Source organism: Pantherophis guttatus, chromosome 15, assembly GCF_059756535.1.
Source record: "Pantherophis guttatus breed Tessera chromosome 15, ASM5975653v1, whole genome shotgun sequence".
In the NCBI taxonomy this organism is placed as follows: Eukaryota; Metazoa; Chordata; class Lepidosauria; order Squamata; family Colubridae; genus Pantherophis; species Pantherophis guttatus.
Genome location: NC_142077.1, coordinates 16,335,112 through 16,406,940, shown reverse-complemented (window position 1 = coordinate 16,406,940; position 71,829 = coordinate 16,335,112). Strand labels below are relative to the sequence as shown.

The following is a 71,829-nucleotide window of genomic DNA, read 5'->3' as shown; positions in this document are numbered from 1 at the left end:
CGCACCTGCATGGCAGAAGAAAAGTCTCTGCTCACGCCTGTGCGGACATAACAGCTAGAGTAATTGTTATTCCACATTTTAGATCAGTGATAGTCAACCTGGTCCCTACCGCCCACTAGTGGGCGTTCCAGCTTTCATGGTGGGTGGTAGGGGTTTTGTCTGATACTGAACCACTTTCCTTTTTTAAAAAATTTAATTGACTTTTAAAAAAAATTTCATAGCATTATTTAAAAACATTTTCATTAGGTTTTCATAAAATTCCCCGTGAAAATTTAAATTTCTGAAAATCACCATTACTGGTGAACCGGTGGGCGGTTAGAAAATTTTACTACTAACAGAGATACAAAAGTATAAAAAGTATACATAGGTATAGATATAAAACGGTTGACTACCCCTGTTTTAGATAGATAAAATGCTACTATTGCCAACTTCAATCCGACTGGATAGGGCACGGATTATTTATCTGTGAAAATGAAGATGCCAATAGAGGCCCCAACAACCAGGGATATTTTTTGATCAGTTAAATAGTTGGTAGAATGTCTTCTCCAGGGAATGTATTGCTTGGATTTCGGGCCTTTTATGATTAATCTCAACATTAACATAATGGGGTAAAATATTGACATTTTTGATAATATGAAGAAAAGCAGCTCTTGAATTCCATGGAGAAGACATGATTGCATCTATTACTCACCCACTACCACCCACCCCTCACTCTACCAGAAGGAGAAACACACACACAAACCTGTGGGACTTTGTAGGTGCCTCCTAATGTTGACATTTGGATGGAGATGGTCCTGCCAGCTGCATCAAGAAGAGCCATGAGGTTCTCCTTCCTTCCACAACTGTAGTTGGGGACATTGGCTTCTCCAGTGGAAAGAATGTCCAGCAAGGCATCTGAAGTATGGAAAGTGCTCAAATAGTTGTCATGGATGTTGCAGCCCAGTGTGAGGTTGTGGAAGAGTTGGGAATTCTTGTTGACCATTTGAATGTTGAAAACGAATAGTAAGAAATAAAAAAATTCGTAAGAAGTCCTATTGAAAAAAAAGTTATTATAATCAACAGCCACAACAAATACTTTTGTTATATATAATATATATAATCCTCCACAAGCCTACTGAGCCTTAAACCAACATCGATCCAAAAGCAATGATCAGTTACACAAATATGGAAATGGGCTGAGGTACGGCAACTACAACTGATTCCACTGCTACTTTAAATAAAAAATTTTATTCAAGTGATAAATTAAGGATTGAACAGAGAGACGAAAATAATCTGCAGCCCTTTCAGCTTTTTTTCAGACCCCTTTTTGAGTCTCTTTCACAAAATCAGACAAAACAGAGAAGCCATGGAAATCAAAATCATTCAGGAAATTAGACATATTCCCCAATATAGGAATAAATGAAAAATAAAAAACTGAAAAGAAGGAGAGTGTTAGAATGGAGGGAGTGCAACTCCATCACCCTGAATGACTTACGGATCATGGAAAACAAACTGAAGAGAAGGAGCCACGTTGAAAGGCAACTTTCTATGCAATCTTACATCTCCATTGGTGACTATACCAATGAGATGGTCTCCTGGGCTGTAAAAGCTCTGTGGTTGTTTTCCATCCTGGTTCTCTGAACTCAGTGGGCATTTCATTCTCAGGTTCCCAGAGACTGGATGGAACAAAAGCATCATCAGAAGCAGAAGCAGGAAGTCCATAATTCATGGGGTGAATCAGTGAATCCCTTTCCTGTTTCTAAAGAAGAATTAGAAGAATCAAACGAGTCTCACAAGGTGGAACATTCAGTTGCTTTTTCTCAACACAGAGAAATACTCAGCTTCAGCTGGAAAGGAGGGAGACGTACATTCAAGAAAAAAGACTCTGCCTGTCCCAAACCTCCATATTTCTCTGCCCAAAGTCTCCCCTGGAGCATTCAGCCAAACAGCAGAGCTGAAACTTTTATCATAATTCTCCCTCTCAGGAGGGATCCCTGGATAATTCAACTAGTTCTTGGACTTGGAAATTGTTGGGAAATTCTCTGGAGGGAAATGAAAGGGAAATAATCCTCATGTGATTCAAAATAACAGGAGGAGAGATGGAATTAAATCCATCATCTAGAATTGAGAGTTTTGGAAGCTCCATGCAGGGAATACATGGCACCTGTGGCTGAAATAACAAATAAATCTGATATTTGTTTGCATAGTTATGAAAAACAAAACTCCGGGGGCCAGTTAATGCCGGAGCATGTCACAGATCTGAAATAGCTGCCAGCTGAGTTGGAACCAAAATTTATTTTAATTTGGAAAGCTAATGCTCAAGGGCATCGCAGAAAAGGGCTGATGCAATAGTGCAGCCAGTCTCTGAGAACAAAATCAACTTTAGTGAAAAACTAGTTTTTCAAACTTTGCAGAGTTAAAAAAAAATCACAGGGAGAGGGAGACAGAGAGAGAGAGGGGAAGGGGGGGAGAGAGGGAGAGAGAGAAGTTAGAGAAAGCCAAGTGAAAAGAGATGGAGAAATTAAGGCTGCCTCTCTCCCCATGTGGGGAGGGGAGGGAGGGACTGTTGTGGAATGAAAGGACCAAGCAACATTCCTAGGTCAGCCAGAGACAGTTTTATTGCGCAAGGTTCAGAGCCAGTTTTGTACCTGGAGCTTTGAACAACGAGAGAACTCTGATACAATGGTTTTTATACATTTCTAAGACAAAGGATTCAATGAGATCATACATTTTCTATATATGGTTAACATGAGATCATACATCCGATTTTCCCTATATGGTTACATACATTGGATAATGTGTTCATCTAATTACTTAAACAATTAATTTTAGTTTATAAAATTATCTTAGCCACACAACTTTTCTTAAGTGCTTGTAGTTGCTAATGGGAGAGTTACTGCTGTCCTTGGGTAAATTTATTGGATTAGGTAACTCTTTGTAACATATAGGTCTTTGTGTCATTCACAGTGAGGTCACTCAGATGTTTTCCATATGGCGGTTCTTTTCGTGACATCTAGGTCTCAGAAGATATATTACCACTTAATGGGGTTTAACTGTTTGTTAATGTAATTTCCAACAAGCACTTTCCTCTCTTATAATAATGTGAATAGAGAGGTTCTCTCAGAGTTCATGTATCTAAGCATGTCTTCCCCTTATAATAATGTGAATAGAGAGGGTCCCCCAGAGCCCATATATCTGACTCTGTATGATTCCTTTTTTTATTCACATTATTTCTTTTATCTACATTATTCCCCACTTTGAAAGTTTTTCCATGCAGAAACTTTCACCATTCCTTACATGTTCAACTCTTTAGTAAATATTATTCCATTCCTTTAGATAAACAAAGCTAACATATAATATCTAACAAAATATGACTAATCTAGGCAAGAGATAGGTATTTCTTGATCTTCACTCTATTAATCCTTGGAAGTATTCCCTCCATTCTTTTCCAGACTCCATTTCTACATATGTATCTGTTTCAGAGTTTCTATCTTTCAAGAAAGCGCTCTGTCAAAACTAATTCCTTCTCAGTCTGTATCTCTTTCATTGCTCTGATAGATAGCTGTTTCAGCACAGGGATTGCACAAGGAATAAAAGCTAGGCCTGCCACAGCCATATCAACAAGAATAACATTTGTTTAATCCAGCCGGATCCAGGCAACCAAGAAAACCACCTGTCAATTGTTTGTAGCCTCTGACTTATCTTGGATGCCCTATCCTGCAATTCCTTGGCAATTTCTCTGACCACATCTGATTTATTCATATAGAAACAACAGTTTATTATTGGTTGAGAATAATCGAGATGGAGGAAGGCAGGTTACCAAAATTAGCACTAATGGAGCAGATTATCTCAAGTAATAAAAATAACTGGTTATCAAGAGTTCTGAAGCAGGTATCTAGCTCTGGTATCCCTTTAAATTGGCAGCAGTACGACTATAGGCAGATCCGAAATTGGATTTCAGAGAGATTTAAGGACATAAGTGCCCAATCGGATATTGCACAGGTGACAGCAGTAAAAGTTTGCCCCTGGTTATCAACCAATAAACAAATTTTCAAAATAGAAAAATATTTAGCTGTGCCTTTGTTTCCCGTCCTAAGAAGATTCTTTACAAAATTGAGGTTGGACCAACTTGGAACAAATATGCTCTGGGGTAGATATAAGGGTATTCCTGTAAGGGAAAGGGTCTGTCTATGTGTGACGGGGAAGTCGAAACAACGTCCCACGTAATTTTTGATTGCCCCCTATATTCAGACCTGAGGAAATACCAACTGGGCAGGATCTTTTATACCAGCACCCCTAAGTCTAAAGAGCACTTTTTGCGATATTGTTTGTTAGGTTCCAACTTGCAGTTGGTAAAATGGATTGCTAAATTTGTGGTAAAGTTGATGGGAAGGAGGACAAAGTTGGTGCAGCAAAATGCGGTAGATTGTAAGAATGACCACTTGATCTAACAATGTAATTTTAATAGCAGTTAACACTGATTGGGTAGATGCAGGGGCGACATTATAATATAATTTTAATTATATTTAAATGGTACTTTAAATTATTGTATTTTATCCCAATTTTATTTTAGATCGTATTTTATTCTAATTGTATTTTAATTGCGAGTTATTCCAATCTTACTTAATTTGTTTTACCAAACCTTTGTAATGATTTGTGTTTGTAATTCTGCACTTGATATGGCCCAAAGGGCTAATCAATAAATAAAATTGAATAACAACAGTCTTCTCCCAGAAATGCACACATACCCCCTCTCTCTGCGGTTAGGAGGTCTAAGGCATGTTGATTTTGTAGGACCACTGCTGCCAATGAATCTATCTGGTCTTGGACTTCTACCAGGGTTCCAGCAATTTGGTCCAGGCTTTCTTGGAGCTCCTCTGATAATTGCTGAAACTGTACTACTGAGTGTGTCACTCCACCTACACCTGTTCCACTGCAGTTCCTATCCCCATGATTACTAATAGTAGGACTAGGATTGGTGCCTGTTTCTGAACATGCCCCATGAGAGGAACAGGGATGGTATGTTCTCCACTGACAACACCTATTTTAGGAAAAAGGTGTACTAGTGTGCATGTTCCAGTCCAATTTGTTGGCAAACATAAATACACCTCCTTTCCGCAGAAGGGGGTAAATAAGAGGGGGGTGGACTTCCTGGTTTCTAGGAAGAGGCACCCATGGAAGCTGTTCTGCTCTCTAACCACACAGATTGCTGATCAGTTGGTAATCAATTTTTATGTCTTATAATGGCTCCTAATTGCAAACAGGATCCCTTTGCAAATTCCATTCTAAGGAGATAAGAAAAGCTCTGATGGATCAGACCAAGATCAGTCTAAGATTCATAGTGACCACCCAAATCCCTCTGGTTCTCCCACAAGCAGAAGGCAGAGAGACTTCTGGCTTTGCCCAACATGGAACAGGCATTTCCCCACAATTTCACTTTCCTCCATCACACCACACAATATTGGACACTCGGCCATCTCACACTCTAGGAATCCCCAATTCTGATATCCCACATCAATCTGAGAATATTTTTCCAAGTTTCACACCCCCAATCAAAAAGGACTAAGGCAGGACTGGAACAGAGGTGGGTTTCAGCCGGTTCTGACCAGTTCTGGAGAACCGGTAGCGGAAATTTTGAGTAGTTTGGGGAACCGGTAAATTGCACCTCTGACTGGCGCCACCCCCATTTATTCTCTCCCTCCAGAGTCCCAGCTGATCGGGAGGAAATGGGGATTTTGCAGTAACCTTCCTCTGCCACGCCCACCAAGCCAAGCACCTCTAGTTCTTGCATCTTGTAGCATTTTAATGTTAATTCTTGCTCTATCCTTGTCACACATATTTCCACGTTATTTTCTTCAGCTCTTCAAAGTATTTTTTTTCCTCCAGTTTTATTGGTATAGTTTGAAAGAAAAATAATATTTTTGGTAATACATTCATTTTTATTAATGCTATTCTACCCATTAGTGGTAATTGCAAGTTTCTCCATTTCTTCAGGTCTGTTTCGATTTGTTTTTCAGTTTATAATAATTGTCTTCCTTGAGCGTTGCACATCTTGATGTCAGATGGATGCCCAAATATTTCACTTTCTTCACAATTTGGATATCCAGTTTCTCCATCATCTCCCTTTTTTGATTTTCTCTCATATTTTTAACTAATATTTTTGTCTTATCTTTGTGGTTTTTCAGTCCTGCTACTTTCCCATATTCTTCTATTTGCTCTAATAGGTTTGACGCTGTCTCTATTGGGTCTTCCATGATAAACACCAAATCATCCGCAAATGCTTGTAATTTATATTCTTCTTTTTTGATTCTCATTCCTTTTATTTCCTTTTCCTGTCTCCCTTTTCTATTTAAAACTTCTAATGTCAATATAAATAATAATGGAGATGAAAGAGATCCTTGTCTTGTTCCTTTTCTGATATCTATTTTCTTTGTCATTTCACCTTTGCCGCTTGGTCTTTCTATATAGTTTGGATCATATTTATGAATCTGTCTCCAAAATCCATCATTTTCAACTGTTTTATCATAAATTGCCATAATTCACGTTGTCAAACGCCTTTTGTGCATCTGAAAACAGCAGCGCTGTTTGCTTCTCTGAGGGTAATTCATCATATTCTAATTCTGGGGAGCCAGGAGGGGATCTGAGGGGAGAAGCTCTGGCCTTGGGACTCAGGGGCTCAGCCGGCCTGAGGGGGAGACAGGGAGGCCCTGGGGAAACTCCGGGGCTTAAACCAAGGTGGACTTTATTCAAGCAGCCAAAAGAAGAGATTAAGTTCCACACACAGAACAGAGTTTGAAAAGGGATGAAAAAAGCCACGAAGAGAATTCTAGCTACATCCAGTTTCCTCCTTTCCCTCTTTCTACTGGAGATTCCCGCCACAAAATGGAGGACGATACACTTTAGCTGTCCCTCCCACTGCCTGTAGGGGGCAGTCTATACTCTGGCCTTTAAGCCACACCTGACCTCCGCAGGCAGTGAGAAGGACAGCTAAAGCTGGAAAAGACCCCGCATCCTCCATTTTGTTGCCCAAGTCCCTTTTTGGAGAGGATTCTTTTGCCCTCCGTAAAGAGGGGAGGAGTTAGAATAATGGACAAATGGAGTCGAAAGAGACCTCAGATGTCATCCATCCAGCTGCCCAGTGAAGGGTTTACTAGAGCGTCTTTCTCAGCCTTAGCAACCTGAAGAGGTGTGGACTTCAACTCCCAGAATTCCAGTCAGCACTCAGGGTCCTTCCTCCACCGGGTCCTTCCATGATTTAGTGGTCCCTCTCACTGCCTGTAGGGGGCAGCCTATACTCTGGTCTTTTAAGCCATACTTGGCCTCTGCAGGCAGCGAGGAGGACACCTAAAGCTGGCAAAGACCCCTGTGTTCCTTTAGGTACATTTTCACAAGACCTTTTCGATACGAATAATATTTAATTTTTTGTGGTGTTTCCCTCTCAGCTTCCCTTCATCAGCTGGGCCTGGAGAGGAAAATCTGGACTCTCTGGAGCTTTCATTCCAGATCCAAGGGGCGACATTTCAATCTGGGCTCCATCCCCAGAGAAGGGGCAGAATCTGGGGCTCCCCGACCTCTCCAGGCGACCAACGGTTCCCCCCTCAGAAGGAGCCGCTGTGGCTGAAGGGAATTCGGGGCTTGAAGCCCCTTCAGAGTCGGTTCATCCATGGATAAGCCCCGCCCCCAGGTAAAGGCAGCCGTTGGTGGTTATTTTTCAAATCTCAGGTCCAGGCCAATCAGAGCCTTGGCTTGTGACATCAGAGGCTCCTCCTGAGCTCATTGGCTGGAGCTCACCATGGCAACTTCCAGCATCCTTGGGGAGTCTGGACCACATAATGGAGGCTCTGCTCAGCATCCCTGGAAAGTGGCTGGATTGGATGGCAGCACTGGGGGCATCGCAGGGCCTCCCTCGCCTGGGCTCCTCAGGAGGGAGAGACCCTCCCCTTTAAGGCAGAATTAGGGGGGGAGAAATGAGTGAAATGGGGTTCAACCAAACACAACAGACGTGCTGATACCTGCCGTGTCTGCAGCCTCCATACCTGTCACCAAACTCCTCATCCACCATCTCGAAGGTCCTTGTCTCGGGAAAGGGGCTGGGGCGGCTGGCGGTGAAGTACACTAGGAAAAATCTGCAAGGTTTAAGGCCCAAAAATTGGCTTCAGGCTGTCCCAGTTGGATGGAGATTGTGACCCCAAAGCGAAAGGTTGACCTGCTTAATGATTTGGGGAAATTAACCTAAACTATGATTCCGTTGGCCAGATAGTAGTTATTTCCCAAACACACTTGGCCTGGCAACAGAAGTATTCATTTATTTTCATTTTTTATTACTTAGGTTTTTATACCACCTTTATTATTTCTCTAAATAGCTCAAGGCAGTGAACGTATCTAAGATTCCTTCATTCCCACAAGAACAACCTTGTGAAGGCTGAGAGAGGGACTGGCTCCAGGTCACCCATCTGGCTTTCGTGGCTGAAATGGGACTCGTAAGTACTTGGGAGGGGGGGGGATCTGTCTTAATTCCAATGATCATCACCTTTTCCTGTTATCAGAAATCATAGTAATACAAAGACGGCCAAATTGATGGAGAGCCAACTCCTTTGGAGGGTTTTGAGCAACAATATGCCTTGAGTTGGACTCGGAATCAAATGGGAAGTCAGGATAATTTGAAGAGAGATCAGTATTGAGGGATTCTGTTGGTGTTTCTTGAACTAGGCCCCTTTAAGGTATGGGGGGAGACTTCAACTCCCAGAATTCTCCAGCCAGCCAGCATGCAGAATTCTGGGAGTTGAAGACCATCCATGTGTTAAAGGGGCCAAGACTGTGGTTTTTACACAAAGTTATTGTAGTGTAATTTAATGACTGCTTTAGGCTATTGTCATTTGATTGCATTAACCCTCATCTGTTCCCTATTTGTAGGTTAAGGTGACAAGGAAAAGGAAGCAGTCAATAGAAGCCTACAGCTGAAAGGGACCTTGTAAGTCAACTGCCTGCCTGCCTAATTGATTGATTGATTGACTGATTGATGGATTAATTCTATGCCATCAAGTTGAATGTTGATGCCTAGCAGCCCATAGATGATTTTCTCCATTTGATCTGCCCCAACCTGGTCCTTTGGGTCTCCCAACCTTCTCCCATCCCCACTATAGCTGCTTACTAGTGATCCTTCCCTTCTTTTCTTTCCTTCACCCATGTCAGCATTACCGACTTCTCCAGGGAGCTTCGTCTGCATTGATTGACAGCATTGAAACTGTGTGGACTCTGAGTGGCCAAAGAGGTAGATGGATGACCTGTCCCCAGTCTGGACTTTCAGGTCTCCCTAAAGTTCACCCCTCCACACAATAATCAAATCCACTAACCTTACCCCAAATTGTCTTCTCTTCCCTTCCACCTTTCCCAGCATTAGGAACGTCTCCAGAGATCTGATTTTCACTTGATGTGCCCTCAAATATGATATTTTGAACCTGGTGGTTTTTAGTTGAGAACAGATCTGGGTAGATTATATCTAAAGGATCTTTTGGCAGGAGACCCTCTGCAGATTGTCCATTGGGTCTTCACTCCTCCTGCATCTCATTCTAGCAGAAGATGATGGACTCCAAAACTGTAGGAAAAAGCCAGAGTGGAGAAGGCAGGTTAGCAAAATTGGCCCTGAACGGAGAGAGGATGTGACTGTGTCTCTTCATTTTTCAAACAGGTCAGCAACAAGGAAGAAATGGTCAATCTCCTTGGGCGATCTCTCAGCGACCATTGATGGTCCCAACCTCCAGGTTGATGAACTGAGAGACTCCTTTGACTTTCAGTCCCAGAAATTCCAGAAAGACAATCAATGGATGAAAGATCAGCACAGCTTTCTCCAGGAGAAAGTGGATCAACTTAAGACCACAACAGAAGACCTGCAGAAAACCTGCAGAAGATCATGCCATCAGTTACAGCTAGAGAAGAAATCTTTGGTGAAATACATTCAAGAACTCCACAAAGAACTGCATGAGGTCACTACCCAGCTGTCCATCTCAATGAAGAGAAAGCTGACTCTGAGAAAGACCTCAAAGAGGTGAGGAACCTTCTGCCAGAGGTTAAGAAGCACCTCCAGAGTCTGCAGCATGAACTGGCTGAGATGGACCACAGTTACCATATGGAGAAAAATCACTTCAACCAACTGAGAAAGCCAACTGAGAAAGCGTGCTTCAGAATATGAGAGAAAACAAACAGAAGGACCTCAAAAGTCTGCAGCAGCCACATCTGACCTCCCAGATCCGGCTCTGGCCAGACTCACCTGGCACAATAGGTAGCAAGTCCCCCCCTCCATCTTCTCCCAGGTACACCAGATGGGAAACATGATGTAACTCTACTTTATTGGAAGGGAACATAAGAGAATCTTGCATGTCTGAAAGTACAAATCTCCCACCAATGCTTTTGAAAGCCTAAAAAGTGAGGGTCATTTCTAAGGTTCTTTCTCTGCCAATTATGCACCTGGGGGCTCCCCCACCTTATCTGATCATTCCCTGTGGAGCATCTTCTCCATCTATTCTTCTATATTGTCATTAGTACAAGCGGGATAGTTGAAGAAATAGGATTTTTTCAGGATGCAACATTTATATCAACTCTCAGACAAAGCTACTTTGATGTTGTTTTAAAAACACCACCCAGCTTTTAGAACAATATCTATGATTTCCTAATAGAGTACATAAGTAAAATCCAGTAGAAAAATATACAATTTTTAGCAGGAGGACTTAACAAGCTCTCCTATTTTATATAAGAACAAACGAATGGCAGCTACAATGTGAATCTTTCATTAAGATTTCATTGTACTTTTTCTCATATCATTTCTTTTTCTTAAATCAATTTTTTATTTCATTCAAAACCTCCAAAAAAAGGGGGGGGAATGACAAACAAGCCCCCAAAGCTAAATAAAACTAGATTAAAAACTGCATAAAAAAGAAAAAAGGGAAAAAAAGAACCAGTTCAGGTGAGGAAACCAGGAGTAAGGGAAAAAACCCCTGCTGAGTCTGGCTGCCATCTTGGGGAGAGTCGGAAAAGCACTTTCCTTCCAGTGGTTCAGCAGCTGCCACCCCTGGATGCTCAGCCAGCAGTCTTGAGTCCTGCAGGTCATTTTCCACCAGATGTCCAGGAATTTGAATCCTTCGCAGGGTCCTTCCTGACCTGGGCAACTGGAGAGCCCATCTGGGTTTCTGTCATGTGTGTTTTTCCCCATTGTTTATGGGAGAGGCATTCTTTGTCCAGTTCCTCTCATGAGTCCTGTCCAGTATGGTTGAACCTCAGGTGTAGCCCTCATCTTCCTCTGAGCACACAAGCCCCACAACCACGTCAAGGTTCTGCCTCACAGGGGGATTGTGGTTCTTCACACCGTCAGCCAGACTGGATGTCAGCTCTTCCAAGGAAAGCGGCCTTTGGCAATTGACCGATGGTGAGGTTGTCAATGCCATGGGTGTCGAAATGGGGCTCCAATTGTTTTCGGATTTCACCGATGGCAGTTATTCATCATGGGGCAAAACAAGCACCAATTTAATATTTTAATAATAAAATAATAAATAAGCAAGAAGCAATAAACAAATAAAACTTAGCAACCTAATTAGTATTTAAAATTACCAGGCTCCCACTCTTCTTCCTTTTTAGCTTCCAAGGCCAGCCATCCCCACCCAAAAACCCAAAGCAGGAAATGCAAAGCAACCCAGGACACCAGGTGACCTCAAGAGACCCCAAATCCTCTCCCTTCAGCTAGGACTCTTCTTGTGGACAAGTCCTTGGTCCACTCACTTCTTGCCGCCTCCAAGTTTTCCACTGACTGCAAAATTAAATAACAATAATATCATCATAATGGGAAAAACCTGACAACCAAATTAGTTCAAACACTTACCAACCATCACATTGTCGTGCAAGGTAGAAAGTCTACAGACCCCATTAAAATGCTGAGACGTTTCTGAGGTTTCTGAGACACCAAAAAAAAAAAAAAGAAAAGAAAAAAAATCAGACCAAAATAAACCTGAAAGAAAGAAGATCTGAAAGAAGAAATATTTAGAGAGCAATCTTGAATTTAAAATTAATTTATTGCAGCCTCAAATACACTAACAGAAGAAAAGGTATATTACATAGTTATATATATTGCATGTATAATACATATTTACATACAGAACTGCTGCGGCCATCCAGAGAGAAAGCACCAAAGTTCCTTGGAGACCCTGGAAAGTGACCTTGTTCCTCTTTGGGGTCCTTGCTTGGCTTGGCCTCTGCGTTGAAGGGGTTGCAAGTGTCACCAGAAGCACCAGCTGAAGATGAGGAGGTGGCTTCAATCACTGTGGAACCTCCATACCGGAATCCATCAATTCCCACATCACCATCATTGATGAAAGACGATGCCAGACGTTCAGCCTTGGTCAACAATGGGATGGTTGGCATCTCAGCCGTGGCCGCTCTTTGTCCTGGGGCAAAAGAAGCACAGATTGAATATTTTAATAATAATGAAACAGTAAGCAAGAAACAAAACAAAACTGAGCAACCAAATTAAGATCAAAGGCTCCTAGTTTTCTTTCCTGTTGGCTTCCATAGTCCAACCACCCCCACCCAAAACCCCAAAGCAAGAAATGCAAAACAACAAAAGGCATTAAGAATTAAATAACAACAACAATAATAACAATATCTTTCAAATAGAAAAATAAAGAAAAACTGACAACCAAATTAGTTCAAACATTTACCAACCATCACATTGTCGAGCAAGGTAGAACGTCTGACATCCTTCTTCGTTCATCAATGATGGTGATTTTGGGGTTGATGGGTTCCGGTATGTAGGGCTTCACCATGATGATGGCGGCCTCCACATCTTCACTTCGTTGCTCTAGTGACACTTGCAGCCACCTTTTTCTGGGGATTGGAGAAGAAAAAAAGAATAAAATATAACTGACTGGTAAATTGTTTCTTTAGCAATGATAATAAGGCTTATTCTTAATGGGGGCTCCATTACTGGAGGTTTTCTAGAAAAGATCAGAAAACCATTAGGGGGTTGGACTAGAAGACCTCTGAGGTTCCTTCCAGCCCTGAGGGACTCTATCCTTTCTCCTGTTAGTCCCACCAAGATTTTGAGGGGCTTTCATTGCCTTAAGGCTCCCCAGGTTGTGGTGAGGCCACTCCCCTGATCAGGAGCAACTTACCTGCACTGGTGGAAGAAAACGCAGAGGCCAACCAATGCATAGACCCCAAGGACAAACAAGGTCACTTTCCAGGGGTCTCCAAGGACGTTCTGGGGTCTGTCAAGGGATGGTCACAGCAGCTCATTTGGATCCATCTCTCTGTCTCTCTGATCCACTCAAGCTTTTATAGCCTGCATGGCCCCACCCATCAACGGAAAAGAGTTCAACAAAATCCAGCAGGGGTGAGATTCAAATAATTTAACAACTGGTTCTGTGCCCTCATGACCATTTTAAGTATAAAACAATGGATATTAAGTCTTCTTTTGGGGAATCTTACTTTACAGCAGGCGGGGGGAGGGAGGCTGCACAGAATTCAGCACCTGGCACCCAGATTGCTTCTGTTTCTGTCCATTTGACTCGTATGATGGACAGTAGAAATCTTATGATCTGTGTGAAGCTTATAGAGAACAGCAGACTTAACAGTATCAGAATGAGGATGGTATATATTTTATACAGTTTGTCCTGAGAGCATCAACCAGGCAGGGCAACAGTGCAGTGTTGAAAAACGAATAAAAGTAGTAAAAACAGTAAAAGTCTGGCTCTAAAGCGACTCATTATCATCTGAAGCATAAAAAAAACCACCCTGTAATTCACTTAGTAATGGCCAAATCAGAAACCTACAGCTGGCAGAACCCAACTTCCCTTCCTGATATGAATTGTGCAGCACAAGATTCCAAGAGTCCTTCAAAGGAAGGTCAAACTGGCCTTGAACTAACACACTCCATGCTCTTTTTCATGGCCAGGAAGCCTACATTGAACAGGAGCTTCTCAAGGGGTTTAGGAAGCACCGGGGAGGCTCCCATCCACAGACCCCTCTGGAAAAGCCAGCCCTCGGCTCCTCTCTGCCCCTCCAGCCAGGAGGACCTTGGGAGGAAAGCATCCGGGGGGGGGGGGAGAGAGATCCGTTTGAGGAACTAAGAGGGGCTGCCAAATCCCCCCCTCCCCATTGACTAGGTCAGCCACAACGGAGGGTGAAGGAAGGAATGGGGTTATCAGGAGACGAGGGAAACGGTGGATATCAGAGGAGACTTTCGGCTGAGTTCATAGCTGGGGTGAGACAAAGATCAGACACCAGGGCATTGCATGAAAAAGGAGTTACAGGTAGTCCTTGACTTACGACCACCATTGAACCCCAAATTTATGTTGTTAGGGGAGATGTTTGTTAAGTGAATTTTGTCCCATTTTATGACCCTTCTCACCACAGTTGTTAAGTGAATCACAGCAGTTGTGAAGTTTATATCACGGTTGTTAAGTGAATCTGTTTTCCCCCTTGATTTTGCTTGTGGAAAGGTTGCAAAAGGGGATCCTGTGACCTTGGGACACAGCGACGGTCATAAGTCCGAACCATTTGCCAAGTGTCTGAATTTTGATCAAATGATCATGGGATGCTAGAAAGGTCGAAAGTGTAAAAAATGGTCATAAGTCACCTTTTTTCAGTGACGCCGTTTAACTTTGAACGGTCACTAAATGAATTCCTGTAAGTCGAGGACTTACCTGTACTATATTCATTAGGGGAAAGTAAGGAAGATCCCCTGTATGAACTCCTACCTGCCTGGTATTTAACCCAGAAGGATTTCTAATTTCTAGATCAACGGAGGGGGAATCCTTTGGATTCTGCGCAAGATCAGTAGGATCTTGCCAATCTCAGGGAAGAGATCCGCTGGGTCCTCAGCTGGGAGGATCCGAGGAAGAAGGAAGAGGGAAGCCAGCAGCTCAAAAAGAAGCTTGAATGGAGGCGGAAGCCACCACAGCCTTCGATTCTCGGTTCGGTCAGGACGGGGATTTGGATGCAGTTTCTTCTGCAGCATTTTGGAATTTAGAGGCTTCTTTTGTGCATTTTGTGATTTGAATTAGTTTGTCTGGCAAAGGCCGGCAAGGAGTCTGAAAAGTGCCGGTTTCCTTGGCTTTTTCACCTGGTTTAGCCAAGGTAATTCATGCTAGCTGGGAAGTGGACGATGGGGCTCAGGGAGGCTGTCAGGGTTCCGACCGATGCCCTAATTAAATCGTGAGCCTCGAACGGAGCTTCAGAAGAAATCCAGGTGTTGATTAGGAGCTTCAGGTAGGCACGGACCAAGGGAAGCCAACTCTGAGCTCACTTAATTCGCACCTGGGCCCTGACCCTGTTTCCCCTCCCCCCACGGCAGGGGTGAAATGCTCTCGGTTCTGACCGGATCTCCTGATCCAGTAGCGATGGCGGCGGGTGGTTCAGGGAACCGGTAGCAAAAATCCCTGTGCCCCCCCTCCCCCCCCCACAAGCCCAGCTCAGCTGTGCGATCATCAAAGGCTTTTTTTTTTCTTTTAAAAGCATTTTTTCTACAACCTGAAAAATGCTTTTAAAAGTTAAAAAAAAAAAGTTGGCCACGCCCACCCAGTCACATTACCCCCCCCACCAAGCCACGCCCACAGAACTGGTAGTAACAGATTTTACATTTCACCGCTGGTTCAGTCCCTAACCAAGTATCCTACAGGGAGTCCTCGATTTATATCCATTCATTTGGCGACAGTTCCAAGTCCCACGGCCATTGAAAAAAAGCCATCTATGATGGGTCCTCGCACTTACGACTAGTGCAGCATCCCCTTGGACACAAGGTCACTATTTGGGTGCCTGGCAATCAACATGGATTTATGACCAGGAAAATCAGTGGGCGAAGCGGCGTTTGTTTCATGACTGCAGGATTCACTCAACAACCCCAGTGATTCGCTTAACAACGGTGGCAATAAACATGGTAAAATTCAGCACAACTCACTTAACGACCGCCTAGCTTAGCAATGCCATTTCTGGTCCCAATTCTGGTTGTAAGTGGAGGACTATCTGTAGGATGCAGCAGCAGTCTGATTTGGACAAGCTTAAGCAGGGCTGGGAGACCACCAGGAAATGCCAGGGGTAGGTTGAGGAGAAGGCAGTGGCCAACCTATCTTGCTATCAAGAAAATTAGGTGGGGGGACCTTTAATGACTTTGAGCCAATCAGTAAGTGACTCTGAGTTCTAGTCCCGCCTTATGCATCAAAGGCGGCTGGGGGCTTTGAGCCAATCACCAGGAGCCCCCGATTTCAATTCCCAGGGCCCAGCTAGGACTTCAGGTCCAGACTCTATGCTGCCCCCTACAGGCAGTGAGTCTTAGCTGAACCCTGGCAAGAGGGAGGGGCTGTGATGGGGGAGGGGCTCTCTGTGTCCAGGAGTTTCTCTCCTTTGCTCTCGGATGGGGCTGCTCTACCCCAGAAAGACCTGGGAGGGGGAGGGGGGGACTTGGGGTTCTGTCGGAAGACGAGGCGGCAGTGGTGGCCAGCAGGGCCTTTGCCCAAAATCCTCCCTGCCTTAACAGTGACAATGGTTAAGGCATCAGGCTAGGAAGCAGGAAATCCTGAGTTCAAGCCCCGCCTTAGCCCTGAAAGCTTGTTTGCTGACCTCGGGACAGACACTCTCTTTCAGACAAGCCCACCTCACAGGGTGATTGTTGTGGGGAAAAGAGGAAGAGGAAGAAGAGTTGGGCATGTTCACCTCCTTTAGTTATTTGAAAAAATAATAAAACACTGGGGGAAAATCTAACAAAAATAAAAACTGGCTTTCCTGCTTCTGTTTGCATGGAATCTGTCACAGCTTTGTGCAGATACAGGAATTTCTCTTCTCACAAGGAGGAAGAGTTGTTTTTTAATCATCCCTTCCAATTTCACTCACTCCCTTTTTTTGCAGTTTGGGGGCATTGGGCCTTCTCAAAGCCCTGGGACACAGCACGTTTCCCTGTTTCTTTGGGAAAGATTCCTTCCCCAATCAGAGTCTGCTTGAGCCCCATCATCCACTTCCCTCCCTGGCTGGGATCAGCTGAATTCCTCCATTCAGACAACAGGAAAAAGGGAGTTTGAACTAAGTCTCCGAGTCAGTCTCCATTCTTCAACAGAGGGTCCCACTCACTCCTCAAAGCCAAATTCCCCCTCAGTTCCTGGAGACCTCCAGACATCACTCGGCTGAGCTCACAGCAGGGCCAGGGCGGCTGGGAAATTGGGACAGAAGGGACCACAAACCTTTCCAGCCACAAGAGACACTTGGACACAGACTGTGGTCTGACAGAAGCTCCTATGGTGGCCTTTTATGGCAGTGGGAAGGGTTATGGGATCAATCTCACAACACTCACCCTATAGGGCTGCCCCATCTGTTGTCCCTGCTGGCAGATGGAAGATTGTGAATCCAACTCCTGACACCAGTTTCTCTGGAATCAAACACAGGAGCCAAAAAACCAATAATCCAGGCTCACTGCAGTTATTATTTATTTAGCATCCACTGGAGGAATTTCCCTCCAGAAAATAGTGGGAGGAAATTTTTACAGACAAAAGGATGCACTCATATTTATACATTCCAGGAAAGGAGGAGAAAATGATAATCATACATGTGCATATTTCATTTAATAGATGATATAAGCATGAATATTCAGAATTAGCAAGTTACCTCCCCAGCCTTGTATTGTTGCTACCCTCAAGAAAGAGTTATTGTGTAAACAAAAAGAAACCTCTCAGTTGCGTTGTCACAGCAGTTTGGGTGAAATGTACTGAGAAATGAGGGCATCAACTTTGCTCCATACATTCCTTCTATATTTCTGTCTTGCTAACATTCTTCCATTTCTCCAAGAAATTTGTCTCTTCACAATCTTCCACACACCCTTTATTTATTTCAAGAAAAATAGTTGGCCCAGTCATGCAGGGAGAAGAGCTTGGACCATTTTCTATGTTTGGACTGTGGAAAATGTTAAAAGTTGAAATTCCTCAGTCTCACATTTACATATTTTTTTCTGGCTATAAACTGCTCCTTTGTGAACAATTCAATAATTTCCAAATTTGAAACATATACATATGATTTTCTTTGACCCCTGCATACTATCTAAATGGAAAGAATATCTCCTTTCAAATAAAAGAATTGTTAACAATTCTTCCAATATCACATTTGTGTTATATCTCATGTTTTTACACTTGTTCTGGCTGTGAGCTGCTCCTTTGTGTTGAGGTCTGGCCTCAGAAGGATAATGTAGCACTTGGGGATGAAGATGCAGCCCAGCAGACCAGCACTGGAGGCCAGGATGGAGAAGACCTGCACAGCCACCATGTATTTCCCTTTGGTGCTCAGATAGGTGGGCACAAAAGTCACCCAGACACTGCAGAAGACCAGCATGCTGAAGGTGATCAGCTTGGCTTCGTTGAAGGCCCCAGGCAGGTTCCTGGCCAGGAAAGCCACCGTGAAGCAGATGGCAGCCAGGAAACCCATGTAGCTGAGGGTGACGTAGAACATGACAACGGCCCCTTCGTTGCATTGCAGGATGATCTCTCCAGGCTGGGAGTGGAGGTCAGAGTCAGGGAAGGGGGCAGAAACTCCCAGCCAGATGGAGCAGATGATAATTTGGACAGCAGAACAAGAGAAGATGATGGAGTTGGCCAAGATCTTCCCCAACCACCTCTTCATTTGGTTTCCTGGTTTTGTGGCCAGAAAAGCAAGAACCACCATGATGGTTTTGGCCAAGAGAGAAGAAATGGCAACTGAGAAGATGATGCTGAAAACCGTTTGTCGGAGAAGGCAGGTGGCTTTCCTTGGTTGACCAATGAAGAGAGAAGAAGACAAGAAACAAAGCAGGAGGGAAACCAGGAGGCTGTAGGAGAGGTCCCTGTTGTTGGCTTTGACAAGGGGAGTTTCTCGGTATCTAATAAAGATGATTAAAACAAGGCCTGAGTTTAGGAAGAAGAGTAGGGCAAAAGAGACCAGGATGATGCCCAGATGTTCTTCATAAGACAGGAAGATTATGATTTTGGGTATACATTGGACTCTGTCCTCATTTGGGTATTTATCATCTGGACATTTGGTGCATTTTTCCGTATCTGAGAAAGCAAAAAAGCAATATATATTTAATATTCTGTCCTTTTCTCTTGGAAGAAAAACCTTCTTTAGATAACGGCTGATACCACAGGCATTTTCCAAGAAGTATTTCTTAACTATTTCATTAAAAAGAGCATAAGAAGGATATTTTTTTTCTTAAAAAATGTAGCTAGGTATATGATGTTAATTATTTCCAGTGTAATGTGTAGAATCTTCATAGGAGCCTACATTATTAGAGGTTAATAATGAATCATATAATCTTTTTAGGCAAACATCCTGAGTCCTGCCACATGGAAGTTAATATCCTGGACTTGGAGGATACCTACAGTATCTTGTAACCTCTGGAAGCAACCTGGAACTAAGGAGAAACTTCCTATCAGGGAGAACAATTAACCAGTGGAACAGCTGGCCTCCAGAAGTTGTGGGTGCTTCAACATTGGAGGTTTTTAAGAAGAGACTGGACAGTCACTTGTCTGAAATGGTTTAGGGTCTCCTCCTTGAACAGGGGGCTGGACTAGAAGACCTCCAAAGTTCCTTCTACTCTAATCTGATTGATTGATTGATTGATCTATATGATTGGAAGACTATTTGTGTAATGAGTTCCCCCCATAACTATCCACAGCACCAGATTATGGCCCAGTGACACCTTTTCAGTGATCCTCAAGGGGAGGAGCCAATATACAGTGGATTGCAAGGTCTTTCAGAAGGTGGACCTGAAACAATTCATCTAGTTTCAAAGATCTCAGATGTTCCTAGAAAGGTGAATTTAGCAGCACATATCCAAACTAAAAAGCGGAAGAGATATTTCCTCTGCTGTTAGTAAAGCTTGCCCAGTCTGCCACCCCCTCCTCCCATCTCTTCCCAGCCCCTCCTTCCACGACTTTTTGATTTATTTCCGTTTAGATAAGAAATTGTGCAGGTTAAAAATAAAAAACCCAGGTGAGCTTCCATCTGTCTTTTAACTTGCACTTTCATGAAAAGGTTCTGGAAGGATCCACTTCCACAAAGCCTCCCGTTTTCCTCAGTGTGACCCACCTTCCTGAGTGGAGAAGGTCCCCTCCGGACAAGGAACGCAGTCATAGCAGCAAACTGGCTCTCCTTCTCGAGCCCTCTTGACAAATCCAGGATGGCAACTTTCCACACATTTGGACTGAGGCAGGGACTGAGCAGAAAAACAAGGAATGGCAAAGAAAATGTGTTAGGACTCTCCGTCCATGGAAAATGGAGGTAGAAATGGATGTAAACAAGTAGTCTCTGGTCTTCACTGAGGTAAATATGAAACCTCTGACTACTTCTAAACAGATGCAGGAGGCAGATTCTTCCTTTAGTTCCTCCCTTTTGCTTCTGGCATTTAACACTGCAATAAAGGACTTTTCTATTTAATGTGGTCTAGAGGGATGGAATTGAAAAAATATTTAAATATGATGATATATTTTTATTCAAATTGATAATCAAATTTACAGTAAAAGATTTAGGAAATTTTATTCTATTAGGTTTTTTAATATGAAATTAAACTGTGATGAAGAAAGAAACCTCTGATCAGTAAGATCTTGAAAGAGTTTTTTTTTTTTTTTTTTTTTTAAATGATTTATATGCCGCCCTTCTCCGGAGACTCAGGGCGGCTTACAATGTGTTAAGCAATAGCCTTCATCCTTTTGTATATTTATACAAAGTCAGCTTATTGCCCCCACAAACTGGGTCCTCATTTCACCTACCTTAGAAAGGATGGAAGGCTGAGTCAACCTTGAGCCTTGGCAAGATTCGAACCTGCAGTAATTGCAGGCAGCTGGTCTTAATAACCAGCTTAATAACAGGGTGCCTTAGACCACTGTACTACCAAGGCTCTCAAGGTTTCCATAAAACATGGCAAAGCCACTCCACTTAGGTCCCATCTGTTGAAGAACTTCCATGAGTTGACACTAACTGGAATGGGAGGCCAACCACCGTGGAGACTCTAGGCTTTGCCCACTGGAAATGGGACCTCAGGCTTTGGAAAACAGAGGAAAGACAGCAAAATTTCTCTCACCTTATTGAGCAACTTTAGCAGTGAAAGAGCATCTTGGTTGATAGAAAATCTCTGTCTTTTAAAATACGCCAGTCTCTCTAGCCTGGGATCCTCCTTGGGGAGAACCAAGAAGCCCCGTACGACCAGATCTGCTATTATCTCTCCATTTTGGTCCAAGTACAGTTTTCTCTCAGAAATATTCCAAAATTCATTCTTCTCCAGAAAGGGATGAAACTAGAATGGGAACATCCAGGAATTTGAAAAACAGAGAACCTTGTTTTTTATCCCACTTTGAATCTTTCTTCTACAATTGTCTAATCTCCAAATATGGTTAAATAGGATACAAATAATGCCATTATCTTCATAAGTGAACAAGAAAGTTTGAGAAAAATTTGTCCATCATATACTGACAAAATATAGAGAAAATATAATTGACACAATTGGTCAATTATAGGGAACATTCTAGAGCAGATGACAAATAAAATGAACAGAGAAAAAAAAGTTGATTCATAAACTCTTTGAAATCAAGAGGTTGAGTCCCAGAAAGCCTGGGTTGATCAAGAAGAAAGTTGTCAGGCTAATCTTCTCCCTGGTCAGCCTGATGGAAAACACCTCCAGATGTGCTAATTCTACTTGATTGTAATGCAACATTAACAACATGTTGCAGATCTCAAAGAACAAATCTCCCACCAACTCTTTTCTCAGCCTGAAAAGTTAGCCAGGATCCTTTCTGAGTTTGTTTCTCTCCCATTATGTAGCTGCAGGATTCTCCCCTCTTCTCTGATCCTTCCCTAGGCAGCCTCTCTTCCCCTCATCCCAAAGTCATTCTCACACATCATTACGCTTCCTAAATAGATTATGGAAAGACTTGTGATATCACTGAATTTCAGTAAAGGACTCACAAACAATTTTGTGATGTGATTAGAAACCTGAGGGGCGGATAATAAGTGGATAAAAACTGTCTTCAAAATGATACACAAATAATTTTTAACCCTTTTAAATCTTTCCTATGAAACCTGAAGGTGATGAATAACAATTTGCCATTGGTCATCAATTTTTCTATGTTGTCATTAATACAGTAATTAATACGATCTTAGAATAAGCTAATTTGATTTGATTTAAAGAATATCAAGCTTTTCAATTTACAAGCCTTTTTTGAAACTTCATTTAAAAAGTTTGATAAAATAACAATGGTTTTAAATCAACTTAAAGACGATAATCAGAAGCAAGCTACAATTGTTGAATCCGATGGGTTGGATGGATGGATGGACTGGAAGTTAATTTCCTGCTGGCATCCCTGAAGAAGGAGTCTGGTTTGAAGGCAGGCTGCATGGAGATGGCTGGAGAGGCCATGGACCCTCAAGACTCAAAGTGGGCAGAACGGATGACTGATGAAATGGATTCTTTCAAGGAGATTGAGGGAGATTGAGGGAATGGACTTATCATATTTAACTGGAAAAAAGACTTAAGAGTCATTGTGTTTCAATGTACAGGAGGTCCTGTGACTTTGGGGAATGGAAAGCAGTTGTTGGGAAAGATCCTAAGTAAAAATTTAAGGAAATGAATTATTATTAAGAATCAAAGAAAGATGTTTAACCCTGGACAGATTCTGGATGGATCAGAGATAATGATTGTAGTGATAGATAAGAAGCTCCTGTAAGTTTTCTGTGAGTTAAATACAATAGCAGATAACAGACCATTTTGAAGTTTTTAAATTTAATTTTATTGTTGGATTGCCTGTTAACTACATTTTTTATATACCGCAGATAGATGACAGGTCAAGTAGTTGCAAATAGATGTGTAGTTTATAACTGTGGGCCTATTTTGCAAGGGGGAGAAACTATTATTGCTGTATTGTATTCAACTTGAGGACCCAGTTTGTGGGGGCAATAAGCTGACTTTGTATAAATATACAAAAGTATGAAGGCTATTGCTTAACACATTGTAAGCCGTCCTGAGTCTCCGGAGAAGGGCAGCATATAAATCAAATTAAAATAATTTTTTTTAAAAGAAACTGGGGGGACAATATGCATGTTTTTGTCTGTTTTTAATGCACAATTAAAAAATATATATTTTGTCCAGTTTTGTTTTGTCTTTGTAATAGTTTTATTTTCCAAAACTTGTATTTTACCTTTTTGAATAAAATAAAATTTAATAAGAGGAATATCAAGTTTCCAGAGACAATATTTATGATTAGGACACAGAGAAAGGTGCATGAGTAAAAAGCAGAAGAAAAATATCAGATTTTTAGCAACTAGGACTTTACTAACAATAGAGTATTATATAAGAACACGAATGATGGACTGGAAGAAAGATGAGGGATACCAAACTTGATATTTATGTTTGTGAAAATGATCTCAAAATCGTAGTTAACTGGAAACAGAATCTGAGTCAGCAGGGAGATGTTCATGGGAAGAAGGCAAATGCAGCCATAAGAATCTCAGGAAGTGAATGTTTTGGTTTGCGGAGACCCCAACTCAAGGACCAGGTCCCCTTGCAGGCACCAAGCCTGGAGGAGAATTTGCTGTTTTAGATCTGAGCCAGTGAAGCAGAGAAGTTCAGTCTCCTCTTCATGGATTGTCTGAATGCAAAGACTGAGCAGCCATCAGTCAGAGAAGCTTTAACTGGGATTCCTGCAGAGAGGAGGGGTTGGGCTAGATGGTCTCAGGGTCTCCTCCAAATTGATAAAGGTTGTCATGCCACAACATGTAACTATTGGGCTGTTGTTGCTCTAGCCCCACCTAGTGGCCGGGGGCAGATAAGCCTCACTGTATGGTCTGAAGCCAGACTCCCTTTTCTCTCAGCCTTTGGAGGAGACGGAAGCAGCTGGTTTGACCGAGACACATGGACATCCAGAGGCCTCCGTCCCTCACACGGAGCATCCCTGGAGAGGTTCCAGCTGCTTCTTTGTTGGCTGTTAGTTAATGCTGCCTATCTCCTATTTATATTTGATTCTCACTCTTTGCACTTCCTCAGTTTCTCCGTGCCCTTTTCTCCCAATGAAACACCCAGATCCACCCCAGGCTCCCTTTCACTGGAGGAGAAGAGGGGGGTTTGGCTGCCTGTTGAGCTGCACACAGACCCACCTGCAATGGGGACGGAACAAAGGAGAAATTCCACCATCCTCATCACAAACCCACAAATACAGGAATTCATTTCAAAAAGAATACAGCATTTTCAAATGAGCAGAGTTTTATATTAAAATGCCATGGTATCTACTCTTTGGAACCATTATTCCCTGAGTAATTGAATTGGCCAGATCTGTTGAGATGGTTCCCCTCCTTCTCCTCTGTCGTTATTTGGGATCCATCTTCTGTTCCTTTTCTCCTGGGTTTCCAGTGGGGCTTTCTGGGTGCATCTTCTGCAGCCTTTGACAGAAAAGACATTCTTTGAAAGAGAACAGAAAAAATAATAATTTTGAAACTTTTCTTCCACAGAGAAATTGGGTTCAAAGGCATCATCCGTTGGCCTTTCTTTTGGCAGATAACCAAAGTTCCAAATACTATGGATGTATTTGAGAAGTCTATGCTTGTTCATTGGATACCCCCAAAAATTTGTGAGGATACAGACTTTCCCTTCAATGGGTCCTGGCAGACGCATAAACGTTAAATGGAAAGGAAGAATTCTGTCCTTAATGGGAACATGTTCTATGAAGTGAACAAAGATGTTGACTTGTCTCCACTTAGAGAGGGCCTCTCTGAGGGTTGCTGTTGTGTGTCCAGTTGTTGAGAACAGTTGTGATATAACAACACAAATTCCACTCCTGACAAGCACAGGAGGAAAAATCCTCATGAAATTCTCTCCCTTCTCTGTGTCTGAAGCAAAGAGGCCAATCAGGGTCCATCTGAAATGGAGGAGCAGGTGGACAATTGCTGAGTACTGGAATCCTTCTTTGGGGAACATCCTGTGGAAAAAGGGGAATTTCCTTTTATCACTCACATCCTCTGAAACAATTGTATGACTGATCTGAAAAAGCAATGAAGAATTCTGTGTTATATTTGGGGTCAGATCAAGTCCAAAATATTAGATTTTAATAAATCCAACCTGGTTCTCATGAATGTATTAGAATAGTTTGTTAATCAGACATTGTTTAAAATATTAAAGACAGAATATTAGCAAGATTGTATCATAATAATGGAAAATAAGCAAATTATTATTAAATTATTAGTCTGCCTGGTGGCGCAGCAGACTAAAAGCATTGTGATTAACACCAGCTGTCTGCAATTACTGTAAATTCGAATCTCACCAGGCTCAAGGTTGACTCAGCCTTCCATCCTTTCTAAGGTAGGTAAATTGAGGACCCAGTTTGTGGGGGCAATAAGCTGACTTTGTATAAATATACAAAAGTATGAAGGCTATTGCTTAACGCATTGTAAGCCGCCCTGAGTCTCCGGAGAAGGGCGGCATATAAATCAAATTTTAAAAAAAATAAAAAAATAAAAAAAATGTAAAACATATTACTGTATCACCCCTATAATTTATCACAATTAGATTAACACGTGCAAATGCCAATGGAGTAATCTATTCCAATAAAGAGCCTATTATAATTTTCGAGGATTGCTGCATCTTTTTTTGCTTCTATATCCCAGATTCTTTCTGGAGGAAATTTTTTAACTTCTTTCTCCAGTTATACAAGAAACAGGCAGACCTCCTAAATTTATTTTTTAGCTGGTTCGCATCTTAATCAGCTGCTTTCCAGCAATGCTTTCCTCCACTCCTTATCTTAATTATTTTAGCTGGTTCACAGTATAATTTTAACTGCACACCAACCTTCTCCTTAACTTCTCCTAAATCTATTATAAAACTGGTTCACAACTCAAGTAGTTACCTTCTAGCAATGCTTTCCTCCACTCCTACCCCTATTTTTAACTGGTTCACAACTTTATTTCAATTGATCCCCAGGTATAGTCTCCTCCACTCCTAACTTTTTATTTTTAGCTAGTTCACAGTTTTGCTTTAACTGTTGACCAGCGTATGCTTTCCTCCACTCCTAGCTCAATATTTTGGCTGGTTCACAGCTTTGCTTTAACCGTTTTCCAGCCCATGCTTTCTCCCACTCCTAACTTTTCCTTTTTTTTTTAAAGATGTAAATGGATAAAATTTGGAACAAAATTGATTGAGGGAATGTGAATAATTGTACTTATTTTATGCCGGACCAAACCCTTGCTTTAAAACGATGTATTTTATGTTTTATGTTTAAAAAAATAAAATAAAAAATTTGGGGGGAAAAAAAGAAACAGGCAGACCTCATAGCCTAATAAGATTTCTCAGTTGCATAATCCAAGTTTGGTCTTTAATTGAAGTTTTGTCTGTTCCAACAGCCACAATTTTCAGAGTCTGCCAGTTTCCATAGATTAAATTTTATGCCAATGCCCATATTTTCTGAATTTAGACAAAGCAGAAGTTGTGTAAATTCCCAAATCAGCTCTGAGGGCAGCAGCTGGAGTCCTTTTACCCACCCCAAGATCCTCCTCAGATGCTGAGATTGGGTTGGTTCATGGGGGAAAACTGGGCCTCCTATACTTTAATAATTGGGGCTGTGGAAGCTGGAGAGATATGAGGTTTTCATTTAAGCACCACTTTCACTCCTGCCCTTTCTCTAACTGAGCTCCTTGGATGATGAGGGAGCCAAGATTCAGGCTCAGAGAAAACAACCCCAGGTAAGGAAAGGTGTTACTTGCTCTAACGGCTGACCATTTATAGCTATGATGTCATTTCACAAAGGCCATAACTTTTGAACTTGCTTTATAAATCATCAGATAATTATTAAGACAAAACAATCCAAGTCTGTATAATCCAATGTGTAAGTATGATAATATCACATTATCTGTATAAATCAGTGTATTCCAATAGGAATTTAGCAGGCGAAACATGTGTACCTATAACAGAACCTATAACAAAATAAAAGGGTTGGAAGGGACCTTGGAGGTCTTCTAGTCCAACCCCCTGTTCAAGCAGTAAACCAGGCATAGTAGCAGTAACTGTGAGAGGGATCCTGGAATCTTAGTGGACAACCAATTAAATATGAGTGAAGAGTGTGCAGCGGCAGCCAAAAAAGCCAATGCAATCCTAAATCACATTAACAGAGGGATGCAATCAAGATCAAGAGAGGTACTAATACTACCCTATAAAGCCCTAGTAAGACCACACCTGGAATACTGCATCCAGTTTTGGTCACCACACTATAAAAAAGATGTTGAGACTCTAGAAAAATTGCAGAGAAGAGCAACTGAGATGATGAGGGGACTGGAGGTTAAAACATACAATGAACGGTTGCAGGAACTGGGCATGGCTGGTCCAGTGAAGAGAAGGACCAGGGAAGGGATGATAGCAGTCTTCCAATATTTGAGGGGCTGCCACAGAGAGGAGGGGGTCAAGCTGTTTTCCAAAGCACCCAAAGGCCGGAATAAAATACGTGGCTCAGATAAAATAAGGGGAATTAAAATTAGGCATGATGATTACAGAATACGAGCATTCGCAGATGACCTGGTTGTGACTTTGACCCAACCAGTACAATTGGTTATAGGTCTAATGGATATAATTAATCAATATGGACAAGTATCTGGATTTAAAATAAATGCAGGGAAAACAAAGATAATAATTAAAAATATAGTTATAAGTCAAAAAGAAGAAATAGAAAGAATAATAGGATTTGAAACAGTAAAAAAGGTTAAATGTTTAGGGGTTTATATTATGACATCAAATGCAAACTTATATAAGCATAATTATGAATTGTTGTGGCAAAAAATACAGAAAGAGATGGAAAACTGGAAAAAGATTGTATTATGAGGCAGTTGCCCTCTCAGCAATTAGTGATTGGATTAATTCAACAGAAGAGAGAATATTGAATATTGAGGGATATGATTTGTTATATGGATGGTATGCATATTTACTATATGATAAAAAGGTGGACAAGAATTTTAAAAGTCATATATTAAGGAATGCATTACTACGTGTATGGAAAAAGTATCAATATAAATTAAATAATAAATTACCTATATGGGCAATACCTAGACATACGATAGAGAATATAAGTGTAGAACAGAAACAAGATGTGCTTACTTACAAAGAGCTTCTTATTATGGAAAGAGGTACATTGCAGTTAAAGTCTTTAGAGGTATTAAAGGAAGAAAGGATAATTCAAACTTGGTTTCAGTATGGACAGTTGTACAAGAGATGGAAAGAGGATCAGAAAATTGGTATCGTGCAAAATGAGGAAAATTTGATAAAACAAATTAGGGATCAAAGTCTAATGCATATTAAAAGGTTGTATAATGCATTGATAGAAATAGATTCAGAAACTGAGTTAGTGAAGGACTGTATGATAAAATGGGCACAAAATATCAGGAAACCAATAATGATGGATACATGGGAAAAAATATGGGTTAGAAATGTAAAATTTACCCAAGCCCAAAACCTGAGGGAAAATTTTTACAAAATGTTTTATAGATGGCACTTAGATACCAAAAAGTTAGCTTGTATGTATCTAAGTTTACAACCTACGTGCTGGAGATGTAAATGCAATGATGCAACGTATTATCATATATGGTGGACATGTAAAACAATTAAGGCATTTTGGATTAAGATATGGTGGATTATACAAAATATTCTTAAAAAGAAGATAAAATTTGCTCCACAGTTGTTTTTATTGGGTATAATTGTACGGTTATAGAGACTAATTTGATTCTGAACTTAATAACTGCAGCCAGACTTTTGGTGGCACAATATTGGAAGAAGGAAGACCTACCTACTATTGAAGAATGGACATTAAAAGTAGCTAATTTGGTGGAGATGGGTAAAATCTCTGCATATTTGAAGGATCACTCGAATGAAAGATACATATTGGAATGGAGAAGATGGATTGATTATATTCAAAACAAATATGGGACTAAAAAGTTGCAAATAGCTTATGAATGAAATATTTAGGTGAACTCTTCTATTCTTATATTTTGGTATGTATGGGGGAGTTAAAGTGTAAGGGGGAGTTAAGAACTTATAGTTAGTTTGTTTATGTTTGATTATGTTTGTTAAATGCGATACCCTGTATTTTGCTCTGGGAAGTCGGGAGGGGGGGGAGGGAGAAGGGAATGGGTGGGAGAAGGAAGGGGGGGGAAATTTGTTTGTAAAAATATTTTAAAACTTTTCAATAAAAAAAAAAGAAGAAGTTGTGGGAGCTTCATCACTGGAAGCTTTCAAGAAGAGACTGGACCGTCATCTGTCAGAAATGGTGTTGGGTCTGCCTGGACTAGATGACCTACAAGGTCTCTTCCAACTCTGTTAATCTGTATCTATCTATACTATTCCAGACAAGTGGCTGTCCAGTCTCTTCTTAAAAGCCTCCAGTGATGGACCACCCACAATTTCTGAAGGGGAGACGTTCCATTCCTCACCATTAGGAAATTTCTCCTTAGTTCTAGGTTGTTTCTCTCCTTAATTAGTTTCCATCCACTGTTTCTTGTCTTGTCTTCTAGTACTTTGGAAAATAGGTGGACCTCCTCTTCTTTGTGGCAGCCCCCCAAATATTGGTACATTGCTATGATGTCATCCCTCGTCCTTTTCACTAGACTAAACATCCTGAATTCCTGAAACTGTTCCTCATATGTTTTAGTCTCCAGACCCTTAATCATCTTTTCTGCACTCTTTCCAGAGTCTCTACATCTTTTTTAGAATATGGAGACTAAAACTGGATGCACTACTCCAAGTGGGGTCTTGCCAAGGCATTATAAAGCAGTACCAATATTTCATGTGATCTTGATTTTATCCCTCTGTTAATGCAACCTAGGACTGAATTTACTTTTTTGGCTGCTGCCACAGATTGCTGGCTCATATTTAAGTGATTCTCCACTAGGACTCCAAGATCCTCTCACAGTTACTGCTATGGAGCCATGTTTCACCTCATCTGTAAGTGGTTTTTCTAGCCTAAGTATAAAACCTTACTTTTCTCCACAATAAATTAAGTTTGTTAGATAGGCCCAGGATTCAAGTCTATCTAGATCCATCTGGATCTTCAGCCTATCTTCTGGGATATTGGCTACTTTTGCCAATTTAATGTTGTCTTCAGATTTGATGATTTCCCCATTTCTCCCCTCATCCAAATCATTCATGAAGATGTTGAAGAGAACTGGGCCTAAAATGGAACCTTGGGGTCCCCCACTGCTTGTTTCCCTCCATGCAGACGTAGTTCCATTGAGGACCACAGGCTGAGCCCATCTGGGGGTGATGCTGTCTATCCCACATATTTTCAGCTTCCCGAGAAATAGGTTGTGGTTTACTTTGTCAAAGCCTTTCTGAAATCCAAATACTGTATACTACATGCACTGCATTTCATTGGATATGGAAGGCATCATTTATGTGTGAAAATGAAGATGCCAATAGAGGCCCCAACAACCAGGGATATTTTTTGATCAGTTAAATAGTTGGTAGAATGTCTTCTTCAGGGAACATATTGCTTGCATTTCAGGACTTTTATGATCAATCTCAACATGAACATAATGGGGTAAAATATTGATGTTTTTGCTAATATGGAGAAAAGCAGCTTTTGAATTCCATGGAGAAGACATGATTGCATCTATTGCTCACCCACCACCACCCACCCCTCACTTTACCAGAAGGAGAAAAACACACACAAACCTGTGGGACTTTGTAGGTGCCTCCTAATGTTGAGATCTGGATGGAGAGATCTCTATCAGCTGTATCAAGAAGAGCCAGGAGGTTCTCCCTCCTTCCACAGCTGTAGTTGGGGACATTGGCTTCTCCAGTGGAGAGCATGTCCAGCAAGGCATCTGAAGTGTGAAAAGTGCTCCAATAGTTGTCATGGATGTTGTAGCCCAGTGTGAGATTGTGTAGGAGCTGGGAATTCTTGTTGACCATTTGAATGGTAAAAATTAAAATCAAGCCATATGAAAAAACATAAGAATTCCTATTGTTTAAAAAATATTATAATCAACAGCCACAACAAATACTTTTGTTATATATAATATATATAATCCTCCACAAGCCTACTGAGCCTTAAGCCAACATTGATCCAAAAGCAATGATCAGTTACACAAATATGGGAATGGGCTGAGGTACGGCAACTACAACTGATTCCACCACTACTTTAAATAAAATCCATTATTCAAGTGATAAATTAAGGATTGAACTGAGGGAGGAAAATAATCTGCAGGCCTTTCAGCTTTTTTTCAGACCCCTTTTTGAGTCTCTTTCACAAAATCAGACCAAAGAGAGAAGCCATGGAAATCAAAATCATTCAGGAAATTATACATATTCCCCAATATAGGAAGAAATGAAAAATAAAAAACTGAAAAAAAGGAGAGTGTTAGAATGGAGGGAGTGCAACTCGATCACCCTAAATGACTTACGAATCATGGAAAACAAACTGAAGAGAAGGAGCCACGTTGAAAAGCAACTTTGCATGCAATCTTTCCTTTCCATTGGTGACTATATTGATTAGATGGTCTCCTGGCCTGTAATAGTTCCATGGTTTTCCATCCTGGTTCTCCAAACTCAGCGGGCATTTCATCCTCAGCTTCCCAGAGACTGGATGGGACAAAAGCAGCATCAGAAGCAGAAGCATGAGATCCATCATTCATGGGGTGAATCAACGAATCCCTTCCCTGTTTCTAAAGAAGAATTAGAAGAATCAAAGGACTCTCACAAGGTGGAAAATCCAGTTGCTTTTTCTCAACACAGAGAAACACTCGGCTTCATCTGGAAAGGAGAGAGACGTAGATTCAAGAGCACAGACTCTGCCTGTCCCAAACCTCCATATTTCTCTGCCCAAAGTCTCCCCTGGAGGATTCGGCCAAAGAGCAGAGCTGAAACTTTTACCATAATTCTCCCTCTCAGGAGGGATCCCTGGATAATTCAAGTAGTTCTCGCAGTCAGAGATTGTTGGGAAATTCTCTGGAGGGAAATGAAAGGGAAATAATCCCCATGTGATTCATAATAACAGGGGCAGAGATGGAATTAAATCGGTCATCTAGAATTGAGAGTTTTGGGAGCTCCATGCAGGGAATACATGGCACCTGTGGCTGAAGAAAGGAATAAATCTGATATTTTTTTGCATAGTGATGAAAAACAAAACTCTGGGGGCCAGTTAATGCCGGAGAATGTCACAGATCTGAAATTGCTGCCAGCTGAGTTGGAACCAAAATATACTTTATTTTGAAAGCTAATGCTCAAGGGCATCGTAGAAAAGGGCTGATGCAATAGTGTGACCAACTCCTAGAGCAAAATCAATTTAAGTAAAAAAAAACTAAGTAGAAAAAAAAACAAGTGAAAAAAGATGAAGAGATTAAACTTTAATGAAAAAGTAATCACAACTTTGCATAGTTGAAAAAACACACAGAGAGACAGAAACACAGAGAGGTTAGAAAAAAACCAAGTGAAAAGAGATGGAGAAATCAAGGCTGCCTCTCACCCCATGTGGGGAGGGGAGGGGGAGAGGGAGGGGAGGGGAGCTCAGGACCCTCGTGTTGCAGATGGAAAGCTGATCTGCAAAATCCAACTTCCATTCTCTGAGACTAGGGAATGAGGAAGCCCATATCCCATGTTCCCCTGCCACCCTTTCCCATGCAGAGGCCAGGCAAGGGGACTCTTGCAGGGATGCCAGACAGGACTCTGCCCGGCTGAGTGGGGAGCCCCTCTTGGGAGAAGGAAGCTGGGGAGCCTGGTGGTGGGGAAAAGGAAGCAGATCTGCAAAATCCCACTCCAGGTTCCATCTTCTGAGTCCTGGAAACGGGGGAGATCATATCCCATGTTGCTCAGCCACTTCTTTCCATGCATGGGGCACTCAGGGGAAAGCAAAGCCCAGACCTACGGAGAAAGCCCAGGATGGCCAGGAAGGAAGAGGGGATCTGGGGCATTCCTGGGAAGAGACTAACCTGGTTTATGGGTTCCAAGGTTGAATGTTGTGGGGGGGGGCAGCCCCTGGGGTTTCTCCAGCCTCACTTGGGCTCCGTGTCTTTCCAGGAGAGGCTCTTGTGGGGGAGAAGCCATGCAGGGCTGGGTCTTCTGAGGGGGATCTGGGGTTGCCCTGAGGGAAAAGACAGCCAGCCTCACCCTGGAGGGGACCCTACATGACTCTGAGGAAGATGGGGGTCCCCTTTGGCCCCTTCAGAGCCCCCAGCTGAGGAGAACCTCTTCATTGCAGCCTTTTCTGGGGAAGGGATTAAGCCCCCCTCCCTCTGCAATTCTGGGAACTTTTGCCTCTTTCTCATCCCCCCCCAAAGCTTTGAATTTTGCTCTTTATTTGACCCCCCTCCCCTTTGGCTTGGCTTCTTCAGCCTCTTCTCCATCAGGCTGAGGGCAGGGAAGCTCCCAGGCAACCGTCTCTTCCCCCTCTTTGATTGGCTACAGGGTTGTCATGACGAAGGGGGCGGGCCAGGAATAGAAGCAGCCAGTAGAGAGAAAGAGAGGTGGGACTTTTGTCGTCCCTGAGAACTGGAGGATTTGAATGCAAAATCTGATTTCTTTTACAAAACCATTTATATTATTATGGAAAAGTAAAAAGTTGAGATTCCATTTTAATGCTTTATTTTACTGCAACAGAGGAAGTCTGCACTTTTTTTTCTCCCTCCCCCTACTTTTCTTTCCCCTCCCCCCATTTCTTCCTCTTTGTTTGTTTTTTTATTTTTGTATTTTATTCTATAATCTAATAAAATGTTTTTTTTAAAAAAAAGAACTGGAGGATTTGAATGCAAAATCTGATTTCTTCTGTTCAGATGCAGCCCAGAATCAGAAGGAGGGAAGGTCAGAGAATGGCCTAAAGGAATATTTAAAAATATATTTAAAAAAACAAAGAAAAACCTAGACTTTGACAGAAGAAAAATAAAAAGGGAACACCAAAAAAAGAGAAATTATCGAACTCTGTAGAAAAAGTTGTTTAGCTCTGTAGAGTGAGATCCATGAGATGTACAGCAATTAAAAACAAAGAATGATAAAAATCAGCCTTAAGCAAATCTATTGGAGATGCAGAGAAGAAAGATCAGAAGATGAAGTGAAATTGGACGTTTAAAAAAATAGTGTCGTCAAACAGCTTATAGAAAATTGCTAAAATAGTTAGTGTTAACATTACATTCTGCACAGGTTGAAAGGATGTAGAATTTAGAATTTTTCTTTATTTTGATAAAAAAATGTGTAAGCTTTCCTATTTCTGAAATAAAAATCTCACCCCAGCCATTGAAGGGAGAGACAAAAAAACCCAAATCAAATTCAAGTTTCTAGTTTGTGAGTATGGAATTTGGGTCAATCTGGGTGGTTTATATATATATGGAAAAGAGCCTCGGCTGTTGGAGGGAGAGAACTTGGTCCAGGGAGATCTCATCCCCTCCAGGCAACGGCCTCCCAAATACCCGGAGCTTCTCCTGGGCCATCCGAGACGGGAGAGGCTGAAGGGGAAGCTCTTCCAGGCCAGGAGACCATCTCATGGGGACAATCCTCAGTTGAACAAGAAGATCACACAGAACAAGGACTTCCAACCAGGCTCCTCCTTGTCAGTTTCATTCCTAAATCATTCCCTGTGCTGGAGTTTCCTTTCCTCTGTTTGCATTCCTAACACTTTCCTTTTTTCTTTTTTATTTCACTTACTCCTGTATTAACAGACCTGTCTAATTTCCTGAATGGTCTCGATTTCCAAAGCTTCTCTTCGTCTTATTTTCTGGAAGTCGCTGGAATCCAAAGATGGGACAGAATAAAAACCATAAAAACTCCAGATTATTTTCCTCTCTCCATCCAAACTTGAGTTCATCACTTGAATGCTAACTTTTGCTTAAAGTAGTGATTAAAACGGTTGTAATGGCCCCTGCCCAGCCCGGTCCCATATTTTTGTAGCTGCTGATTGATACACAATTCCTGATCCCTATAGAAACAAATGAGGTTTTTTTTAGAATTGGTAAATGTTTCTCACATTAAAAAAAAAACTTCTTCCTTTTATGATAGTTCTATTTTAAGGATTGAATTATTTTGAATCCCCTTTAAGGGCCAGAGAAAAATTAGTCCTTCTACAAATAATGGTTTGTTTGTGACTCTGAACTCTGGTGGAGCACTATCTCCATCCCACCTTCTCAACACTCATTCAATGTCAAGGTGATGAGTAACCACCATTTGCCTCTGGTTTTGGATCAGGGTTGGCTTGAGACTCAGTCAGCTGGTGGAGACAAAGAGGATTAAATTGAAGAAAAAGGATTTTCTTGCTTCTATTCATGATGATATAAGAATATAAGCATTTTGTGTAAAGGAGTTTCTCTATTAGTGACTTTAATATACTATGGTATATATTTGCTGTACAAATGGTCAGTAAGGATCCCCAGCTCCTGCACAATCTCACACTTGGCCACAACCTCCCTGACAACTATCAGAATCCACTTGGCCCTTCAGAGGCCTTGCTGGACGTGCTCTCTACTGGAGGAGCCCCTGTTCCCAGGGACAGTTGTGGGAGGAAGGACCACTTCCTTTGGCTCCTCTGGATGCAGCTGACAGGATGGACATCTCCATCCAGACGTCCACATTAGTGGGAACCTACAAAGCCCCACAGGTCCCTGTGTGTGTTTCGTTCTTTGGCAGACGGAGTGGGGAGTGATAGATCCAACCGTATCTTCTCCATGGAATCCAAGAGCTGCTTTTCACTGGTGTAGATGTCCTGGCTGGGGAGGGGGGTCCAGAGTGGGGAGGGGGAAGGGTCAAAACAGGCCTGTCCTTCCATGACAACAATCCCATTGCTTTGGGGTCTTTCTTCTGCTGCAGACTTGTCAAGTGGTCAAACGAGAGTGCAGACAGGAACCACTGTTGGACAGTCTGGTCATTCAAGACTTTCCAGGACTAATGAAGGATCCTGAAGGAATCAGGCCCAAAGAGTCATTCAATTCAATTCAATTCAACTCAACTCAATTCAATTCAATTCAACTCAACATTTATTACGGTCACATGCCAAAAGCATTAAAGACAACAAGAAAAATTAAAATACTGACAGTTTGCACCCCAATAATTAACAACTAAAAAAACCACAAATCTCTTAGAATTAAAATCAACACCGAGGCACATTAAAAAGCAGGAACCAATAGCAGAATTGAAGGAATTAAAAAAAGATCTTGAAGGGTATTCCAAATCCAGATCTCTATTTACATTACAAAATAAATTTCAAAGGATCAAATCGACTTTACAAAAGCATTTCCTCTTCAGCCCTTCAGTTCTTTCTTCTTTGAACCTTCTTACAAGTTATCCAGCAGCAGAAAAATGAGGGAGGGTCTCCTAGGGCCTACAAACCCTCTGGAAGTTGGGTCCATGATCCTGTACAGAACCTCCAAAAGTCATGGAAAAAATAGGGTGCACTTTTTGCCTGGTTCTCAGAGGCTTTTTGGTGTTGCCAGGATGTGGTGGAGACAGAGAATGTGTCCCGGAGGGGGAGGGGAGGAGGAGGAATAGGAGGAGGAGCTACTTGAAGGTCTTAGAGGTCCTTGGAGGCTGCCTCAGATCTCTTTTGATCCTGCGAGATCTCCTCCCGGATCTTACTGGGATTCCCGCCATTCTCTCTCTCCCAGGAAACGCTCCCTCCATTGTTTCTCTCTGGAAGAAGGAGACGTGGAGAGGTCAATGCAGAGAAGCAGCCAAAGATTCTTACTTACTAGCTTAGCCACAACAACAACTGCTTGCGGGGAAGGTCGTATTTTCGGGGAAACACGGTATTTCTTTTTTTTTTTTTTTTTAATACTTTATTGAATTTTCCAATTTTTAAAAAGACAATGTACAATCACAATCTTGATCCGAGGTGCAATGTTTACACATTTCATAGATCAAACATTAAATGAATTCCATCCATAGCTATACAATATGCAGTTCTATACAATTCTCTACATTTCTATACAATTAAGTCCATTTCGGGTGTCTAACAAATCGTAGCCTATTATCATATTTTTATCCTATTCTTTAACCAGTTATACCAAATTCCCCATACTTCGTAGTACTTAAAATTCTCTTCATTTTTTAGCTCGCTCGTCAATTTGGCCATCTCTGCGCACTCTAGAATTTTATTTATTAATGTTTCTTCAGAGGGGGTAGAGTTGGATTTCCAGAGTTTCGCAAAGGCTAATCTAGCCGCAGTAATAATTTGAATTGCCAGTTGGGTTTTATTGTTGTCGAGGCCATCTTCAATCATACCTAAGAGGAAGGATTCCGGGGCCAGGGCTATCTCTTGTCCCATTATTTCCGAGAGCCAGAGTCGAATCTTTAACCAAAACTTTTTGGTCTCAGGGCAAGTCCACCACAGATGGTAAAAGGTGCCGACCGTCTTTCCACATTTCCAACATAAGGCAGAAGAATTTGGAAATATTTTGGCCAGCCTGTCCGGGGCTAGGTACCACCTATGCAGCATTTTGTAGTGATTTTCCCTGAATGTTACCGATTTCGTTATTTTGAGATTTCTGTTCCAAGCTATCTCCCAGTCATTGAAATTAAGGCCATATCCTAAATTTTTCTCCCAAATGCTTAGCTGATTTTTAGCTATCTTCTCGGCTCTATCCTCATCTAATATAAGGTTATAGATTTTCGATAGCATTTTCTTATCTGGTCCCCAAATAATTTTGTCAAAATATCCATATTTCATTTCAATACCACATTTATCTCTATCTTCTTGAAATCTAGACTTAATCTGAAGATATTTCCACCAATCTAGAATAAACCCCTGGTCCCTCAGTACTTCCAAGGGTTTGAGCTTCCCTTCTTCATCCAAGATGTCCTTATATGTGCCCATTTTATAGTTCTCTCTTCTATTTGGGGCCACTAGAGCATCCATAATCGACAACCAGCTAGGAACCTTGGTATATATCTTCTGTCTAATTTCCAGCCACGTACGAATCAATGTCTCTCTAATTTTATGTTTATGGAAATGAGTTTTCTTCCTATCCTTTATATCCCAGAGGTAAGCGTGCCATCCTTCAAGGAGATCGTGTCCTTCTAGTGTTAAGATTCTACCTTCTTGTAATTTGATCCACTCCTTTATCCAAATTATTTTTGCCGCCTTTTGGTATAATTCCCAGTCAGGGAGCCCGAACCCTCCCAAATTTCTTTTCCCTTGAAGTGTCTTGAGAGAAATCCTCGATTTCTTACCCTCCCACAGAAAGTTCCTGATATGTTTATTCAGATCCAAAAAAAATTTTTTATCTAGTGATATCGGTATATTTTGAAATAGAAATAGAAATTTCGGTAAAATATTCATTTTGATCGCCGCAATTTTACCAGTCAGGGACAATTTAAGCCTCCTCCACCTATCAAGATCTTGATTAGTTTTCTGCAATAACGGGATATAGTTATCATCTTTTAATGAAGAGAGTCTCGCCGTAATCCATATTCCCAGATATTTTATCTTCTTAACTACCTGGAGGCCTAATAAATCTTCTAATTCTTTCGTTTGTGGGTTTGTCATATTTTTCACAATTATTTTGGTTTTGTTCTTATTAAGTTTAAAGCCCGCGACTTCTCCATAATTCTGAACTTCCTGCATTAATTTTAAGCTGGTATCTAATGGGTCTTCTATTATGAAGGCAACGTCGTCCGCAAAAGCCTGTGTTTTAAATATTTCCTTCCTAATCTTCAAGCCTTTGATATTTTCATTAGTTCTAATCCTTCTAAGTAAGACCTCTAATGCTAGAATGTAAAGTAAGGGGGATAGGGGACATCCCTGCCTAACTCCTCTTTGGATCTGAAATGTCTGGGTTCTGCCTCCGTTAACTAATATATTTGCCCTCTGATTTTGGTAAATATTCTCTATCATCCTCCTAAAGTTAGTCCCGAATCCCATTAGATCTATTTGGTTTATCATGAAGGTCCAATTCAGGTTGTCGAATGCCTTTTGGGCATCGACAAACATTAAAGCCATCTGTTTTCCAGGGTGTTGTTCATAATATTCAAAAGTATTTAGGACTGTTCTCAGATTGTCTCTAATCTGTCTCCCTGGGAGAAAACCATTTTGATCCTTATGTATCCATCGGTTTAAAATTTTCTTGAATCTCTCCGCTATTATAGTCATAAATAATTTGTAATCTGCGTTAAGCAGTGAGATAGGTCTATAGTTGGAGATCTGCTTCGGGTCGGCACCTTCTTTCAGAATGATCGTCAGGTACGCTTCCCTCCAGGAGTCTGGGATTGTTATACCAGCAATAACATCATTTAAAATTTCTAACAATTCCAATTTCAGAGCATCATCAAATTTTTGATATAATTCTCCGGGGAGACCATCAGGGCCTGGGGTTTTGTTCTTCTTTATTTTGGATAAGGCGGTTCTTAACTCCCCTATGGTGATCTTTTCATTTAACATTTCCTTTTCTTCTTCCGGAATTTGAGGAAGGTTGGCTTCCAACAAATACTGTTCTACCTTGTTTAACTCAATTCCTTCATTTTTGTAAAGACATTCATAAAATTTTCTTATGCTTTCTAATTTGTCTTCTTCCTTCGTCAACAGGATGCCCTGTGGGTCTTCTAAAGCTAGTATTTGGTTTTTTTCCTTCTCTTTTTTTAATTTATATGCGAGCCATCTCCCCGACTTGTAGATCCAAAGCTTGATTATAAGTGCGATATAACCAAAAAGAATAAAAGATCTCCCTTACCAAAGTTTTTTTTTTGATTTGGTGGATGAGATAAATTTAATTGACATGTGGCGTACCTTACACCCCCAGGACAGACAATATACATTTTACTCCATCCCACAGAACTCCTGGTCCAGAATCGATATGGTTTGGGTTACTAGAAAATTGGCATTAGAAATTAAGAAAGTTAACATGGACATCAATACTTGGGCAGATCATAAGCTCCTCGAAATTAGATGGTCTCATGATACGAAGAAAATACAACAGAGATGGAGCTTAAGGACCAATCTCCTAAATGAAAAAGAGTTCACACTCAAATTGAATGAAGAAATCAAACGCTTCTTCTTAGAAAATGGAAATCGAGGGACAGCCAAAGAAATTGTGTGGGACACTATGAAGGCCTATGTCAGAGGAGTAGCCATCTCATATACTGCCTTTAAAAATAAGGAAAAAAGAAAGAGTAGAGAAGAACTTACTCAAAAATTATTACAAACTGAGGCTGAATTACAGCAACGACCGGGAGATGAGGCGACGAAACAACAGTGGTTGATGATGAGACATAGACTGAATCTATTGGACCAGGAGGAGATAGCTCAAAAAATAAGAAGATCTAAGCATTATTGTTTCGAGAACGCTAACAAGTCGGAAACACGGTATTTCTTACCTCTCCAGTTGTTCCCGCAGCTCTTTGTTCTCCCTGAGGAGCTCCTGGTTCTTCCCAGCTTCCGTCAGAACCCTGCAGTGGAGATGGAGGTTTCGGAGTTCCAACATCTGGATTCTGTAAAATAGGAAGACAAGAGGGAAATGAGCCCTCTCAGGTCTTCACCCAAATCATCAAACCCTTTTAAAATGAAAACTAACTAAAATGCCTGGCACTTCCTTTGTTTTACATAGCCTTACTTTTTAATTACTTGAGTTTTGCCATAAAGGAATTTTCAGATCTTAAAACCTTTTCCCCCCCTTTTTTGGCTTTCATACCAGAAAATTCAAAACAATTTCCAAACTTTCTAATGGGGACAGAAGGGGGAGAAGACTGAACTGGGGAGAGCCGAGGGGGAGCCGAGAACTGAGGTCAGTGAGCAGCAGAGGAGGAGATCAAAGCAGGGACCTCCTAAATTCAGAGGAATTGGCCAGGAAAAGTCCCCGTCAAGAGATTCATGATGTCTCCCACCCATCCAGGCAACGTAATTCAACGCAGAACGTTGTGTAATGTGTGTCCGGGGTAGGGAGCTAAGGAGAATTGAAGAGGAAATCCTGGAAGGGAAAGTCAGGGTTTCTCACCTCCGCAGTTTCTCCTCCACCTCCCTGCAGAGTTCTGCGTTCTTCTCCGAAAGCTGGGCGTTTTTACTCAGGAGCTCCTCAGTCAGGGAGAACGACTTCTGCTTTCTGTTGCTGTAAATAGGAAAACCAGAGAGAAATTAGACCCTTCAGTTTTTTACTTGACTCATCAAACATTTTCTTCCATTGAAAAATATTAAAAATACCTTTATGTTTGTGTCGGTGTATAAATTCAGTCTTGCTATTCCTACCAACAATCCTTTCACCATTTATTGGGTCTTTTATAAAGGCTCCGTAAAAATGGCCAATGGGTACAGTTTGAGGGACTTTAGATACACCTCCAGGGTAGTCTTAAGGGATTGGATTAGTGACTTAAATATTAAGGTTTAATGTGTTGATAAGAGTTGTTTATAAGAGTTGGATTACTTAAGTTTTTACTTAAGTAATCTTAAGTAAAAAGTCTACACACCCCTATTAAAAGGCCAGGTTTTGGAAATGTAAAAGAAAAAATCAGACCAAGATAAATCCCTTCAGAGTACTTCCTCCTTTAACATAACATATAAGATGTACAATTCAAGTCAAAAAACAAACTGAAATCTTTGAAGGGAAAAAACTGATGTTAAATAGTAGTCATTAAATATGTGAAAAATCCATTATGTTTTAGCCTCCAGTCCCCTCATCGTCTTTGTTGCTCTTCTCTGCACTCTTTCTAGAGTCTCCACATCGTTTTTACATCGTGGCGACCAAAACTGGATGCAATATTCCAAGTGTGGCCTTACCAAGGCCTTAAAAAGTGGCATCAACACTTCACGTGGTCTTGATTGATGCAGCCTGGAACTGGGTTGGCTTTTTTGGCAGCTGCTGCACACGCCTGGCTCCTGTTTAAACGGTTGTCCACTAGGACTCCAAGATCCCTCTGAGAGTTACTCCTGTTGAGCGAGGTGCCCCATATACTGTCCCTGTGCATTTTGTTTTTCTTGGCTGAATGTAGAACCTCACTTTTTTCACCCTTGAATTTCATTTTGTTAGATAGCGCCCAATGTTCCAATTTTGGAGCCCTTTTGAAGGAAGAGTGGGCAAAGATTTCCATGGCAAGATCGGCTCTAAGGCCAAAAGACTAGATGCTCTCATAAAAGCCAAAGGTGTTTCAACAAAGGATTCCTTTAAAAAATAAATGTTATATTTTATATTCTTTAGGTAAAATGTAGACTTACGTGCCACTCTTCTCCCTCGGATTCCTCAGCGGTCGCCCCCCAGATGTTGCAGGAGCCTGGAAAAGTTAAAATAACAGCCGTGAAATATACATATCGTCAGAGGCTTTGAAAAGCATTTTTCCTACAAGCTCTTCAGCCGAAGAGGTTGCAGGGGAAAAAATGCCTTTAAAAGCCTCTGGCAATCCCAGCTGAGTTGCCTGATCATCAGAGGCTTTTCAAAGCATTTTTTTTTCTGCAACCTCTTAAGGTTGTAGAAAAAATGCTTTTAAAAGTTAAAAAAAAAAGGTGGCCACACCCACCCAGTCACATTAACCCCCCACCAAGCCACACCCACAAAATAAGCCACACCCACAGAACCGGGAGTAAAAAAAATTAGAACCCACCCCTGCCCCAGAAGATTTAGACTGCTTACCTTGGGGGGGCGGGTGGTAAAGGATCGCTGAGGGGGAGGACCTTCCTTGATAGGGGGCAGGTTGCCGGCCCGTGAATTCGTCTGCTGAAAAGCAACGGAGGCCATGAGGACGGTGGGCCTGAGCCCAGGAAAAACCCTCAAGCCCGGTTAATCCAGGCCCCCTCGCCCAAAAGAGCCATTTTGACTTCCAGGGTTTGGGTCCCATTGGGTACGTGTTGACAAACAATTAAAGAAATAAATACGACATACCTCCGTCGGTCCCCGTTTCCACAGGACGGGCTGCTCCTCTGGAACCACTGGAAAACAAATAGACTGCTTTAAAAACAGAAACTTATTGACATTGCCTCGACCTGGCCCCGCCTCATGGCCTCCCTCGCCTGGCCCCGCCTGGCCCTTCCCCTCCTGAGGGTCCCCCCCACCCCCTGAGAAAACGATCTTCTCAAGATCCCGTAGACCAGGGGTGAAATCTAAAATTTGTTACTACCGGTTCTGTGGGCGTGGCTTGGTGGTGGTGGGGTAATGTGATTGGGTGGGCGTGGCGATTTTTAAAAAACTTTTAAAACCATTTTTTCTACAACCTCTTCGGCGAAGTGGTTGTAAAAAATCCTTTCAAAAGGCTCTGACGATCCCAGCTGAGTTAACTGATAGTCAGAGGCTTTTTTTCTTTTAAATGCCTCTGACGATCAGGCAACTCAGCTTGGATCGTCAGAGGCATTTAAAAGAAAAAAAGCCTCTGAGGATCGCATGGTTCAGTTGGGCATGTGGGGGGGGGGCAGGGATTTTTGCTACCGGTTCTCCGAACCACCCGCCTCCATCACTACCGGATCGGGCGATCCGGTCCAAACCGGGAGCATTTCACCCCTGCCGTAGACCCTTTTGGCTCAGGCAGTGGAATTTCCCACCGGTTCCCTCTCTCCGCAAAGCGAAGGGACCACAGAAAGGCTGCCTAGCCCAGAATGGGGCTCCCTCAAACTTCGGAATTGGGAGTGTCTAGAAAGAACAGGGGGACCAATGGGAATTCTCCCTCCTTTAGCATCATCAGTCTCCGGGCAAAGTTTCCCTTGACTTCACCCAATGCAGGAGAGAGTTCCGCTCGGTTCTTCAGCCCAAGATCCCCCCTCCCACTTTCTCCGCTTCTCTCTCTCCGCAGAACTGGCTCTCCTCCTTCAGGTGAAGCCCCCAAGGACTCTGCCCGGAGACCGATGACGCTCAAGCAGGAAGAATTCCCATTGGTGCTGCTGCTGGTTCTGGCCCTTCCCACCTCCAAAGTCCGAGATCAACGCTTCCTCCCCCCAATTCAGACCCCCCCTTCCTCTTCTGGGGCTGGAAGCATCTGGCCGAGACGGACGCTCCTCCTTTCCCAGAGGAAGATTTCTGCCGGAGGAAGAATTTGGGGATCAGGTGGCGCTGGATGAGAAGAGGGGAGGTGCACCCCACAGCCAGGGATGACTTGGGGGTCACAGAAACCCCCAATCTGATGGGAAGCGACGGGAAGCCCTCCGCTAATCCAGGAAGAGGTGGAGAGGATCTGCAGCAGTGGTGGGTTCCTTCTGGTTGGGCCCAGTTCCGCTGAGCTGGTAGTGGTGACGATATGACTCACGGAACCGACTCTGCCACCCCCGCCCCTCATCTGCGCCCCCCCCACATTATTCTTACTTTTATTTGGCCCCATCCCCAATCTATTGCTGCCTCCTGAGTCCCAGCTGATCGGCTAGAAGGGAAAAAACTGTTTAAACTCTTGCTGTGGGGCTTCAAAAGGCCGCCCTACAGCTGATCAGTGTTAAAACAAATGAGTAGACCAGTGGTTCCCAAAGTGGGCAGTACTGCTCCCTGGGGGGTGGTGGGATGCCTTAGGGGGGCGGTAAGAGGCAAGGAGGGTAGCCCCCACCCTTTGGCCTGTGCAGTTATCCTTGCAAGCAAACAGCAAGAAAAAACAACTCCTTTCATCTTCAGCATAGGCTAATTAGCCCATTGATTAGATCGGCCTCCCAACTCTCAGCTGATTTGCTCTCAGATGTTTTGCAGAGGGCTCTGTTGCTGCAAAGAGCTAAATTGCTGGAGCAGATTTTTTTTCTCCTTGTGCAAATGAAGCTGAAAACGAAACTGAAAGTAAAGCAGGCGGTTGGCTTTGCTGTTTGCTGCAACGTTGGAAAATTAGGCAGAGGCAGAGTTCTTTTCTTTTTCCTCACCAAAAAAAGTAGGTGCAAACAATGGGAAATTTAGGGCAAAAGAGGAGAGTTCAAGATTTTAAAACACAAAAGAAAGAAAGCTCTATTTAACTAGGGAATTGTAATAATTGAGATACTATTAATTGTATATTGTGTTGAAAGCAGAAATTGTTAAGTTGTGGCTTGGAGGAATATATGGGGGAAATTATCTGGTTTATTATTATTGGTAAATATAATTAATTGATTTGTAAGAAATTGGATTGCATGGAAATAATTGGAATATTCATGTTCATATTGATTAATATACAAAAAAGATAGTTATATAACTAATTGATTTATATTAAAATGTTGAATTTGTATTAAACAACTGTAATATTACATAATTAACCAATGTGAGGATGGATATAAAAATAGATGACAATGGGAAGGGGTATAATATAGAATAGAAGGGGAAAATTGAATTTGATTAAGATTAGAGAGGAGGATGAAGGGTAATATTGGTTTTTTTAAAAAATAGATAAGGAATAAATATGGCAAAAAAGGAAATATAGAAATTGTAAATGTAATTGAAATGACTAAACACTGTTTAAATTTGTGAACCGGCCAAATACTCTGTTCAAAGAAAATACATTGTATGTTTGTATGTATGTTTCTAATTATTGCTATTTATTCATATTTGTTCTCTTTTATTCTTTAAAGTTTAACAATTCATTCTTTATCTTAATATCTTTATATTTGTTTGGGGTTGGCTTTCTTCCCTTTCATCTTTTTTATTGTACAGCAATCTTTCTCCTCAAACCTACCACCTCTCTCTTTTCTTTCCTTCTTCCCTTCTCTCCCCCCTCTTCTTCTCCTCCCTACTTCCTCTTCCTTTCTCCTTCTCCTCCTCTCTTCCTCCCTCTCTTACCCTCACTCCTACTCTAATTTCCCTTCCCTTCCTTCCTCCCTTCTCTTCCTTCCCTCTCTCTTCTTCCTTCTTCCTTCTTCCATCTGTCTTCTCCTTCCTTCATCCCTCTCTATAGCTGTATTCTTTTGTGCATATGGACTACTCAGAGGGCTGAAAAAGTTATTTTTGACTGGTCCTCGCACTTTTGACCAGTCCTAGAACTTACAACTGTCCTCACATTTTACGTTTTTGCCCTATCTTGTCACCATGGTGAAGAGAAGCAGTTGTGAAATGAGTGACACAGTTGTTAAGAATGCTACAATGGGCATAAATGATGACCAGTCATAAGTGCGAAGACTCATCAAAAGTGCGAGGACCTGTCAGAAATGATTTTTTTCAGCCCTCTGAGAAGTCCCTATACACAGAGCCATGGCCACCTGGTCACATGACCACAAGCCACGCCCACCCAGTCACATGACCACACCCACAAAATAAGCCACGCCCACAGAACCGGTAGTAAAAAAAATTAGAACCCACCCCTGCTTTCACACTGTCAATTGTTCACACTGCTCAAGCAAAACTAACAGGTGTGAATTAAGTTTTAGCTAAAAAATGGAGCTTTAATTCCAGAAGTCCATTCTTTAAACTTGGACTTCTGGAATTAAAAGGCTCTGGATTAAATGGTCCTCCAGAGAAAAGATGGAGAAGAGTATCTTGCTTTTAGACATGAGAAGAGCTGTCTAGAAAGGTGAGTTATGAGCTATTTTTACGTGATCAGAAATTTAATTTATTACCTGTTAAAAATGCAAAGCCAAGGAGTACAAGGAGCAAATAAGAGACCTTCCTGTTGGGGTTGGTTCTGGACCAAATCTTAGCTCTCGGCCCTCCTTGTGCCTTCTTGAAAAGCTTCCCCCCCCCCACACGCTCCACCGCCTGAGGAGGCAGGGGGGGCTGCAGGTTGATCCCAAGGGGGTCTGGGCTGGGCTACTGGGCTACCAGTTAAAAGCCTCTGCTAAATCCTAAAGAATTGTCACATGACCATCAAGCCACACCCACAAAATAAGCCACGCCCACAGAACCGGTAGTAAAAAAAATTAGAACCCACCCCTGGTCAGCCCCTTCTGATTTCAACCCCGATTCTGTCAGAATCTCCCTCCCTCCCTCCCTCCCTCCCTCCCTCCCTCCTTCTTTCTTTCTTTCTTTCTTTCTTTCTTTCTTTCTTTCTTTCTTTCTTTCTTTCTTTCTTTCTTTCCTTCCTTCCTTCCTTCCTTCCTTCCTCCCTCCCTCCCTCCCTCCCTCCCTCCCTCCCTCCTTCCTTCCTTCCTTCTTTCCTTCCTTTCTTCCTCCTTCCTTCCTTCCTTCCTTCTCATTATCCACAGGCCCCACCCCCCACCTGCTCTAAAGTAAGACATTCCCCCAAAATAAGACTTAAGAAACGTTTTTTATACTTAAAATGGTCATTAGGGCACAGAACCATTTGTTAAATTTTCTGAATCCCACCACTGGTTGTATCCTACCTTTATTTCTCCGCTGGACCTTTTTCTGGAAACGATAAAAGAAGTTTCCAGCCATCCCTGCAGTGGTAGCAGTTGAGAATGAGGCAGGACAGCCGGCCAAGGTCTTATGACACGTGCTGTGATGTCATCATCTCTGATCCAGCTGTGGGCAGATGCCAGGCTGCCCCCTCCAGCAACGGTGGACCTTTCCATAGGGAGCCTCACACGCGCTGACAGAGAGACCCCGAGAGGTCTGGAAGGAAAAGAGGAAATGGGGGGGGGGTGAAAGATGGAGGGGAGGCCCCCCAAGGCTCCCAGGAGAACTGAGCCCACAGAATGTTCCGCTAAGTGCTAATATTGTAATATTATGTAATATCATAATATTGTAATATCATAATATTATACAATACAGTACAATATCATAATATTATATTATGACCCCCCTAAGAGGTCTGTAAGGGACGTGCATAAGCACCCCAACGTGCCTTCCGTCCTTGTCCTACTGCCCCCATTTATTCGTATCCATTTCCTGCATTCATAATCATGTTTATACTTATATCTGTTATCCAATACATGCTTGACAAATAAATAAAACAAAATGAATAAAAAATAAATAAAAATAAATAAACTATGAAGGCTGCAGTGGTTTGTTGCAGACCCAAGAAAGGATCTGTCAATCTCTCTCTCCAAGGTTTTATTTTATTTATTTTATTTAAATTTGTATACCGCCCTTCTCCTAGTGGACTCAGGGCGGTGCACAGCCAAGTAAAAAACATTTCAGTACAAAATTTAAAAATTTAAAAGAATTATACACTTTGGCCGAAAATTTAAAAACCTCACAACTAAAACCCATTAGACAATTAAAAATCTAATATCTCAGAAAGGGGGGGGTTCACGCCAGCCCTGCTTGATGGAAAAGTTTTTAGGGCACGGCGGTTAAAGGGATCAAGTGGATCATTCATCTCCCGCTTAGTCCACCCGCTCCCCTCCTTCCCCCCTTTCCCTCCTGGATCCTCTAGCCCACTCCTCTCATAAAACGGACTCGCTTCACTTAATTTCCTTGGAGATTTATTTGGTGAGGTGGGACATTGGAGGCAGGCGGGGCAGCTGGGAAGGAGAGATCCGGTCCGGTCCATCATTTAGGGAAAGATCGGATTCCAAAGTCTTTTTGGTCCAGAGGTTTCCCAGCCAGCTTTCCCAGCCAGCCTCTGACAATCCAAGTCAACGGGAGAAGCCGGACTCACTTAGTGGCCAAAGAGGTTGTATATTTATTTGTTCGATTTATGTGCTGCCCTTCTCCGGAGACTCAGGGAGGCTTACAATATAAATTAGATATCGATATCGAAGCATTGTTGGAGGCCCCACCCACCCACTCCGGCTCCCCTCTGGGAGGGGGTTTCCAAGGATTTCCAGCAGGACTCCCCGATTCTGTAGGGGTTTTACTCCCGATGCCCTCCGCCTGGGAAACTCAGGATGCCTTTTTCTCACCAGGTACATGTACACATGTGAACGAGACTGTAATGTTTCTCTGTGTCAGATAATATAGGTGTGTATGTGGATATATATGCATAATATTTATTTATTTATTTATTTATTTATTTATTTAGTCATGATTATGTAGTGTATATTGGAGGTGGCAGCCCTTTGAGAGCTCTATGCAACAAAATTCCATTTTAATGTATGCTGATTAGTGTACATTTAAAGTGACAATAAAGTTATCCTGTCCTATCCTATTCTGTATTTTCTTTTCTATTATTTCTATTCTATTCTATTCTATTCTATTCTATTCTATTCTAGTCCATATTTTCTATTCTATTCTATTCTATTCTATTCTATTCTATTCTATTCTATTCTATTCTATTCTATTCCGCATTTTCTATTCTATTCTATTCTATTCTATTCTATTCTATTCTATTCTAGTCCATATTTTCTATTCTATTCTATTCTATTCTATTCTATTCTATTCTGCATTTTCTATTCTATTCTATTCTATTCTGCATTTTCTATTCTATTCTATTCTATTCTATTCTAGTCCATATTTTCTATTCTATTCCATTCCATATTTTCTATTCTATTCTATTCTATTCTAATTTTATTCCATTCCATTCCATTCCATTCCATTCCGTATTTTCTATTCTATTCTAGTCTAGTCTAGTCTAGTCTATTCTATTCTATTCCATTCCATATTTTCTATTCTATTCTATTCTATTCTATTCTATTCTATTCTATTCTATTCTATTCTATTCTATTCTATTCTATTCTATTCTATTCTGCATTTTCTATTCTATTCTATTCTATTCTATTCTATTCTATTCTAGTCCATATTTTCTATTCTATTCTATTCTATTCTGCATTTTCTATTCTATTCCATTCCATATTTTCTATTCTATTCTATTTTATTCTAATTTTATTCCATTCCATTCCATTCCATTCCATTCCATTCCGTATTTTCTATTCTAGTCTAGTCTAGTCTAGTCTAGTCTAGTCTAGTCTATTCCATTCCATATTTTCTATTCTATTCTATTCTATTCTATTCTATTCTATTCTATTCTATTCTATTCTATTCTATTCTATTCTAATTCTAATTCTAATTCTAATTCTAATTCTATTCTCTTTGATAATCTGAAGGTGGATGCCTGGAGATGTAGTCATGGCAACGGTGTTTATTTTTTTATTAGCTGAGGGTTTTTGCTGCTGCTTCGGTCTGAACCACTTGGACAGGGGGATTCTGGGTAGTCAGAGAACCGTTAGAATGTACCAACTCATAAAATTCTCAGGGGTCGTCCTGTCTTAACTGTCTTGACCTTCCTGGGGGCTGATGAGAGAGCAGACCAGAAAATGGGGGACCGGCTGTGTCTGAGGCCTCCGCCTCCAGAATAGAATAGAATAGAATAGAATAGAATAGAATAGAATAGAATAGAATAGAATAGAATAGAATAGAATAGAATAGAATAGAATAGAAGCTGGAAGGGACCTTGGAGGTCTTCTAGTCCAGCCCTCTGCTCAAGCAGGAGAACCTAAATGATCTCAGAAAAAGTGGCTGTCTAGTTTCTTCTGAAAAACCTCCAGGGATGAAGCAGCCACAACTTCTGGAGGCAGGCAGTTCCACAGGTCAATTGTCCTCCCTGTTAGGAAGTTTCTCCTTAATTCCAGGCTGCTTCTCTCTTTGTTCAGTTTCCATCCGTTGTTTCTTGTCCTGCCCTCTGGAGCTCTGGAGAATAATTTGACCCCGTCTTCTTTGTGGCAGCCTCCCAGATATTGAAATACTGCTATCATATCACCCTTAATTCTTCTTTTCTTTAGACTAGCCAGACCCAAAACCTGCAGCTGTTCTTCCTATGATTCAGTCTCCAGGCCTAAACAGGGACACTGTGAGGATCTGCCTTCTAAGTTGCGTTTCTCAGCTTTGTCATAACTTTCAACCGTTGCTAAATGAATGGTCATAAGTCAAGGACAACTTCTATTGCAGGCATTCAGAGAATCGCAGAATATAAGCTGTGAGAGGCACCTTCATGGCCATCTAGTCCAACCTTCTCCCCCGTGCAGGAACCCAATGCTACAAACACATCATTTACATAGACGGATCTCTCATTCTTGCATTTTAATGGGCTTTTCTTTATTTTTATCAGGGAATGGATGAGAATGATTCAGAGCCAAATCTGATATCACTGCAAGGAACTGGACATGACCTGGAAGGAGAGTCCTATCCAGCTCCAGTGGGTCCTCAAAGGCCTGAGGAGAAGCAGCCAAACAGCCAAGAGGAGAAGCCATTTCAGTGCTCGATGGGAGCAAAAAGGAAGAGGAGATCCCTCACTTCCCATCAAAGGATCCCCTCGGAAGGAAGATCACCTCAAGGCTTGGAGTGTGGATCTCCACCATAGACGTCTGTCGATCTTGAATGGCTTGAACAGATGCTTCCCTCCATTTCTGCACATTTCAATGAGGTGTTTCTGTTCCTTTTTCTTGGAGAAGAATTATGGGTACATCCAGCCAACCCCTCTGGAGGCTCCAGGACCTTCCTTTTGGAGGTTGACCAGGGATGCCAGAAGAGTCTTCCTGCCAGGGAGTCTCTGGATGGCTGAGGAGAAGCCTCTGTGGGGCTTTCTTGGCTTTGAGATTCTCCCCAGAAGCTTTCAGCCATTCCTTCTCCGGTTTATACGGCAGCATCAAAGGTTTCACGTCTTCAAGAGTTTCTCTCTTGTCTTCCATTGTTCTAATGTCTGCCCTTGTGTTTCTTTTGGACTCTGTACTATTAAGTGGTACCAGCTGGTCTCTGTACATCACTCACCTGCAGAGGTTCTTCCTCAGTTCTTTCTCTCTAGAAAAATCAGAAGGTTAGAGATAAATTTGGACCAACAATGAAAGTCAGGGGTGCTGTCAGAAAATTTCTCACCTCCTCTGTTTCTCCTCCAGTTCCCTCCAGAGTTCTGTGTTGTCTTCCACAGGCTGGAAATTCTCCTTCAGGAGCTCCTCATAGTAGACCTAGCTTTATACATGTAGGACTAAAAGTGTCAGGAGCCAAACATTCATGAGTTTTCTCCTTCTTTTGGAACTTTATTTTACAAAATTAGGGATGTTTGTAGTACAATAGATGTTTCAATCCATTTTGGGATTCCTCGGGAGCTTTTCCTAGTTCTTCAAGTCCTCCTCCTGGTCCTCTCCTTCCCCATGTGATGTTCCAGCCCCTTCAGCATGGCGGTTGGTGAGCGATGGAGTCTCTGGCTCTGGAAGAATGAGAAGGGGAGATTTAGTAGTAAGGGTTCCAATGTGGCCTCCCCATTCTAATTTTCATCTATTCCTCCATCTGTTATAGGGTAGATTCTTCATCCTGGAATCCTAATGTTATTTTATGTAGGCTGATGAAAAAAATTAACCTTTGAATTTAAATGGAGGAAATGGGTGGATTTGTCATCAATCCCTGCGTCCATTTCATGATTCCAGGAGTGGCTGGATGAGATCTCATTTCTTTCTAAGCTGCTTCAAGGAATCCTGGTCCTCTCCCTCCCTCAGTCAGGGCTGCTATCTCCATATTTCTCACCTTCTCAGCCTCTCCCTGAAATTCTGCAGGATTGTTGCCTTCTCCTCGCTCAAATTCTGGTTCTTCAATCTGAGTTCTTTTATTTCATCTTTTAGCTCCACTTGTTCCTCAACCATCTCCTCAAATATTTTTGAATTCCTGATTTCAGAAGAAGATTCCAGAAGATTTGTTCTGGAGCTCCCAGTGTTTGGGGCCTCCTGCTGCACACTTGTGAAGTGATAAGACAAGAATGCAGACATGAGCCACTGTTGGACACTCTGGTCATTCAAGTCTGGTCAGTTCCAGGACTAATGAAATAACAACAATGACAATAATGATGATAATAACAATGACAACTGTATTGATAACTGAAAAATAACAAGAAAAAGCAATAACAACCTATGGAAGTTGAGCGAGGAGACCACGTTCTTCTGTTGTCCAGCACTTTTCAGGGATGGCTGGATGTGGCTGAGACAGAGAATCATTTCTCCTTGGTGAGGAGGAAGGGGCGAGGAGGAAGGGGCGAGGAGGGAAAGGAGGGGGAGGGGGAGGGGGAGGAAGAGGGGGAGGGGAGGAGGAGGCTCCCTGTATTTGAAGCTCCTGGCAGATGTTTCTGGCCATCTTGGGATCCTCAGCAGATTTTCCAAGTCCTCCTCCTGATGTTTCAGCCCCTTCAGCATGGTGGTCGGTCTCTGCCTCTGGAAGAAGGAGAAAGGGAGATTTTGTCATAAGTGGTCAAATGTGGCCTCCCCATTCTAATTTTCCTCTATCCCTCCATCCCTTATAGAGTAGGTTCTTCACCCTGGAATCATGGTTCAACCAAGCGGCTTCAAGGAATCCTGGTCCTCTCCCTCCCTCAGTCAGGGCTGCTGTCTCCGTGTTTCTCACCTCCTCAGCCTCTCCCTGAAATTCCGCAGGATGGTCGCCTTCTCCTCGCTCAACTTCCAGTTCTTGATTTTAAGGTCTTTTATTTCTTCTTTAAGTTGGACTCTTTCTTTTACCATTTCTTCAAACATTTTTGAATTCCTGTAAATGATGAAAAGCAGAAATTAGCCCTCTCATGATAGATGATAGGTGATACTAAATATTTCTCACCTGTCCAGTTGTTCCTTCAGTCTTTTGTTTTCCGTGAGGAGCTCCTGTTTCTCCCCAGCTTGCTGCAGAACTCTACAGAGGAAGCTTTTATATTCCTTTCTTTCTCGTTCTACCTCTTCCTCCAAAGCATCGATTCTGTAAAAGAGGAAGACAAGAGCGAAATTAGCCCCCCTCAGGTTTTCACTCCAACCATCCAACTTGTTTAAAATTAAAACTCCCTCAAAATTCCTGGCACTTTCTCACCTCCTGTGGCTCTCCTCCAGCTCCCTGCAGAGTTCTGCATCGGTTTTATGAAGCTGGGAAGATTTGTTCAGGAGCTCCCAGTGTTTGGGCTCCCCTGCTGCACACCTGTGAAGTGATAAGACAAGAGTGCAGACATGAGCCACTGTTGGACACTCCGGTCATTCAAGTCTGGTCGGTTCCAGGACTAATGAAATAACGATGACAATAATGATGATAATAACAATAATAACTGTGTTAATGATAATAACTGTATTAATAACTGAGAAATAACAAGATAAAGCAATATCAACCTATGGAAGTTGAGCAAGGAGACCACCTTCTTCTGTTGTCCTGCACTTTTCAGGGATGGCTGGATGTGGTTGAGACAGAGAATCATTTCTCCTTGGTGAGGAGGGAAAGGAGGGGAGCATAGATGCACCAGCATAGATCAGCATATTCCCTTCTATTTAAATCAGCTCACCCACCCTCCTTACGACATGAAACGAATTCTCAGGTGTAGCCTCTCCTGGTTAAAAGAAAAGGTTATTTGAAGATTAAATTGGGACAAAAAAAAAAGGATTTTGTTCTTTCTATTCATGATGATACAATAAGCATTTTTTGTAAAGGAGCTTCTCTATTAGTGACTTTAATATACCATGGTGTAAATTTGGGTCGCCTTCTCCTTGCTCAACTTCAAGTTTTTGATTTTAAGGCCTTTAGTTCTTCCTTTAGCTGCCCTCTTTCCTGCACCATCTCCTCAAATAACATTGCATTTCTGTAAATTATGAGCAGACAGAAATTAGCCCTCTCATGATAGGTGATACTAAATGTTTCTCAGCTGTCCAGTTGTTCCTTCAGTCTTTTGTTTTCCGTGAGGAGCTCCTGTTTCTTGCCAGCTTGTTGAAGAACTCTACAGAGGAAGCTTTTATATTCCTTTCTTTCTCATTCTACCTCTTCCTCCAACGCATCGATTCATGGAAGCAAGGAAGGAAGGATTCCCTTCTAAATATTTCTCACCTCTCCAGCTGTTCTTGGAGAGTTTTAATCTCTGTGAGGAGCTCCCTTTTCTCCCCAGCGTGCTGCAGAACTCTGCAGAGGAGGCTCTTGTACTCCTCTTTCTCAAATGCCAGCTGTTGTTCCAAAGTTTCGATTCTGTAAGAGACGAAGACAAGAGCAAAATTAGCCCCCTCAGGTTTTCACCCCAACCATCCAACCTCCTTGAAATTAAGACTCCCTAAAAATACCTGGCCCTTTCTCACCTCCTCTGCCTCTCTTCCAGCTCCCTGCAGCTAGCCTCTCCGGGTTAAAAGAAAAGGTTATTTGTTATGGGAGAGAATTGATCTCTCAGCCTGATTCCTTCACTTAATAAAATGATCATTTGTCGTACTTAGTAATGGGCACTCAAAACATTCCCCAGAAGATTTAGACTGCTTACCTGAGGGGGACGGGGGAGCGGAGTGATGGACCGCTGAGAGGGATGCCCTTGCTGGATTGGGAGAAACTGGCCGGCCCGTGAAGTCTTCTGCTGAAAAGCCATGGAGATCATAAGGAAGTTGGGCCTGAGCACAGGGAAAACCCTCAAGCCCAGTTAATCCCCCTCACCCAAAAGAGCCATGTTTACTTTCATGGTTTATGTCCTATATATTGGTTGTAACTATATAGTACATACGTCCATGTGTCTCCAGAGGCCAAAGTCCAGCTGCTCTTCTGGTACCACTGGGAAAAAATAGACTTTAAAAACACAAACTTATTGTCATTCATTTTTACACCAGCAGCTTTATCTGGGCTCTTTATTCCCAAATCTTAGGTGCCAGCTGATATTTCTGGCATCTAATCTCTTCACACTTGCTGCTAAACTTAAGTAGATAATAACTCTGTCTTTTTAATTGTCTCCTACCTCTGTTTCTCCGGTGGAGTTTCTTATTGATTCTGTAAAAGAAATTTCCAGCCATTTCTGCAGTGTAGCAATTTAAAATGAGCCAGGACAGCCCAGCCAATGTCTTATGACATGTGCTGAGAAAGCTGCCATATTATAATAATGATTGGCACCTAGAAGGGAAAGTCCTAGCATGAACATTTTCATTCAGAAAATCCAAAGATAGTGAAAGGGAAACAATAATAAGGATATAATAAATAATACTAGAATATGATATACTGGGATACTAGATTCTGTAACCATTAGGTTCCTGTAATACATATAGGCCTTTGTATTTGTATCATACATATTATTCCTTTCTATTTGTATCTCCTGTTACAAACATATTGTTATTAGGCCTCTGTAATGTATCTGGTATTTGTCAAACGTATGTCCCTGCCATTTGACCTGAACTCATATCAATCCATCTAAAAGCATTGTACGTATCTCAGTTGAAACTACAGCCATCAACAGGGATAATTTACACCTCAGCCCTAGTTTATGTTTGATCTGGATAAACTCCTGCTTTCCAGAGCCAGGGGGCCAATTGAGTAAACAAAGGAATGCTCAAGGATGACTAATTGGGAAGTTTCTATTCCCCCTTGCAGGGCAACAAGGAATACACAAACCTAAATTAGGAGGCCAGAATTGGGTACTAAGCTGACGTCTCTGAGGGTGTAAAAGGAGCCATACCTTCCCCAAGGTGTGGCTATCTCCTCGCATGCATTGTATCTATATGTTCTGGATATAGTTCCACCCAGTATTTTGGTTTTGGCCATAAATAAAATCTGTTTTTTTGCAAGCCTCATCTGTCTCTCTCTTTGGCATTCTGGTGACTCAAGTGTATTTTGGGACCTTACATTTCTGGCGCCTGAACAGGGACTTGAAGGCAAAGTTTCTTCAAGGTGGCTGCATTCAGCTTCCCACAAACTGAGCCGCTTTGAGGCTTGGTGGCCTTCATTAAAGGCAGACGGAAGAAACCAGCTTGGACCAGTACCGAAGTCAAGAGCGCTCCAGTGACTTTGATCTGGTCATTTGCTGGCAGGTTCCAATTCTGCCTGTCCTGAACGCCTAACAAAGAGGCTTGCACTGTGGGGGATTATGGAACTGAGCTCTTCTGGGTGAGTAGAATTTTTTTTTCTCTTGGGAAGGGGAGTGTTGCTTTGTGAGTGTGTGAATGAGACGAGGGAAATTCCTCAGAGGTTTGCCCTTGAAGCGATGTGCGGAGATCCAATCTGCGTTTCTGATTATCCGAGAGGAGATCAGCCAGAGACGATCGCTTTGAAAGGAGTGTGACTGTTGGAATAAGAATCTGTAGTGCAGGAGAGGGCTCTGACCAAACTTCGGACCCGCAGGGGAGGTCTGGGAAATCTCTTAGGGAAAAAGAGAGGGTTTGGTTAGGCTTCGCACCGATGGAAAGGTGTGGGAAATCTCCTCAGGAAGAAAGAGAATCTAGTCAGGCTTCGAGCTGACAGAAAGGAATCCCCTGGGAAAAATGGGCAACCATGCTGGTAGCCTGTTTGGAACAAATAACTAGTAACAAGAATTGGGCCGTGTTCTCCATTTGGCTATGTTATCCCACTGGAACACATTACAAACAAGTTGTGAAAAAACAAAACAAAAAATAGTATTAAAAAAATGAATGAAAAAATGTTGTGGCAGTAAAAGTTGTCTGTAAAAAGAAAAGTGGAGTTCAAACTTGCTCATGAGAGCCGTGGCTAAATGCAAACGATGTGTATACCTCTTATACATCTTGATCTTTAAAATGGGCCAGCGATTACTGGGAGATCCAAGTTAGAATGAGGACACACAGAACACCCCCAGGGCAGAGGCACGTAGTAACAATCTAGTGCCTAAAGAGAGATCTATGGGTGGCAAAGAAATATTGCAGTGTTATAAAGATCTTGATAATTTACCATTCTCAAAAGAGCCAGAGAAGTCTGAAAGAACTAAGAAGAAAGAAGAAATTGTTTATTGTTCTTCCCACCTGGGTTTTAGCAGGTAATAAAAAATGTAAAACCTGCCTAAATGGGAAGATTGATATAATTTGACTTGATCAATTTGGTGTGATTTCTGTTACAAAATTCCTGGATATGCATCTATAATAATAGCATGTAGAATTGATTGTGATATATCTGGCCAGCCTGCAAATTAAGTAAACATCTCGGCTTGGAGCTGTGGGAAACAGAAAGTAGTTAGGGCCCACAATCATATTTATGATTTAAACTGCTCTCTGAGTTTCCCCACTGCTTTAAGAATAAGTTATAGGTTGCCCAAGGAAATAAAATTTTTAAAAAAACAACAACCTCCACAGGTCTGGAAATGTTTGGTGGTATATGTGTGTATGTGTATGTGTGTAATCATTTCCAAACTTGCAGGAAGGATGAGACCCTCTAACAACAGCAGACAAAAAGTTATTTAGAAAATGGAGCTAATTGGCTTGTGAAAAAGCTCCCTGAAATAATTATGATTGGTTTGCATGGAGGAAGCATTAAATGAAATTTTTGTATGTGAAATTGGTTTATACAAAAAGTCTGATTGCAGTACAAATGTGAATGGGTGTGTGTGAGATGTCCCGAAGCTCATAAGGAGTGATAAGGCGAAGTGATCCTGAGACCTGTGAATGCCTGGGTGTTGAGGATGTGGGAGATAAATTTGTGGAAAATGTCTGTGAGGCTAGAGAGAAATGCAGAGGGTTGTTTTGTTGAAAGGATGCTGAGAGGCGAAAGGAGGTGAGAATTCTATGTAGTTTAAACATTTTTCTCCCTGTATTTTCCCTTCCCCCCATCATTCTTTTACACAAGGACAGCCCCCCCACTCCCTTGGAGGAGCGAGAGAAGCAGGGAGATGGAGGGGCGGCTCTACATAGAATGGGAGGGGCTCCTAAGGGTCCCAGATATTGCAAGGGTTGGAGAATGGGGGGGGAGTCCCAGTCCTCTGAGGATTGGGGGTGTGTGTGCAGGGGTGAAAGGGGGGCTGCGGGTTTTTGTTCTTTTCACCATTTTTTCCCCTCTCTGCTGAACAAGCCTGAGAAAGGCAGGGTAAAGGGTGATATCTGATACCTGCCTTTACAGTTGCATTGTGTTTGGCTCTGAATACAATTTTGATTTTCTTTTTCCTTCTGGACATTTTTGAGGTTTCAAATACTTACATACCCAATTATATTTCAGAGTATTGACTCAAAATACCTCATTTAGATTGTTTGTTTTATTTTTGAAGCTGCTTTTCTTAGTCTTTTATGTCTCTATGTCTGCGTGCATTTTGCATACTTAGCAGACAAGGTGCTCTATCCTATGGCATGTTTGTTTGTTTATTTGTTTGTTTGTTTGCTTGCTTGTTTGTTTGTTAGCAGCACAAGTTGCTGCCCTTTTAGGAATTGTTACAGAGATAAGTTAGAAATTACAATATGTAGTAAGGGAGAGTCAGTGGCATTTTTGTCTAAAATGTTAGATCCTGCCTGTTAAGGATTTCCAGTTTGTGTTCAAGCAGTGGCAGCTATGGCAGTGTTAGTGAAGGAAAGCAGAAAGTTGACTTTTGGAGGAGCCCTAGTGCCCCTCCTCAAGTGAGGATGATCTTGATTGAGAGTATGCTTGTTTTTGTTTGAATCCAGCTCAGTTTACGAGGAGATTTAGAAGGACGATCAGATATTGGTGCTGAGAAGGGGTTAATTTGTTTATAGATGGGAAGAGAAAGTGGTAGCAGGTAAGAGAAGACATTTAGGTAAGTTGGTTTGCACAGGCTTGTGAAATCAAGCTTTGAATTTCTTTGAAGCTTGAGGCGCTACTTGGAAGCCAGGATGGCAGCGGCAGAAAGAACTGAATGTTTAGTGTTAGGTGAGAAGTACTAGTTAAAGAAAATGTGAGCAGTAGAAAGAGAAGGGAGGGCTACTTTAGCGTGAGACCATTTCAATGCATTTGAGTTGATTTCATTAGACTAACTTAAGTGGGGAGACTTAGATATTTATTGGTGATAGTGGGTCACTTGACTGGATGGGTTGAGGCTTATCCAGCCATGAGAGCCACTCAGCAGTAGTCACCAAAATTAACAGATAATACCTAAATATGGGACAGTAGAAGCTATAGACAGCAACCAAGAGACTCATTTTACTGCAAAAGTGCTTCAATTAATAATGGAGGCAGTGGGAATGTCATGTTCCATGGAATGCAAAATCATCTCTGCTGTGAACCAAATCTTTACCCTTGCCTTGCCAAATGATGTTTGGATTACCACGCTTGGACAGAATGGGGGAAATTCCACACTAGGGAACTAAAGACATGTTCGTAAAGAACTGTATACTTGCCCTCTATTCTTCTTCATCTTACCTCAGAATCAAAGGACTCCTAGCTCAAACCCTACCTCTCGATTTTGCCGTTCATAAGTTCCAGCCTGGTGATTGGGTCCTGATAAAACCTGACATGAGGACAAACTTAGCCAAGCCTGGGACAGGTCCTACCAAGTCCTGCTGACTACTGAAACAGCAGTCCAACCTAAAGACAAAGGGTGGACCACTACACCCGTGTAAAAGGACCTGTGAAAGAACTTAAAGAGTGGCAAGTGATTCCTGAAGAAGACCTGCTGAGAATAAACTTTTCCAAAAACTGGTGTGGTCATTGTGGTATGAATGGGTTTTGTTTGTGATTTTTCTTGTTGCAGGAGTAGCAACTTTTTGGACTTTCCAGCCTGAGTGGTGGCCTCTTTTATTCCATCTGGAGCATGCCAATTAAGAGTTATCATGTAGTCACATGATTCCCGCGATGGAAAGCATTCCATCATTTAAATAAAAAGTGTGGAATGAAGGGAAACAATAATAAGGATATAATAAATAATACTAGAATATGATATACTGGTATACTAGATTCTGTAACCATTAGGTTCTCTCTCTCTCTCTCTCTCTCTCTCTCTCTCTCTCTGGATGTGATTTATTTAACTCTGCAAAGTTTGAAAAACTAGTTGTTCACTAAGGTTGATTTTGTTCTTGGAGTCTGGCCACACTATTGCATCAGCCCTTTTGTGTGGTGCCCTTGAGCATTAGCTTTCAAAATAAAGTTCCAACTCAGCTGGCAGCTATTTCAGGTCTGTGACATGCTCCGGCATTAACTGGCCCCCAGAGTTTTGTCTTTCATCACTATGCAAATAAATATCAGGTTTATTTGTTTTTTCAGCCACAGGTGCCGTGTATTCCCTCCGGGGCCACTTTCAAGCATGGAGCTCCCAAACCTCTTAAATCTAGATGACTGATTTAATTCCATCTCTGCCCCTGTTATTATGAGTCACATGGGGATTATTTCCCTTTCATTTCCCTCCAGAGAATTTCCCAACTATCTCTGACTGCAAGAACTAGCTGAATTATCCAGGGATCCCTCCTGAGAGGGAGAATTATGGTAAAAGTTTCAGCTCTGCTCTTTGGCCGAATCCTCCAGGGGAGACTTTGGGCAGAGAAATATGGAGTTTAGGGACAGGCAGGGTCTGTGCTCTTGAATGTACGTCTCTCTCCTTTCAAGATAAAGCTGAGTGTTTCTCTGTATTTGAATCAGGAAAGACACCTCAGATTCCACCTTGTGAGAGTCCTTTGATTCTTCTAATTCTTCTTTAGAAACAGGAAAGGGATTCACTGATTCACACCATGAATGATGGACCTCCTGCTTCTGAATCTGCTGCTGCTTTTGTCCCATCCAGTCTCTGGGAAGCTGAGAATGAAATGCCCGCTGAGTTCAGAGAACCAGGATGGAAAACAACCACAGAGCTTTTACAGCCCAGGAGACCATTTCATTGGTATAGTCATCACTGGAAGTGAAAGATTGCATAGAAAGTTGCTTTTCAACATGGCTCCTTCTCTTCAGTTTGTTTTCCATGATTTGTAAGTCATTCAGTCATCCATCCATTCTAACCCTCTCCTTCTTTTCAGTTTTTTATTTTTCATTTCTTCCTATATTGGGGAATATGTCTAATTTCCTGAATGATTTTGATTTCCATGGCTTCTCTCTTTTGTCTGATTTTGTGAAAGAGACTCAAATCCAAAAATGGATCTGAAAAAAAGCTGAAAGGGCTGCAGATTATTTTCCTTTCTCACTTCAATCCTTAATTTATCACTTGAATAATGAATTTAAAGTAGTGGTGAAATCAGTTGTAGTTGCCATACCACAGCCATTCCCATATTTGTGTAACTGATCATTGCTTTTGGATCAATGTTGGCTTAAGGCTCAATAGACTTCTGGAGGATTATATATTAAAATCAGTATTTATTGTTGCTTTTGATTATAATAACATGTTTTAACAATAGGAGTCTTCATTGGTTTTCATATGGCTTACGGTTCATTTTCAACATTCAACTGGCCAACAAGAATTCCCATCTCTTGCACAATCTCACACTTGGCTACAACATCCATGACAACCATTTGAGCCCTTTCCACACTTCAGATGCCTTGCTGGACATTCTCTCCACTGGAGAAGCCAATGTCCCCAACTACGGCTGTGGTAGGAAGGAGAACCTTCTGGCTCTTCTTGATGCAGCTGACAGGGACATCTCCATCCAGATGTCAACATTAGGAGGCACCTACAAAGTCCCACAGGTTTGTGTGTGTGTTTCTTCTTCTGGTAAAGTGAGGGGTGGGTGGTGGTGGGTGAACAATAGATGTAATCATGTCTTCTTCATGGAATTCAAGAGCTGCATATTATTTTCTCCATATTATCAAAAATGTCAATATTTTACCCCATTATGTTCATCTTGAGATTCATCATAAAAGGCCTGAAATACAAGCAATACATTCCCTGGAGAAGACATTCTACCAATTATTTAACCGATCAAAAAGTATCCTTGGTTGTTGGGGCCCCTATTAGCATCTTCATTTTCACAGATAAATGATGCCTGCCCTATCCACTGAGATTGAAGTTGGCAATAGTAGCATTTTACCTATCTAAAAAAATGGAATAAAAATTATAGGCCAAATAGACTAGCAGATATTGTGGTTAAAATTTATGCCATGATCCTCTTAGTTAAACTTGAGAAAAAATGCATTCCTTGCAGAAGAACCAGAAGATTTTAGGTAGAATTAAAAGCTATATAGATTTTATAAGGAATAATGCACAAGTTAACAATCTAATATTGGCAACAAATTTGTCTTGAAATGTCTAATCTATATCAGTGAGGTAAAACAAGGTTTGCTGCTTTCTAGATGTTAGTGCAACATTTGACTCAATAAACAGAGAAATATGATGGAGAAAATGTTTTGCCCTCAAAATGGAGCTTAGACTGTTGGCCCTGATCCAAGCCCTTGTTTGAGAGGGAGGTTTGGACTCAATGGAGCCAAGAGAAGAAGGATCCATGCTTACTGTTAGATCGGCACAGGGAAAAGAGACGCGACTCAGCTATAGTCCGATCAGCACTTTATTTCAATAGGAAAACGAACTGCCGGCTGAGCTGCCGAGCCTCCTTTTATGCGGCTCCGGCAAGCCAGCCGGCCAATGACAGCTATTTAAAATTCCCACCAGTGGAATCAGCCAATCCCCCGGCAGATGTCCTTATAAGGACATAACACCCCTCCCCTCCTAGTTCTTAGTCAGTCAATCCGTGGCCGACATAGGTCACGTAATCGCGCAGGTAGGCGGGGCGGCTAATAGTCCTACCTGACCTGTGCGGCTCAGTTCTTTCATCGACGCTGCTCCGAACGAGTTGGCCTTCTGCTCTCTCCTGTCCCTGCGGTGGAACATCCCGGGACTCGGCCGTTGAGTGTGCGGGGCCTCGCCTAGCGCCTCCGGCTGGAGTGGAGGAATCGTTCTGCGGTCAGTGAGGTCCCTCTTCCTGGCCGGGATGACGGATGCTCGGTTCCTGGCATTCGCCTCTCGCTCAGACTGGACAGCTGAATCGCGGTAGGACCCTTGGCTCTTTTCCCTTTTCTTTGCCTCTTGTTCTGGGTCTCTCGCCGTCAGCGGTGGCGGAACATCCCCATGGATGTGCTCCCGCTTGTAGTTGTGGTTGTTGTTGGCCGGTCCCACTGGGGTGGGGTTGGCCTACCTTGTCGGGGTCGGGTAGGCCTCCCCCGATGGGGTAGTGTCGGTCTCCCTTGCCGGGGTGGTGGATGCCTACCCCGCTGGGTCGGTGTAGGCTTGCCATGTTGGGTTGTCGTCACTCTACCCCGTCATGATGGTGGGAGTCCCTTTTGCTGGGGAATCGCCAGTCAGCGTTGTTGGTGAGATGATGGCCCATCGTGTTGGGTTGGTGCCGGTCTACCTCGTCTGCCTCGCTGGGGTGGAGGTGGCCCGCCGTGCCAGGTTGGTGCCAGCCTGCTCCGTCGGGGTGGGGCAGGTCTACCTCCTCAGGGTGTTGTAGGCCTACCTCATCGGGGTGTTGCAGGCCTACCTCGTTGGGGTGGCACAGGTCTACCTCATCGGGGTGGTTTCCCTTGACTTCCCTCCACCTTTTCCGGAGCTGGTCAATGTGCCGTCTGCAGGTTCGTCCATCGTCCAGCTCCACTTCGGCAGGCCCTGGAAGTTTAGCGCAAACACCACGTCTCCGCTTCTGAAACTCCGTGGTGGCTGTGAGTTGTTTGCTTTGCTTTGCGGGTTGTATTGGGGGTGAAGCCGATCTAGCGGAGATCGCAGCCATCATGGCGATGAGGCCGGAGGATTTTCTGGATGACCGGGCTCGGGTGGCATTTGTTATCAGCTCCCTCTCTGGCACTGCCGCCTGATGGGCCACGTCCCTGTTGCTGCAAAATAGCCCCTTGCTCCTGGACTATCAGGGCTTTTTGCAACACCTGCGCACCATGTTTGAAGACCCCCTCCGGGTGCAGACAGCAGCGAGGCGCATCAAGAACCTCCGCCAAGGCAAGCGCCCCCTGCAGGACTATATTGCGGAGTTCCGACTGCTAGGCCAGGATTCAGCTTGGAATGAGGCGGCGCTGATGGATGCCTTCCAGGACGGCCTCTCCGACGAGATGCAGGACGAGCTGGTTCATGTGGAGGCGCCTGCAACGGCGACAGCCCTGTCGGGCTCTTCCGGAACCACCGACAGCGTCGGCACCCCCGCGTTTCGCACCGACAGCGCCCAGGACCGCACCGCGTTTTGTGGCGATGGCTGAGGAGCCCATGGAGCTCGGAGCAGCCAGACCACAACTGACGGCCCAGGAGCGGATGCGGAGACGCCAAGGGGGGTTGTGCCTCTATTGTGGTGAGGCTGGACATTTTGCCGCCTCGTGTCCCCGGAAGCGGAGTGGACCGCTCAAGCCTGTTCCGGAGTCTCGGCGTGACCAGCCGGGAAATGGGCCAGGCCTGGCCTAGGGGAAACCCTGGGTCAGGCACGTGACCATGCCCCGCCAGAGTCGGCGGCTATGGACTGTGAGCCCCCTCGGCACCTGATTTTGAACACCCGGGTGTTGTTGGCTAACCGGTCGGAGGGGCTCCAGGCGCACGTGCTGGTGGACTAGGGGGCCACCACGAACTTTATGGACCAGGCCTTTGTGGCCCATTACAAAGTCCCCTTGGTTCCAGTGGACCCTCCGTTGAGGGTCGAGACTATCGATGGGCGGGAACTCGTGGCGGGGCCCATCAAATTCGCTACCCAGCCCTTGCGCCTTGCCATTGGGAACCACGAGGAGGCAATCCAGTTTTATGTGACGGCGGATCTGCACTTTCCCTTGGTCCTGGGGATGGCCTGGCTTCGGGCGCACGACCCTCAGGTGGCATGGTGGAGAAACGCCATCTCGTTCCCGAGCCTGCAGTGTGTCAACCACCTTCGCCACACCTGTGCCGGCCAGGACGTCTCTGCCCCGAACGTCTCCTTGCCTCTGGAGCTGACACCCTTCACAGACGTGTTCAGCGAGAAGGAGGCGGACCGCTTGCCCCCGCACCGACCCTACGACTGCATGGTGGACCTGATACCCAACACGCCCCTGCCCTCGGGACGTTTGTACTCCATGTCGGAGCCCAAGCTGGCCACCTTACGGGACTTTCTGGAAAAGAACCTGGCCCGTGGGTTCATCCGGCCTTCGATCTCCCCGCTCTCGGCCCCAGTCCTCTTAGTGAAAAAGAAGATGGGGGACTTACGGCTGTGTTGCGACTACCGGCGCTTGAATGCCATCACAGTGCGGAATCGCTACCCCCTGCCGCTGATCCCGGAGCTGATGGAGAGGTTGCGGGAGGCCTCGATCTTCACTAAGCTCGATCTCCGAGGGGCCTACAACCTGGTGCGCGTGCGAGAGGGGGACGAGTGGAAGATGGCGTTCGGCACTCGGTACGGACACTTCGAGTATACCGTCATGCCGTTCGGGTTGACCAACGCCCCCGCGGTCTTCCAGCACTTGATGAACGACGTGTTCCGGGACATGCTGGATCGGTTCGTGGTGATCTACCTGGATGACATTTTGATCTATTCCCGGACCCCGGAAAGTCACCTCCAGCATGTCCGCCAGGTCCTGCAGCGCCTGCGGGAGCACCAGCTCTATGCGAAGTTGGAGAAATGCTACTTCTTCCAGACTTCCATAGAGTTCCTCGGGCACATCATCGCCCCCGAGGGCATCGCGATGGACCCGCGCAAGGTGGAGGCCTTGCGCAGTTGGGAACCCCCGTGTCGGGTGAAGGACGTTCAGAGTCTGTTGGGATTCGCCAACTACTATCGGACCTTCATCCCGGGCTTTGCCACCCTGACCTTGCCGTTGACCCAGCTCCTTCGGAAGAAGGTCCCGTTCCAGTGGGGGCCCCCGCAGCAGCAGGCCTTCGAGGTCCTCAAGCAGGCCTTCGTCACGGAGCCGGTCCTGAGGCACCCCAATCCACACCGTCCGTTTGTGGTTGAGACGGACGCGTCCAACGTGGCGATTGGGGCGGTGCTGCTACAGGCTCTGGTGGATGGCGGCATTCTTTTTCCCTGCGCTTACTACTCCCGGAAACTCAATCCTTCCGAGCGCAACTACACCATCTGGGAAAAGGAGTTGCTGGCTATCAAGGCCGCGTTCGAGGCTTGGCGACATCACCTCAAGGGGGCCCGACACCAGGTGGAGGTGCGGACGGACCATCGGAACCTGGAGCACCTCACCACGGCCAGGAAGTTGAACAGGCGGCAGATCCGGTGGTCGTTGTTTTTCACCCGGTTCAACTTCCACGTCACGTACGTTCTGAGCAACCTCAACCAGAGGGCGGACATGCTATCCCGTAAGCCGGAATACTTTTGCCCCAAGGACTCCCTTCCCCCCCGGACAGTGCTGCCAGCGGACTCCTTGGCCACGGTCCAGGAACCGGTGGACCTGCGGGCTCAGGTGCTGGAAGCGCAGCGACGGGACGACTGGTCGCAGCAGCGGAGAGCGGACGTCGGCCCCGCTTCCCCATGGACCGTGGAGGAGGGCTTGCTCAGGCACCGGGGTTGGCTGTACGTGCCCATGAGTCCGCTCCGAGCCCTTGTCATGAACCAGTGCCATGACAACCCCACGGCGGTGTCAGGTTTCGGTGCTATCTTGAATAAACTTCATTCTCAAACGCAAACTCTAATGAATCACTTTTATTTTAAGAATAGCCGAGTCCGACATTCCTGATTTCATTTTGCAGCCAAACTGGCCCCTCCTTCCAACCCCCTCCTCTTCCGCTCTCCAACCCCAATGTCCCATTGGCCATCATGCAGATCCATTTCTACCTCCCAGCACGTTCTTTTCACAGGAATGTAGCCCCCATCCTCGTCTCCCAGGAAACACTATCTGTACATACAAAACTAGGTAAAAGTTCATCTTGTTATGTCAGCGCTGGAAGAGAGCCTAATTTGGAACGCTGACAGGCGGGGCACTTCGGCTTCTTTAAGACTTTGAACTTAGTGACGCGGACTTTTTGGTGGCCTCGGGTATGGCACGAGGTGCACGCCTACGTGACGTCCTGTGTGACGTGCCGACAGGCCAAAGCTGCATCCGGCCCCCCTCCTGGACTCCTCCAGCCGCTGCCAACACCAGAGAGACCGTGGGGAGCCATCTCCATGGACTTCCTGACTGACCTGCCCGTCCGCTACATTCACGACCGTCCTCGTGGTGGTGGATGCGCTCACGAAGATGGCACATTTCATCCCGTGCCGCGGCCTGCCCTCGGCCTGCACCACGGCTCGCCTGTTCCTGCAGCACATCTTCCGCCTCCACGGCCTGCCGGATCGGGTGGTTTCGGACCGTGGGGCCCAGTTCACGGCCCGCTTCTGGAAAAGCCTGATGGCCGCGCTGGAGGTGCAGGTGTGCCTGTCGTCGTCGCACCATCCGGAGACTGACGGGGGCACGGAGAAGGTCATCGGCATACTGGAGCAGTACCTCCGCTGTTTTGTCAACCAGAGCAGGACAACTGGGCCGAGTACCTTCCCCTGGCGGAGTTTGCCTTTAACAACTCCCAACACACCTCCACCCAGATGACCCCGTTCCATGCCAATGTCGGATACCATCCACGGCTTTTCCCATTGATCATCATGGACTCCCCTGTTCCCGAGACCCGGGACTTCCTCTCGGAGCCACAGGCGGTGCAGCAACTGGTGCGGCGGCAGCTGATCCGGGCAAAAGAGGATTATAAACGGTTTGCCGATCGCGCCCGCCGGGCGACGCCACCACTGGAAGTAGGAGATCGGGTGTGGCTGTCCACAAAACACCTCCCCACGGACCGGCCAGTGAGGAAACTGGCCCACCGCTTTATCGGTCTCTTCTCTATCAAGGCGGTCATCAACCTGGTGGCCTACCGGTTGACTCTACCCCGCTCCATGCAGCTCCACCCCGTTTTTCATTGGTCCCTCCTGGTCCCTGAGGCCCCCGCGAGCCATCTCCGCCGCCCGACGACGCCTGCCCCCCCCAGCTGCAGCCGACGAGGACGACGCCTCGACGTACGAGGTGGACAGTATCCGGGACTCCCGTTGGCTGAAGGGGCGCTTCCAATACCTCATCGCCTGGAAGGGGTACAGGGCCGAGGATTTCACCTGGGTGGACGCGTCTGCCATTCAGGCCCCTGACCTGGTGCGGGCTTTCCACGAACAGTTCCTGTCCCGACCCCATCCCGACCGTCAGACCCAGGGGAAGGGCCCTGCGGTGGGGGATAGTGTTGTGGCCCCGCCCTCTGAGCCTATCCCATCGGAGGAAGAAAGCTCCGAGCATGAGGAAAAGGAGTCAGCCAGGCCTCCCTCTCCAGGCCCCTCCCCTCTGGCACTGTCTGGCCGAGGGAGAGGAGATTAGCAGGGAGACAGGTGTCTCGGATGAGAGTGAAGGAGAGACATCATTCCTGGACGCACGCCTCCGAAGGCGTGATAAACGATTGCAGCAGCTCAGGAGGCGTGCTAGGGATTAGAACTGAGTCACTGGACCACACCCCAGAGACTATATAATAGAGGGTGGTGGCCAGTGATCCTTGTGACGAACAAAAATAAACCTTGGATAGTCACTAAAGCATCGTCCGAAACTGCGGAGAGGAATATTATTTTCTGTTGGACTCTTGTACGCTGAGTATATTATCTTTCTGTTTCTGTGGAAATAAAAGCACTTGGCAGACGGTGTGTATATTGCTGCCAAGTTAAATAAAGACCTGGGTGTGTGCCAAGTGCTTCCTTAACCCTCGGCTGGCTGTGTTTGTGTGTGTGTGTGGACGGGGACAGAACATCTTGCTTGCAGCAGTTCGAGGTGTCTTTTGGATAGCTGCAGCTTGAGCTTCTTCAGCTGCCCCCCAGTCTATGATCGAGTAAGGCGATCCCGAGTCGATTTCCATGGGGCATGGTGTCCTTTCCACGTGAACGGTCACGTGGAACTTGTCGGATCCCTTGGCAGCGGCATGCGCTATAGTGATCTGATGGACCCCTCTGCTCTTTACGTGGCTCTCTCCGTCTCGCCGGGGGTATTGGGACTGTTTGGATGACCTCTGGTATTCGCGGTCCATGGTCCTGGGAGCCTCTAAGACTGGTTCTGCCGCTCTGCATGCCTCAGCGATGTGGCCCTTTCTCCTGCAGCGCCTGCAGGTCGCATCCCGCTAGTGACATCTGGTGCGTGGATGGTCCCCGTTGCAGCTGGTGCAGCATTCCTCCCGGCCACCATCTTGAGGCTTTTTCTGCCTTTGGGGTCTTGTGACCTTATGGACAGCCATTTCAAATTCAGAGTCAGACCCAGTGGTGGTCTCGTCTGAAGATTGTTGGGGATCCCTGTGGATCTTGTCGATCCCCTTGGATCTCCGCATCACGGCTACTGCTCTGTCGGAAGATTCGGCGGCTGTAGCTTCTTCGATCACATCTTTTAAGGACACTTTCTTCCGGCTGAGGAGTTTCTTTTGGACTGTGCTGTCCCTCATTCCGAAGACAATTAGGTCCCTTAGCTGGACATCCACATTCTCGAACTCGCAGCTGGCCGCGATTTTCCGGAGCGCCAATATGAAGTCCTTGACTGATTCCCCATCGTGCTGGTTCCGCTGATGGAAGTCGAACCAGTTGGCTAACGGGGTGCTTGATGGAGCGTAATGTTCCTGAAGGACTTCTTGTAGCTCAGACCATGGCATCAGCTCGATGTCTCTCGGTGTCACGAGGTCCATGGCCATTTCCAGGACCCCTGAGCCACAGTGAGCCAGGAAGAGAGCTCTCTTCCTGTTGTCGTCCAGATCGGTGAATCCGCTGCCCGCCAGGAATTGTCTGAATCGGACCATGAAGGACTTCCATTTCTCCTGGTTTGGCTCGAACGGAGCCAGCGAGATCTGTGGTCTGGACATGGTTCTGTGACTCAGCTTTGGCGATTCCGCTTCAGTGATTCAGCTCTTTTTCTGGGTGGTGGTGGCGATCGTGCCCGCTGATCTGCTGTCGGTTCTTTCCTCGTCCTTCGTCGCCAGTGTTAGATCAGCGCAGGGAAAAGAGACGTGACTCAGCTATAGTCCGATCAGCACTTTATTTCAATAGGAAAACGAACTGCCGGGTGAGCCTCCATTTATGTGGCTCCGGCAAGTCAGCCGGCCAATGACAGCTATTTAAAGTTCCTGCCAGTGGAATCAGCCAATCCCCCGGCAGATGTCCTTATAAGATCATAACACTTACCAAGGAGGAAGGGAAGGAGTGCATATTTAAACCCTTCTTATTCAGTGTAAATATGAATGACTTACCAGGAATAATGAAGGATAAAAAAACCCAGATCATTAATAAATCTTATTTTATTTTTTGACAAAAATGATTAAATTAGTGGACCAATGAAATGCAGGGCACGTAGTATACAGTACTTGGATTTCAGAAAGGCTTTGACAGAGAAACCACAACCTATTTCTCAGGAAATTAAAAATATGTGGGATAGACGGCATCACCCCCCAGATGGAGTCAGCCTGTGGTCCTCAATGGAACTACGTCTGCATGGAGGGAAACAAGCAGTGGGGGACCCCAAGGTTCCATTTTAGGCCCAGTTCTCTTCAACATCTTCATCAATGATTTGGATGAGAGGAGAAATGGAGAAATCATCAAATTTGAAGACAACACTAAAGTGGCAGGAATAGCCAACGTACCAGAAGATAGACTGATGATCCAGATGGATCTAGATAGACTTGAACCCTGGGCCTATCTAACAAACTGTAATTCATTGTAGAGAAAAGTAAGGTTTCATACTTAGGCTAGAAGAACCAAATGTACACTTACAGATGAGGTGAAACCTGGCTCCATAGCAGTAACTGTGAGAGGGATCTTGGAGTCCCAGTAGACAATCACCTAAATATGAGCCAGCAATCTGTGGCAGCAGCCCAAAAAGCTAATTCAGTCCTAGGTTGCATTAACAGAGGGATAAAATCAAGAATACATATGAAGTATTGGTACCGCTTTATAATGCCTTGGCAAGACCACACTTGGATTAGTGCATCCAGCTTTGGCCACCATATTATAAAAAAGATGTAGAGACTCTGGAAAGAGTGCAGAAAAGATTATTAAAGGCCTGGAGATTAAAACTTATGAGAAACAGTTGCAGGAATTGGGTATATCTAGTGTAGTAAAAAGGACGAGGGGTGACATATAGCAATGTACCAATATTTGGGGGGCTGCCACAGAGAAGAGGAGGTCCACCTATTTTCCAAAGTACTAGAAGGCAAGACAAGAAACCAAGGAGAGAAACTAATCAAGGAGAGAAACAACCTAGAACTAAGGAGAAATTTCCTAATGGTGAGGAATGGAACGTCTCCCCTTCAGAAATGGTGGGTGGTCCATCACTGGAGGCTTCTAAGAAGAGACTGGACAGCCACTTGTCTGGAATAGTATAGATAGATACAGATTAAGAGAGTTGGAAGGGACCTTGTAGGTCATCTAGTCCAAGCAGACCCTACACCATTTCTGACAGATGACGGTCCAGTCTCTTCTTGAAAGCTTCCAGTGATGAAGCTCCCACAACTTCTGAAGGCAACTTTATCTCTTTATTTCCAGGTTGAACATCTCCTTGTTCAGTTTCCATCCATTATTCCTTGTCCAGCCTTTGGGTGCTTTGGAAAACAGCTTGACCCCCTCCTCTCTGTGGCAGCCCTTCAAATATTGGAAGACTGCTATCATGTCTCCCCTGGTCCTTCTCTTCATTAGACCAGCCATG

The 71,829-nt window shown here is 43.6% G+C and overlaps 4 long non-coding RNA genes across 5 annotated transcripts; 1 reads left to right on the top strand and 3 right to left on the bottom strand.

Moving 5' to 3' along the window:
- Positions 1-8,347: 8,347 nt before the first annotated feature.
- On the top strand, positions 8,348-10,700 carry LOC148111999 (uncharacterized). The gene is made up of 3 exons (XR_015730005.1): positions 8,348-8,459; positions 8,893-8,950; positions 9,668-10,700. It is a non-coding gene; the product is annotated as an uncharacterized LOC148111999 (long non-coding RNA).
- A 25,228-nt stretch (positions 10,701-35,928) lies between these two features.
- On the bottom strand, positions 35,929-42,285 carry LOC148111998 (uncharacterized). Its single transcript, XR_015730003.1, has 4 exons — positions 42,105-42,285; positions 40,894-41,004; positions 40,277-40,390; positions 35,929-36,598 (listed from the first exon to the last, which is right to left on the bottom strand). It is a non-coding gene; the product is annotated as an uncharacterized LOC148111998 (long non-coding RNA).
- A 231-nt stretch (positions 42,286-42,516) lies between these two features.
- On the bottom strand, positions 42,517-46,456 carry LOC148111997 (uncharacterized). 2 transcript variants are annotated; one of them, XR_015730007.1, is made up of 3 exons: positions 46,365-46,456; positions 42,766-42,812; positions 42,517-42,600 (listed from the first exon to the last, which is right to left on the bottom strand). It is a non-coding gene; the product is annotated as an uncharacterized LOC148111997 (long non-coding RNA). The 2 variants fall into 2 exon arrangements; XR_015730008.1 differs by having other exon boundaries at positions 42,536-42,597.
- A 5,043-nt stretch (positions 46,457-51,499) lies between these two features.
- LOC148111996 (uncharacterized) lies at positions 51,500-54,663 on the bottom strand. The gene is made up of 4 exons (XR_015730002.1): positions 54,418-54,663; positions 53,712-53,926; positions 52,105-52,391; positions 51,500-51,790 (listed from the first exon to the last, which is right to left on the bottom strand). It is a non-coding gene; the product is annotated as an uncharacterized LOC148111996 (long non-coding RNA).
- Between the last annotated feature and the right edge of the window lie 17,166 nt (positions 54,664-71,829).